Source organism: Salmo salar, chromosome ssa18, assembly GCF_905237065.1.
Source record: "Salmo salar chromosome ssa18, Ssal_v3.1, whole genome shotgun sequence".
NCBI lineage: Eukaryota > Metazoa > Chordata > Actinopteri > Salmoniformes > Salmonidae > Salmo > Salmo salar.
In genome coordinates this window covers 11,547,037-11,619,125 of record NC_059459.1, presented here as the reverse complement: position 1 = coordinate 11,619,125, position 72,089 = coordinate 11,547,037, and the positions used below count along the sequence as shown (strand labels likewise).

General features: G+C 43.1%; 1 protein-coding gene across 1 annotated transcript; it reads right to left on the bottom strand.

Annotated features, from left to right (window-relative positions):
• Positions 1-16,243: 16,243 nt before the first annotated feature.
• Positions 16,244-47,271, bottom strand: LOC106576759 (alpha-2,8-sialyltransferase 8E). The gene is made up of 7 exons (XM_014154130.2): positions 47,106-47,271; positions 46,657-46,737; positions 43,752-43,838; positions 39,384-39,641; positions 39,011-39,094; positions 16,675-16,957; positions 16,244-16,506 (listed from the first exon to the last, which is right to left on the bottom strand). Exons 1-7 carry the CDS (start codon positions 47,195-47,197, stop codon positions 16,330-16,332), a joined length of 1,062 nt encoding a protein of 353 aa, XP_014009605.1. The 5' UTR covers positions 47,198-47,271; the 3' UTR covers positions 16,244-16,329.
• Positions 47,272-72,089: the final 24,818 nt, after the last annotated feature.

Sequence of the window (72,089 nt, the reverse complement as noted above, 5' to 3'; positions counted from 1 at the left end):
GGTATTTAGCTTTGTTGATTTACATATTTTTCGCTTGAGGTGTGTTCGTTTCGTCAGACAAAGAGAGCTGTGTCTCTTTTTGATATTTGGTTATTTGAATACCGATATTTGCTTCATGCCAATAATGTGTGTTTGATATTATTATCATCAGCACATTTATGTACCCATAACAGAGATAGATATTAAATAAATGAAGTATATAAATATAAAAATAGATATTAAATAGATTTCTCTTAAAGAAAGAGAAAAAAAGAGGGATGGAGATTACATTGTTTTGGTTGATGTTTCACAAGGAGCTAGGCATCTTTTTTCTCAATTTCCGCCTGAATGACATGCCTAAAGTAAACTGCCTGTTGCTCTGGCCCTGAAGCCAGGATATGCATATAATTGGTACCATTGGAAAGAAAACACGAAGTTAGTAGAAATGTTAAAATAATGTAGGAGAATATAACACAATAGATATGGTAGGAGAAAATCCAAAGAAAAACCAACCAGAATCTTTTTTGAAAATTAGCTCCCTGTATGCAATTCCTATGGCTTCCACAGGGTGTCAGCAGTCTATGTTCAAGGTTTCAGGTGTGTAACTTCAAAAACGAATAAGATATATCAGTTTTAGTACAGTCACACAGTCTTGGAAATTCGCGTTTGCACGCGCCATGAAGACAGGACGCACCTGCTAAAATTGGTTTCCTATTGAACATACTTCTTTCCATAATAAATATTATAGTTTGATTACATTTTAGGGTATCTGAGGAGTAAATAGAAACTTATTTTGACTTGTTAAAGCAAAGTTTAGGGGTAGATTTTCGGATTCCTTTCTCTGCATGTTGAACAAGTGGATTACTCAAATCGATGGCGCCAACTAAACTGACTTTTTGGGATATAAAGAAGGATTTTATTAAACAAAACGACAGTACATGTTATAGCTGGGACCCTTTGGATGACAAATCATAGGAATATTTTCAAAAAGTGAATATTTAATCATTATTTATGAATGTGTGAAACCTGTCCCGGTGGAAAAATATTTTGATGTGGGGCGCCGTCCTCAAACAATTGCATGGCATGTTTTCGCTGTAATCGCTACTGTAAATCGGACAGTGCAGTTAGAGTAACAAGAATTTAAGCTTTCAACCGATATAAGACACTTATATGTACCTAAATGTTTAATATCCATAATTTTTATGATAATGTTTTTGAATTGCGCACCCTCCAGTTTCACCGGAAGTTGTCCCGCTAGCAGGACGCCTAGCCCAAACAGGCTAGCCTAAATCTCACAGAATTTTCAGGATGTTCCCATAACCTGCTAAAGTATTGTGGCTTTTCTATTTCACTTCCAAATGAGTTTTCCATCTTGACCCGCCATTTGAGAGCAGAGAGCCATTCCAGATATGGAATTTGAGAGAAATTGTGCTTGTCAGTCAGATTGACAGAGATGAGTGTGGAAGAAGAGGAGTGTTGAGGTGGGGAGACTTCTCCCTCTCTGGCGGGGAAACTATTAGCAGGCCTCACAGCCTCTTTGTGGGCAGTAAAATTAAACTGGGATCCAGTTCGCACCATCATAAACAGAAAAGAGACAAAAAAGAAGAGAGAGAGTAGGAGAGTATTCAGACGCCTTTACTTTTTCCATATTTTGTTACATTACAGCCTTATTCTAAAATGTATTAAATTAAAAACACATCCTCAGCAATCACACAGTACCCCATAATGACAAAGCAAAAACAGGATTATTGAAATGTTTGTAAATTTATAAACATTTTAAAACAGAAACACTTTATTTACATACGTTTTCAGACCTTTTGCAATGAGACTCAAAATTGAGCTCAGGTGCATCCTGATTCCATTGATCATCCTTGAGATGTTTCGACAACTTGATTGGACATGATTTGGAAAGGCACACACCTGTCTATATAAGGTCCTACAGTTGACAGTGCATGTCAGAGCAAAAACCAAGCCAGGTCAAAGGAATTGTCCATAGAGCTCCAAGACAGGATTGTGTCAAGGCACAGATCTGTGGAATGGTACCAAAAAATGCCTGCAGCTTTGAAGGTCCCCAAGAACACAGTGGCTTCCATCATTCTTAAATGGAAGATATTTGAAGCCACCAAGCCTAGAGCTGGCCACCCGGCCAAACTGAGCACTCGGGGGTGAAGGGCCTTGGTCAGGGAGGTGACCAAGAACCCAATGGTCACTCTGACAAAGCTCCAGAGTTCCTCTGTGGAGATGGGAGAACCTTCTAGAAGGACAACCATCTCTGCAGCACTCCACCAATCAGGCGTTTATGGTAGAGTGGCCAGACTGTAGCCACTCCTCAGTAAAAGGCACATGACAGTCCGCTTGGAGTTTGCCAAAAGGCACCTAAAGGACTCTCTCTGGTCTGATGAAACCAAGATTGAACTCTTTGGCCTGAATGTCAATTATTACATCTGGAGGAAACCTGGCACCATCCCTACGGTGAAGCATGTTGGTGGCAGCATCATGCTGTGGGGATTTGTCAGTGGCAGGGACTGGGAGACTAGTCAGGAATGAGGCAAAGATGAGCAAAGTACAGAGAGATCCTTGATGAAAGCCTGCTCCACAGCACTCAGGACCTCAGACTGGGGCGAAGATTCACATTCCAACAGGAAAACGACCTGAAGGACACAGCCAAGACAATGCAGGAGTTGCTTCGCGACAAGTCTCTGAATGTCCTTGAGTGGCCCAGCCAGAGCCCGGACTTGAGAGCTTGAGAGGATCTGCAGAGAAGAATGGGAGAAACTCCCCAAATACAGGTGTGCCAAGCTTGTAGCGTCATTTTCTTTGAACTTTATTTAACTTGGCAAGTCAGTTAAGAACAAATTCTTATTTACAATGATAGCCTAGGAAATGCCTTGTTCAGGGTCAAAACAACATATTTTTACCTTGTCAGCTCAGGGATTCAATCTAGCAACCTTTTGGTTACTGGCCCAAAGCTCTAACCACTAGGCTAGTGGTTCATATCCAAGAAGACTTGAATGCTGTAATCGCTGCCAAAGGTTCTTCAACAAAGTACTGAGTAAAGGGTCTGAAAACGTATGTAAATGTGATATTTCAGTTGTTTATTTGTAATACAGTTGAAGCCGGAAGTTTACCTACACTTAGGTTGGAGTCATTAAAACTTGTTTTTCAACCACTCAACGAATTTCTTGATAACAAACTATAGTTTTGGCAAGTCCGTTAGGACATCTGCTTTGTGCATGACACAAATCATTTTTTCAACAATTGTTTACAGACAGATTATTTCACTTATCCTCTATGGGCTAGGCGGGACGAATTCGTCCCACCTACGTAACAGCCACTTGTAGCCTGTGGCGCGATTTTCAAAACCTTAAAAATCCTATTACTTCAATTTCTCAAACATATTACTATTTTACAGCTATTTAAAGACAAGACTCTCGTTAATCTAACCACACTGTCCGATTTCAAAAAGGCTTTACAACGAAAGCAAAACATTAGATTATGTCAGCAGAGTACCAAGCCAGAAATAATCAGACACCCATTTTTCAAGCTAGCATATAATGTCACAAAAACCCAGAAGACAGCTAAATGCAGCACTAACCTTTGCTGATCTTCATCAGATGACAACCCTAGGACATTATGTTATACAATACATGTATGTTTTGTTCAATCAAGTTCATATTTATATCAAAAACCAGCTTTTTACATTAGCATGTGACGTTCAGAACTAGCATACCCCCCGCAAACTTCCGGGGAATTCGCTAACATTTTACTAAATTACTGACGATAAACGTTCACAAAAAGCATAACAATTATTTTAAGAATTATAGATACAGAACTCCTCTATGCACTCGATATGTCCGATTTTAAAATAGCTTTTTGGTGAAAGCACATTTTGCAATATTCTAAGTACATAGCCCAGCCATCACGGCTAGCCATTTAGACACCCGGCAAGTTTAGCACTCACCAATATCAGCTTTACTATTATAAAAGTTTGATTACCTTTTGTTGTCTTCGTCAGAATGCACTCCCAGGACTGCTACTTCAATAACAAATGTTGGTTTGGTCCAAAATAATCCATCGTTATATCCGAATAGCGGCGTTTTGTTCGTGCGTCCCAGACACTATCTGAAATGGTAAATCAGGGTCGCGCGCATGGCGCAATTCGTGACAAAAAAAATCTAAATATTCCATTACCGTACTTCGAAGCATGTCAACCGCTGTTTAAAATCCATTTTTATGCCATTTTTCTCGTAGAAAAGCGATAATATTCCGACCGGGAATGTCCATTTAGCTAAACTGAGGAAAGTAAACAAAGCTTTCGGTCGACGCGGGCACGCGCCTGAGTCTCACAGTACTGTAACCAGCCACTACCCAAACGCGCTACTTTGTTTCAGCCAGAGCCTGCAAAGCCACGATTCAGCTTTTTGCCGCCTTCTGAGACCCTATGGCAGCCGTAGGAAGTGTCACGGGACAGCTAAGATCCTCACTCTTCAATAAACAGAGACAAGAAGAACGACACCTTGTCAGACAGGCCACTTCCTGCCTGAAACCTTGTCAGGTTTTTGCCTGCCAAATGAGTTCTGTTATACTCACAGACACCATTCAAACAGTTTTAGAAACTTTAGGGTGTTTTCTATCCATGTGTAATAAGTATATGCATATTCTAGTTACTGGGTAGGAGTGGTAACCAGATTAAATCGGGTACGTTTTTTATCTAGCCGTGTCAATACTGCCCCCTATCCTAAACAGGTTAAAATTCACATTAAGTTGACAGTGCCTTTAAACAGCTTGGAAAATTCCAGAAAATGATGTCACGGCTTTAGAAGCTTCTGATAGGCTAATTGACATCATTTGAGTCAATTGGAGGTGTACTTGTGGATGTATTTCAAGGCCTACCTTCAAACTCAGTGCCTCTTTGCTTGACATCATGGGAAAATCAAAATAAATCAGCCAAGACCTCCACAAGTCTGGTTCATCCTTGGGAGCAATTTCCCAACGCCTGAAGGTACCACGTTCATCTGTACAAACAACAGTACGCAAGTATAAACACCATGGGACCACGCTGCCGTCATACCGCTCAGGAAGGGGATGAGTTCTGTCTCCTAGAGATGAACGTACTTTGGTGCAAAAAGTGCAAATCAGTCCTAGAACAACAGCAACGGACCTTGTGAAGATGCTGGAGGAAATAGGTACAAAAGTATCTATATCCACAGTAAAACGAGTCCTATATCGACATAACCTGAAAGGCCGCTTCTCCAAAACCGCGATAAAAAAGCCAGACTACGGTTTGCAACTGCACAAAGATCGTACTTTTTGGAGAAATGTCCTCTGGTCTGATGAAACAAAAATATAACTGTTTGGCCATAATGACCATCATTATGTTTGGAGGAAAAAGGGGGAGGCTTGCAAGCCGAAGAATACCATCCCAAACGTGAAGCACGGGCGTGGCAGCTTCATGTTGTGGGGGTGCTTTGCTGCAGGAGAGACTGGTGCACTTCACAAAATAGATGGCATCATGAGGATGGAAAATTACGTGGATATATTGAAGCAACATCTCAAGACATCAGTCAGGAAGTTAAAGCTTGCTCGCAAATGGGTCTTCCAAATGGACAATGTCCCCAAGCATGCTTCCAAATTTGTGGTAAAATGGCTTAAGGACAACAAAGTCAAGGTATTCGAGTGGCCATCACAAAGCCCTGACCTCAATCCTAAAGAAAATTTGTGGGCAGAACTGAAAAAGTGTTTGCGAGCAAGGAGGTCTACGAACCTGACTCAGTTACACCAGCTCTGTAAGGGGGAATGGGCCAAAATTCACCCAACTTACTGTGGGAAGCTTTTGGAAGGCTACCCAAAACCTTTGACCCAAGTGAATCTATTTAAAGGCAATGCTATCAAATACTAATTGAGTGTATGTAAACTTCTGACCCACTGGGAATGTGATGAAAGAAATAAAAGCTGAAATAAATCACTCTCTACTATTATTCTGACATTTGACATTCTTAAAATAAAGTGGTGATCCTAACTGACCTAAGGCAGGGAATGTTTACTAGGATTAAATGTCAGGAATTGTGAAAAACTGAGTTTAAATGTATTTGGCTAAGGTGTATGTAAATGTCCAACTTCAACTGTAAATTAGCTAACATTTCTAAAAAACTGTTTTTGCTTTGTCATTATGGGGTATTGTGTGTAGATTGATGAGGAAAAAAACACATTTTTATCAATTTTAGAATAAGGCTGTAACAAAATGAGGAAAAAGTCAAGGCGTTTGACTATTTTCTGAAGGCGCTGTAGATCCAAACTGTGTGAATTCTCTACAAGTTAAGGGTCTTTTTGAAGCCGCCCACTTCCACTATTAAATCTTGTTGTACATTATTAAATAATCTCCAGTATTGAGTGAAAACTTTGTGGATAATTACAGAAAACTACTGAGTGAATTTGTTGATTTGATCATACATTCAGAATTGCAGTGATTACGTTGCAGCAATACAAAAATAATGCAAGGTGTTCAAGCCACCCTACTCATAGACTGTTCTCTCTGCTACCTCACGGCAAGCAGTACCGGAGCGCCAAGTCTAGGTCCAAAAGGCTTTTTAACAGCTTCTACCCCCAAGCCATAAGACTGTTGAACAGCTAACCAAGGTCTTCACCTATTGGATTCGGCGTATGTGACAAATAAAAATGTATTTCATTTGGAAATAATGGCACATAGACCTATGTGAGAGCATGGGTGCTGATATACGGAGCGAATGAGTGTGTGTATAATGTGTGTGTGAATTGAGTGTTAGGCTACTTGATCACTCTGAATCCAGCAAATATCACTATGTGTGTTGTTGGCCACTCTATTCGTAGGGTGTGTGTGTGTGTGTGTGTGCGTTGCGGTGATTGACACGTTGTGGTCTGAAGGCATATGGGTGAGGGGGCTGACTGACGGGAGGATCAGGTAACCATTCATTACAGGAGGGGCACACTCAGCCTCCTGGGTTCCACACACACACACACACACACACACACACACACACACACACACACACACACACACACACACACACACACACACACACACACACACACACACACACACACACACACACACACACACACACACACACACACACACAATGACTGCTCCATACAAAAATCCATGCACACACACTTACCCAAAACACACATTCACGCAGGGCTGCCCACACACTTATCCTCCCCCTCTATCATGGCCTTTGTGTCTATAGAGACATTTCTATGGAGAGAAAGCAGAAACATGATCTCATAGAGAATCTTGGTTGCATGGCTTTTAGGAGGAATGGTCTGGGTATTCCTAAATGTGATGCTGGGTATTTCTCAGATGAGTGGAGCAGGGGTTAGTGATGCATCTCAATGGCCCCTGGGTTCCTGCTCCGGGAGCCTTGACAGGCTACCGTTACGTCACTGACCAACCAAATGAGTCAGCACCAGAAATCTCTTCAACCTTACTGACTACATTAACATGTGCACGGTATTCTGGGTAGTAGCTCATATCCCGCTTAAGGTCTTATTCTGGATAGGCTGTTTACATGCACCTTTGATATCCCGCTCAGAATATTCCTAATTGAAGTTTATATGGGTTAAATGTAATAGTAACTGAAATCTAGACACTGACTGTAGACCTATAACCTCTGACAAGTAGCCTAATATAATATTAATGCCTATAGAATTCTACATTTCTTGCAGTAAAACGAATACACCAAATGTTAATTTTGTCTCAGGAACAGAAGTGGAGAAATATTTATTTATTTGAGCATTTCTTGATAAAAATGCGAATGCATGTGTAACTTGTTATATTATACACTGTTAAGCAAGCAGGCAGTATTTTCAACCACCTAAGTTATGCACCCAAGACAAACTGAAGTCTTATCAGAAACATGTTTCATCCATTTCTCGCCAGTCAAACTGATGACACTTGGACATTTTGCATGGGAACAATCTCAATGCTTTGGAGTTATTACATTTCCTCCCCGAACACGGTCCCTAAACATCCTCCGAAACGTCCTTTACTGGTGACCGTGTTAACGGTTACTAATGCATTCATTCTATCGATTTAAGCCGTTATTCTGGTGAGCACTGCTTTATTTAGTCTTCTAGGGCAACAAGTAATACAAAAAAATTGTGACCAACTTTATATTTTGTTTTGTCTAAATAAAGGGGGGCTACAGGAACAAAACAAAAAAGGCATATAAAGATCAGCCCCCATCCACCCGCTCGCATTCCCCCCCCACCCCACCCTGAAGAAAGCATGCCTCCCACCCCTTCCATTTCCACCCAGCAACCGAGGTTGCTTATCAGTCCCCCTCCCACCCATCCATCCCCTGAGTCTCCCCTTAGATTCCCCCCAATCCCCACCCCCTAGGGCATCAAGTTACGACAGAAGAGAAGCTGCAAGTGTCTAGCTATAGTTGTCAAACAAATGAGCTACCAAATGTCGAAAATTATAATATGGCCTCCCAAGTGTTGGAAATTATAAACTTAACTGTATCTAAATTAGGGGTGAAAGTAGTCTAAGCCAGTAGGCTATACAGTCCAGTAGGGAGTATCAGCAAAAATACTATTATCGGATTACTATGGTGGATGGAACTGCGTAGGTAGCCTACATTTTGAAGTCATTTGTTTGAAAATCAGATGAAAACATCACACAGCCTGCACAGACTGCGAAAAACAACAGTAAACGAGATAAGATGTTTACATGCCACAGTATCCCGTCTAAGATCAGCATATCCCAGGCATCTTATCCATGTTTCTCATAACTGGAATACACGCTTTTTGAGGGGTTATTGTAAACTGGACATGATGTTTTATATGCGTCAACTCAAAAAAACAAATACTTGAGTATCCCGGATAAAAACGGGATATTGGTGTCCGTGTAAATGTGGTCATTGATGGAGACTTTCGGAAATTGTAGACATGCAAAAGTGAGTGGAAGGAAGTGATGGTAGCAAAATAATGGTAGCAAAAAACAAATGATGTGCTCTTGTCATGTCTAGAAGACAAGGTTGCATGGTCCTATTCCATTTCCATACACAAAACCACAAGTGTAAGTTAAGATAACTGTAGGGCCTAACAGTTAGCAAAAATGGGGCAAAGAAAGAGAGTAATGTCATGAAGAAAGAATAAGAGGGAAGTTGAAGTTGAAAGGAGAAGGGAAAGGTTGGTGAGTCAAGGAGCGAGAGTGGGAGTGTTAGATTATACAGTATGTGTTTGGATGAATATTCATCACAGTTCATCCGTAAGCTACTCTACTGGCTAACTTTTCCATGAGTAGCGACTCATTCTCATCTCCTTCCTTAACTCCCCGAATACTGAGCTTATCTGTCTTACCGTCTCAAGTCAGTGGTTCAATATTCGCTTAAAAATGTTGACCTTGGTGTTTACCCACCTTTTTTACTCAATTACTGCCATCACAGCAGTAAGTCTACCTCACCAGGGGCTCCAATATCTCAGACAATGAATGTACTCTAGAAGAGGAAGAGACGTAGAATGATAAAAACAGGAAGTATGTGCAGAGTTATGTTTGAAAAACAAATAGTTTAGATTGAGAAAAGTGTTTTTCCTACTCCTTGAAAAGCCACACTCTCACCCAACACACAAATGCACCCGCGGACCACGCACGCACAGACACACACACCCCATTAAGCCATGTCACGCGTACCTACACAATACTGTACAGTACAGTATGCTGGGAATACCAGCTAAACAAGTCAAATTCCGCTCTCAGTAATAGGGCAGACTGCTGTGAGCTGGTTTAAATATAGCCTCAGACTTAAAAGACGATTACGTCTGTCCAGTAACAGTAGTGGCTCAGGGGGTCTGGTCCCTTTCCCTCTACCTCCCCTCACCCTTCACCCCCCTACCCTCCACCCCCCTTCAGCCCAGCGTATACATAGCCGCTCCAGACAAAATGTTTTGGTAAAATTAGAAGTTGAACCACATCCTCTGTGATTGAATCTGGAGCTGGGCCCTGGGTGGCTACACAAACAAACCAAGCGGGCCCATAAGACAGGCCCCTCTATGGCGTCACTAAGGTGTACCCTCCCTCCGTGCTTCCCTCCATCCCCCTGACCAAACTTGTTTCAAAGACTACACGTTGCTACTTTAATCCTTATCCATCTCCATCTAGCATTGGACACCACAGAAAATGGTGGTATGGTTGTTTGATTACGTTGTACTTTTGATTCCCCTGCCAATGTCATGTCTTGACTAGTCTGTTTACTATTCTTGGCAATGCCATATAACGCCCTAGTAAACAGAGTGTCCCGGTACCCTAGTGTTGGCTAGGCCCTAATTCCTTGTTCACTATACTGAATAGGCTGTCCCAGTACCCTCCCTGTCTGTGTGTCTGTATTCGGTTTACTCTGTTGTCTGAGGTGACTCAGTGTCTGGGCCAGTTATATAACTGCCTGTGGAATAATAATCTCTCTCCTTTCCTTTCTCGGCTATCATCTCCCTTCCTTTCTCTCTCTTTCCTCTCGCCGCTGTTCTACCACTGTTCTGTGTTTGTCCACCTGACTCCTGCCCGCCCTTCACACACACACACACACACACACACACACACACACACACACACACACACACACACACACACACACACACACACACACACACACACACACACACACACACACACACACACACACACTTAAGGCCTCCTGGCAGAGACATCAGCTCAACTGACACAGAGACCTGAATGGTCTTAAAAGGTGCAGTGCACACGTTATTAGACTCTTAACCTGTATTGAAACTGTATTTGACTGAATGACAGGAATGGTGATGTAACCAAGGAAAAACATGTGCAAGTTAGAATGAAGTGCCAGTTCTTCCTGTGATTTTAAAATAACAAAGAGAGATACAGGCCAATGTTGACTGCATCACCTGTAGACCCGGAAACATAGGGTTGGAAAAGGATTGTCTGTGGGAACTTTGGGACGATGATAAATGCTGGGAAGATGTGGTAAATGTGTCCCTCTGGTCCATGGTGTATCTTGTTTTGACAGTGATTTCCTTGTGGGCTTGTGAGGATAACTACTGCTACCCTGGATATCATGTAAGGTGTGTGTGTGTGTGTGTGTGTGTGTGTGTGTGTGTGTGTGTGTGTGTGTGTGTGTGTGTGTGTGTGTGTGTGTGTGTGTGTGTGACTAACCTCTGTTCCCAGGGAGACGTAACAGAAACAGGTCTCATCCCAGAATCTCACCTGTTTTTTCTGTCTTTCCCGACATAGCCTCTCTAATCCTGGGAAGACTGTGTAAACACACAGACACTATGTACGGGTAAAGGAATACAAAACTGTTGTTAAGAAAATAAAATATTTGATTAATATAATGACGTTATTTTATATTTTATTTCACTTTTATTTAAGCAGGGAGTCATGCTGAGACCAAGGTCTCTTTCGCAGATGAGCCCTGCATGAACACATCAATAAAGAGCAATTACACTATACATATCTACTGAACAAAAATATAGACTCAACATGCAGCAATTTCAACTATTTTACTGAGTTACAGTTCATGTAAGGAAATCAATCAATTTAAATAAATTCATTAGGCCCTAACCTATGGATTTCACATGACTGGGCAGGGGTGAAGCCACCCACTGGGGAGCCAGGCCCAGCCAATCAGAATGAGTTTTCCCCCCAAATGGCTTAATTACAGAAAGAAATACTCCTCAGATTCATCAGATGTCTAGGTGGCTGGTCTCGAACACTACCGCAGGTGAAGAAGCTAGATGTGGAGATCCTGGGCTGGCTTGGTTACATGTGGTCTGCGGTTTTGAGGCCGGTTGGACGTACTGCCATATTCTCTAAAACGATGTTGGAGGTGGCTTATGGTAGAGAAAATGGTGGACATTTCTGCAGTCTGCGTGCCAATTGCATGCTCCCTCAAAACTAGAGACATCTGTGACATTGTGTTGTGTGACAAAACTGCACATTTTAGAGAAGCCTTTTATTGTCCAAGGCACAAGGTGCACCTGTGTAATGATCATACTTCTTGACATGCCAGACCTGTCAGGTGAGCTGCTCTGACAGTTGATGCTTGAAGTTAGCGAGGGAGATATGAGTCTCCAGCTTCAGTGATTTTTGCAATTCCTTCCAGTCATTGGAAGGAAAAGCGGCCAAAGGAGGAATTGGCTTTGGGGGTGACCAGTGAAATATACCTGCTGGAGCGCGTGCTACGGCTGGGTGCTGCTATGGTGATCAATGTGCTGAGATAAGGCAAAGACTTAGATGACCTGGAGCCATTGGGTTTGACGACGAATATGAAGCGAGGGCCAGCCACTGAGAGCATACAGGTCGCAGTGGTGGGTAGTATATGGGGCTTTGGTGACAAAGTGGATGGCACTGTGATAGACTGCATCCAATTTGCTGAGTAGAGTGTTGGAGGCTATTTTGTAAATGACATCGCCGAAGTCAAGAATCGGTAGGATAGTCAGTTTTACGAGGGTATGTTTGGCAGCATGAGTGAAGGATGTTTGTTTTGCGAAATAGGAAGCTGATTCTAGATTTCATTTTGGATTGGAGATGCTTAATGAGAGTCTGGAAGGAGAGTTTACAGTCTAACCAGACACCTAGGTATTTGTAGTTGTCCACATATTCTAAGTCTGAACCGTCCAGAGTAGTGATGCTGGACGGGCGGGCAGTTGCAGGCAGCAATCGGTTGAAGAGCATGCATTTAGTTTTACTTGTATTTAAGAGCAGTTGGAGGCCACGGAAGGAGAGTTGTATGGCATTGAAACTCGTCTGGAGGGTTGTTAACACAGTGTCCAAAGAAGGGCCAGAAGTATACAGAATGGTGTTGTCTGCTTAGAGGTGGATCAGAGAATCACCAACAGCAAGAGCGACATCATTGATGTATACAGAGAAAAGAGTCGGCCCGAGAATTGAACCCTGTGGCACCCCCATAGAGACTGCCAGAGGTCCGGACATCAGGCCCTCCGATTTGACATACTGAACTCTATCTGAGAAGTAGTTGGTGAACCAGGCGAGGCAGTCATTTGAGAAACCAAGGCTGTTGAGTCTGCCGATAAGAATGTGGTGATTGACAGAGTCGAAAGCCGTGGCCAGGTCCATGAATACGGATGCACGGTATTGTCTTTTATCAATGGCGGTTATGATATCATTTAGGACCTTGAGCGTGGCTGAGGTGCACCCATGACCAGCTCTGAAACCAGATTGCATAGCGGAGAAGGTACGGTGGTATTCAAAGTGGTCGGTGATCTGTTTGTTGACTTGGCTTTCGAAGACCTTAGAAAGGCATGGTAGGATAGATATAGGTCTGTAACAGTTTGGCTCTAGAGTGTCTCCCCCTTTGAGGAAGGGGATGACCGCGGCAGCTTTCCAATCTTTGAGAATCTCAGATGATACAAAAGAGAGGTTGAACAGTCTAGATAATTTTAGAAAGAGAGGGTCCAGATTGTCTAGTCCAGCTGATTTGTAGGGGTCCAGATTTTGCAACTCTTTCAGAACATCAGCTATCTGGACTTGGGTGAAGGAGAAATGGGGAAGGCTTGGGCAAGTTGCTGTGGGGGTGCAGGGCTGTTGCCCGGGGTAGAAGTAGCCAGGTGGAAAGCATGGCCAGCCGTAGAAAAAATCTTATTGAAATTCTCAATTATCGTGGATTTATCGGTGGTGACAGTTTCCTAGCCTAAGTGCGGTGGGCAGATGGGACCAACACTTTACACGTTGTGTTTATATTTTTGTTCAGTATATATACATCAATTACACTGGATTGCCCTATAGGCACCAACTCAACCAATTTTAAGAAGTTTTGGAGATCGTTCCACATGAGGCGCAAAAAAACTAAAAGCAACTTAAAACCTAACTCGGTGGAGATTGAAGGAATCTCCAGGGTTAGCCATCCCTGAGTCTCAGTCTGGTAACTTATACGTCTGAAGGTTAACAATGAGGTAAGGTATGGCGGAAGCTTATGCAAGAGGGCTTTATAGACAAAAATTGTGCAATGCGTACATCTACAAGACTTCATAGAGGGCCAGCCTAATTTCTGATACAAAATGCAATAATGTGTACTTAATGTATCGCCCGTAATAAAGCGCAATGCGCTATTATAAACTGCATCCAATGGCTTCAATACAATGGCAGCTGCATTTATATAGACGGTATTGCCATAGTCAATAACAAGAATGAATTTTGACTGAAGGATTTGTTTTCTGCTATTTAATGAATGACAACAACCTGTTCCTATAGAAGAAGCCTATTGGAATTCTTCATTTCTTAACTAACTCGTCAACATGCTTTTTGAAAGATAGCTTCCCGTCATTCCAGATGCCCAGATATTTATACGTGGGGACACGATCAATGAGGGCACTATCCAAGCACGTATGCATAAAATCGTCACATACATTTTCACATGATTTGGAAAATAACAAATACTTGGTTTTATCTGCATTAAGTAGCCATTTTAGTTCAACAAAAGGCGTTCTGCAGGACAGTATAGACAGATTGAAGCTCCGGCAGAGCCTGGTCAGCTGTTGGGGCAATAGCATACACCACAGTGTTATCTGCATACAGGTAAAAGTTTAAAAAAAATAATAATAATTCACAGCTTAACCAATATTGTTAAAAGACCCGGACCAAGAATAGATCCCTGTAGGACACCCTTTGCTATGTCTAGAAAACCATCAGTAAATACACTCTGCCGTCTGTCCTTTAAATAATTTTCATACCAGCTACACTCAGCCTGGTCCAGGACAATTGATGAAAGCATCTGAATAAGTAATGACTGATCCACAGTGTCAAAGGCTTTAGAATCTCAATAAAAAGGGCCACACTGTTTCTTCTTATCCAAACAATCCAAACATAATTTAAAACCAAAGAAGTAGCAGAGATTGTGCTATGACCTGGTCTGAAACCTGACTGGTGTACATTTATAATAAATGTTGTAATTACAAAGGATCTAAGTTGAGAATTTACCAAGGATTCCAATTTTTTAGGTCACACCTTTGTGAAGTGGGACTATATGGGCCACCTTCCAGACCCTGGGGATGGGACCAGAAATGATTGTAAGGTAAAAAAAATATATGTGTTAAAGATTCTACAATCAGATGAACATAAAGCTGCAGCAAGAAAGGATCAAGCAAATCAGCCATAGTAGATTTTCTTTACATCAATTTTGCACAAGGCATCTAGCACATCACAAGTAGAAAGTTGTTGAAATGAAAACAAAGACTCACTAGAATTTGACAAAACTTCCATCGAGCCCAAATAGTGACTGGGATAGGGAAGAGCAGTCGATTGAATGACCAGGGTCAGCTAAACCACAGTTTCTTTAAAATAAAAAGCCTGCCAAGATAAAATGCTGATTAAAAGCATCACTTATTTATTTTTCGCAGTAATGATGCCCGTCTGACACAATGTGCTTAGGTAGGGAAGGATAGGAATTTCCACACTTCAGTGCATGAAATGTTTTCCAAAATTTAGACGGATCACCAGCAGTCTGAGATAGAACTTAAAATGTAGCTTGATTTAGCTTTCTTGATTGAGGAAGTACATCAATTTCCATATGACCTGAAAAGCTGCCAATCAGCTAGAGAGTCATTTTTTCTAGCCTTGGCTAAGGCCTGATTTCTCATCATAACAAGATCTGAAAGTTCTATAGAGAACCAAGGATTTGTTCTTATTTTTACTCTAAGGCATTTAAAAAGAGCATATTTGTCTGCCAGAGAGATAAAAATAGATGACGCATTCAGCTGATAAAGGATAAGTCATATGAATACATATCATAAAGAAAAGCTTGTGAAAAAAGATTAAAAAGTATCTTCGTAATTATACAAGGATCAGTGTTAATCTGTTTGGTATCTCTAATACATACAATAGGACAGTGATCACTAAGATCATTAGCAAAGACACCACTGGACCTTGTGGGGGCTATTTGTCAAAATTAGGTCATTCAAGTGAGACATTTGCTGGATTTTTTAAAATTAATCTGTGTGGGTTTTACACTCAGTTGAGTCAGGTTAAAGTCAAAACAAATTTTCTTAAAATGTTCTGAGGCCGGGGTAAGCCAAATTAAGTTAAAATCCCCTAAAACTACTAATTCAGATGACAGAAAAGGTTTTAAAAACGTTTCAATAGTACCAAAAGCATCCGCCTGTGCAGTGGGTGGGTGGTGAATCCCTGCAACACATAAATGTGTGTTTTGTCATATGGCCGAAACAATATATACACGCCATTTACCATCAGTAGACTGACAAAGCCAGCCAGGAAACAAGAGAGAGGGAGAGACATTCTGATATTAAGAAAATGTTTATTTTTTAAAACAACATAAAGATGGAGTATGTGTGTGTATTTGTACATGAGTGTTTACGTGTGTGTGTTCAGCAACGTCCCAGGTGTAGTTGCAGCGCTCCCTGTGTGTGTAGCTTCAGTAGCAGCTGGAACTCTTCAGGCATGGAGTGGAAGCCTATTTTAGGGCCCACATTGTCATAGTAATGATGGGGCAAAGGATTGTGGTTTAGATCCAGAGAGAAGGGCCAGAAACCGTAAATATGAACCTGACAGAGATAGAGGTAGAACCTTAGAGACACACACAACACAAATATGCACAAATACACACACACACACACACACACACACACACACACACACACACACACACACACACACACACACACACACACACACACACACACACACACACACACACACACATACACACTTACCTCTTCGCAGAGTTCCATGGCCACACTAGCCAGCATCAGCCCGGTGCTGAGGCGTGGCTCTTTTAAGCCCTGCCCTTTCCACTTCCTGCCCAGATTAAGCATGAAATTGGGGTTGAAGAATACCACCTTCTGATAGGGCCTCAGCGGTTGAAGGGCATGGTAAACATCCAATGACAGTCCAGTAGAGAATTGGTAGCTGAATGCCGGCAGGAGCAGAGAGGCGTTCCCATAAACTGCGACACGATTGGCCAACGGTTGAGGGGCCTTCGTCAGATTGCGGTAACTATGGAAACACGCAATGGTTAGCTAGCTAACTTTACTTCTACTGATGAACAGAAGCTTTGTCTTTTATTAGTTTAAATCTATATTCAACCACGACAGCAGCCACACTTGATATTGTACAAATTATTTCTTACTTTTAGTTAGGCGGGACTTGTGAAGCAAAAGTCACAACTTTAAATCTGTGTAACAGTATGAAAATGAAGGTCTTAAGTTAAACCATTCGACTGCAATAGTTTTACAAGTGTAAGGGCTGTGGAATAAGGATCAGTTGCTCATTGGATTGATTTCAGTTGCTGATTTCAGTTGTTGGATTGATCAGTTGCTCGTATGCATTGATTTCACTTGCAAAACTAAATGTTTTGATAGTTTAAGCAATAATCTAATGCTAACCTTAAAATGTAATTATAGTTATCACATATGGTGATAAAAGGAGGGAGTGTAGTAGAACTTTTTTGTCTCCTCTGTGTCTCACAAATGCGTGACTTCATGTAGCGTATTGTTTCTTGTTATTGTGTTAGGACGTTCTGTGACTTTGCTCTCAGGGAAAGGACTGATCGAAGAACAGAAAGAAGAAAGAACACATTCTTACTTTGGCCCAACGCCTAGAAACGTTGTGTGCAAGGTCATGAGCAGTCTATTGTACCCTGAGAGCAGAGACATCTAGTTTGTGCATGAGTATAAAGAGTGCTGAAGGGAGAATTTACTGAGTCAGAAATCAGAATATAAATACAGTTCCAGTCAAAAGTTTTGAAATACTTGATGACAGCTTTGCACACTCTTGGCATTCTCTCAACCAGCTTCATGATGTAGTCACGTGGAATGCATTTCAAATAACAGGTGTGCCTTGTTGGAAATTCAAATCAAATCAAATTGTATTTGTCACATGCGCCGAATGCAACAGGTGTACACCTTACAGGGGAATGCTTACTTACAAGCCCTTAACCTCTCTTGGGTAGGGGGCAGTATTTTCACGTCCGGATGAAAAGCGTGCCCAAAGTAAACTGCCTGTTACTCAGGCCAGAATTCTGGTATTTTTATCCTCATTTTGTTTGTTTCCTTTTAACCTGTCAGGGCTAGGGGGCAGTATTGACACGGCCGGATAAAAAACGTACCCGATTTAATCTGGTTACTACTCCTGCCCAGTAACTAGAATATGCATATAATTATTGGCTTTGGATAGAAAACACCCTAAAGTTTCTAAAACTGTTTGAATGGTGTCTGTGAGTATAACAGAACTCAAATGGCAGGCCAAAACCTGAGAAGATTCCATGCAGGAAGTGGCCTGTCTGAGAAGTTGTGTTTCATATTGGCTCTTTTTATTGAAGACTGAGGATCTTTGCTCTAACGTGACACTTCCTACGGCTCCCATAGGCTCTCAGAGCCCGGGAAAAAGCTGAACGATATCGAGGCAGCCTCTGGCTGAAACACATTATCGCTTTTGGCAAGTGGCCGATCAGAGTACTATGGGCTTAGGCGCAAGCCCGAGTCGACAGAATGCTTTATTTTCTTTCGTCTGTTTACCTAAACGCAGATTCCCGGTCTGAATATTATCGCTTTTTTATGAGAAAAATTGCATAAAAATTGATTTTAAACAGCGGTTGACATGCTTCAAAGTACGGTAATTGAATATTTAGAATTTTTTTGTCACGAATTGCGCCACGCTCGTCACCCTTATTTACCCTTTCGGATAGTGTCTTGAACGCACGAACAAAACGCCGCTGTTTGGATATAACTATGGATTATTTTGAACCAAACCAACATTTGTTATTGAAGTAGAAGTCCTGGGAGTGCATTCTGACGAAGACAGCAAAGGTAATAACATTTTTCTTATAGTAAATCTGACTTTGGTGAGTGCTACATTTGCTGGGTGTCTAAATAGCTAGCCCTGTGATGCCGGGCTATCTACTGAGAATATTGCAAAATGTGCTTTCACCGAAAAGCTATTTTAAAATCGGACATATCGAGTGCATAGAGGAGTTCTGTATCTATAATTCTTAAAATAATTGTTATGCTTTTTGTGAACGTTTATCGTGAGTAATTTAGTAAATTCACCGGCAGTGTTCTGTGGGAATGCTAGTCACATGCTAGTCACATGCTAATGTAAAAAGCTGGTTTTTGATATAAATATGAACTTGATTGAACAAAACATGCATGTATTGTATAACATAATGTCCTAGGGTTGTCATCTGATGAAGATCATCAAAGGTTAGTGCTGCATTTAGCTGTGGTTTGGGTTTATGTGACATTATATGCTAGCTTGAAAAATGGGTGTCTGATTATTTCTGGCTGGGTACTCTGCTGACATAATCTAATGTTTTGCTTTCGTTGTAAAGCCTTTTTGAAATCAGACAGTGTGGTTAGATTAACGAGAGTCTTGTCTTTAAAATGGTGTAAAATAGTCATATGTTTGAAAAATTTAAGTTTTTGCATTTTTGAGGTTTTTGAATAACGCTCCACGGGCTGTTACGTAGGTGGGACGATTTGGTGCCACCTACCCTAGAGAGGTTAAGAAACGTTTTCAATAGAATCGGTGGAATGAATACACCCCTGGTCACACGTAAACACAACGTTGAATTCCTTCTCGCCTCTATGCTCTCCACTCCTCTCACCTTTTCCCTTCCTTTGTGGACTTCAATACACAACACGTCAGCAGTATGTGACCAGATGAAAAAACTTTCCAAGCCAAACCATGTCATAACCGCTACACACAGCCCACATTGTTGTCACCATATTAGCTAAAGTAACATCATAGTCAACATAGCTAATAGAACTAATGCTTTAGTAAACCTGCTACAATCATGCAGTAACGTTACTGTCACGTCCTGACCAGCAGAGGGCGTAATTGTATTCGTTTTGGTCAGGACGTGGCAGAAGTTTTGTGTTATGTGTTAGTTAATAACCTCTTACATCTAGGCGTTCCGCTAGCGGAACACCTGTTCCAATATCCAATGATAGGCGTGGCGCGAATTACAAATTCCTCAAAAATACAAAAACTTCAATTTTTCAAACATATGACTATTTCACAGCATTTTAAAGACAAGACTCTCCTTTATCTAACCACACTGTCCGATTTCAAAAAGGCTTTACAGCGAAAGCAAAACATTAGATTATGTCAGCAGAGTACCAAGCCAGAAATAATCAGACACCCATTTTTCAAGCTAGCATATAATGTCACAAAAACCCAGAAGACAGCTAAATGCAGCACTAACCTTTGATGATCTTCATCAGATGACACACCTAGGACATTATGTTATACAATACATGCATGTTTTGTTCAATCAAGTTCATATTTATATCAAAAAACTGCTTTTTACATTAGCATGTGACGTTCAGAACTAGCATACCCCCCGCAAACTTCCGGGGAATTTGCTAACAATTTACTAAATTACTCACGATAAACGTTCACAAAAAGCATAACAATTATTTTAAGAATTATAGATACAGAACTCCACTATGCACTCGATATGTCCGATTTTAAAAAAGCTTTTTGGTGAAAGCACATTTTGCAATATTGTAAGTACATAGCCCAGGCATCACGGGCTAGCTATTTAGACACCCGGCAAGTTTAGCACTCACCAATATCAGATTTACTATTATAAAAGTTTTATTACCTTTTGTTGTCTTCGTCAGAATGCACTCCCAGGACTGCTACTTCAATAACAAATGTTGGTTTGGTCCAAAATAATCCATCGTTATATCCGAATAGCGGCGTTTTGTTCGTGCGTCCCAGACACTATCTGAATGGTAAAGAAGGGTCCCGCGCATGGCGCAATTCGTGACAAAAAAAATCTAAATATTCCATTACCGTACTTCGAAGCATGTCAACCGCTGTTTAAAATCAATTTTTATGCCATTTTTCTCGTAAAAAAGCGATAATATTCCGACCGGGAATGTCCATTTAGCTAAACAGAGGAAAGAAAACAAAGCTTTCGGTCGACGCGGGCACGAGCCTGAGTCTCACAGTACTGTAACCAGCCACTACCCAAACGCGCTACTTTGTTTCAGCCAGAGCCTGCAAAGCCACGATTCAGCGTTTTGTCGCCTTCTGAGAGCCTATGGCAGCCGTATGAAGTGTCACGGGACAGCTAAGATCCTCACTCTTCAATAAACAGAGACAAGAAGAACGACACTTTGTCAGACAGGCCACTTCCTGCATGAAATCTTCTCAGGTTTTTGCCTGCCATATGAGTTCTGTTATACTCACAGACACCATTCAAACAGTTTTAGAAACTTTAGGGTGTTTTCTATCCAAAGCCAATAATTATATGCATATTCTAGTTACTGGGCAGGAGTAGTAACCTGATTAACCTGTTAGGGCTAGGGGGCAGTATTGACACGGCTGGATAAAAAAACATACCCGATTTAATCTGGTTACCACTCCTACCCAGTAACTAGAATATGGATATACTTATTACATATGGATAGAAAACACCCTACATTTTCTAAAACTGTTTGAATGGTGTCTGTGAGTATAACAGAACTCATTTGGCAGGCAAAACCCTGAGACATTTTCTGACAGGAAGTGGATACCTGATGTGTTGTATTACCTTTAAACCTATCCCATTGAAAAACACAGGGGCTGAGGAATATTTTGGCACTTCCTATTGCTTCCACTAGATGTCACCAGCCTTTACAAAGTGTTTTGAGTCTTCTGGAGGGAGTTCTGACCGAACAAGAGCCATGGAACGATGATGGCCCATTAGACACCTGGCGCGCGAGTTCATGTTGGGTACCCTCGTTCCAATACGTTATAAAGAGTATGCATTCGTCCACCTTGAATATTATTCATGTTCTGGTTAAAAAGGCCCTAATGATTTATGCTATACAACGTTTGACATGTTTGAACGAACGGAAATATATTTTTTCCCCTCGTTCATGACGAGAAGTCCGGCTGGCTTAGATCATGTGCTAACAAGACGGAGATTTTTGGACATAAATGATGAGCTTTTTTGAACAAAACTACATTCGTTATGGACCTGTGATACCTGGAAGTGACATCTGATGAAGAGAATCAAAGGTAATGGATTATTTACATAGTATTTTCGATTTTAGATCTCCCCAACATGACGTCTAGTCTGTATCGCAACGCCGTATTTTTCTGGGCGCAGTGCTCAGATTATTGCAAAGTGTGATTTCCCAGTAAGGTTATTTTTAAATCTGGCAAGTTGATTGCGTTCAAGAGATGTAAATCTATAATTCTTTAAATGACAATATAATATTTTACCAATGTTTTCTAATTTTAATTATTTAATTTGTGACGCTGACTTGACTGCCGGTTATTGGAGGGAAACGATTTCCTCAACATCAATGCCATAGTAAAACGCTGTTTTTGGATATAAATATGAACTTGATAGAACTAAAAATGCATGCATTGTCTAACATAATGTCCTAGGAGTGTCATCTGATGGAGATTGTAAAGGTTAGTGCATCATTTTAGCTGGTTTTATGGTTTTGGTGACCCTGTCTTTGAATTGACAAAACATTACACACAACTCTTGTAAATGTACTGTCCTAACATACTCTAAATTTATGCTTTCGCCGTAAAACCTTTTTGAAATCGTAAAACGTGGTTAAATTAAGGAGATGTTTATCTTTCAAAGGGTGTAAAATAGTTGTATGTTTGAAAAATTTGAATTTTGACATTTATTTGGATTCAAATTTGCCGCTCTTGAAATGCACCTGCTGTTGATGGAGTGCACCACGGGTGGGACGCTAGCGTCCCACCTAGCCCATAGAGGTTAACCTCTTGGGGCTAGGTGGGACGCTAGCGTGCCACCCGTGGTGCACTCCATCAACAGCAGGTGCATTTCAAGAGCGGCAAATTTGAATCCAAATAAATGTCAAAATTCAAATTTTTCAAAAATACAACTATGTTACACCATTTGAAAGATAAACATCTCCTTAATCTAACCACGTTTTACGATTTCAAAAAGGTTTTACGGCGAAGCATAAATTTAGAGTATGTTAGGACAGTACATTTACAAGAGTTGTGTGTAATGTTTTGTCAAGTCAAAGACAGGGTCACCAAAACCATAAAACCAGCTAAAATGATACACTAACCTTTTACAATCTCCATCAGATGACACTCCTAGGACATTATGTTAGACAATGCATGCATTTTTAGTTCTATCAAGTTGATATTTATATCCAAAAACAGCGTTTTACTATGGCATTGATGTTGAGGAAATCGTTTCCTCCAATAACCGGCAGTCAAGTCAGCGTCACAAATTAAATAATTAAAATTAGAAAACATTGGTAAAATATTATATTGTCATTTAAAGAATTATAGATTTACATCTTTGAACGCAATCAACTTGCCAGATTTAAAAATAACCTTACTGGGAAATCACACTTTGCAATAATCTGAGCACTGTGCCCAGAAAAATACGCGTTGCGATACAGACTAGACGTCATGTTGGGGAGATCTAAAATCGAAAATACTATGTAAATAATCCATTACCTTTGATTCTCTTCATCAGATGTCACTTCCAGGTATCACAGGTCCATAACGAATGTAGTTTTGTTCAAAAAAGCTCATCATTTATGTCCAAAAAATCTCCGTCTCGTTAGCACATGATGTAAGCCAGCCGGATTCTCGTCATGAACGAGGGGAAAAATATATTTCCGTTCGTTCAAACATGTCAAACGTTGTATAGCATAAATCATTAGGGCCTTTTTTAACCAGAACATGAATAATATTCAAGGTGGACGAATGCATACTCTTTATAACGTATTGGAACGAGGGTACCCAACATGAACTCGCGCCAGGTGTCTAATGGGACATCATCGTTCCATGGCTCTTGTTCGGTCAGATCTCCCTCCAGAAGACTCAAAACACTTTGTAAAGGCTGGTGACATCTAGTGGAAGCAATAGGAAGTGCCAAAATATTCCTAAACCCCTGTGTTTTTCAATGGGATAGGTTTAAAGTCAATACAACACATCAGGTATCCACTTCCTGTCAGAAAATGTCTCAGGGTTTTGCCTGCCAAATGAGTTCTGTTATACTCACAGACACCATTCAAACAGTTTTGGAAACTTTAGAGTGTTTTCTATCCATATATAATAAGTATATGCATATTCTAGTTACTGGGTAGGATTAGTAACCAGATTAAATCGGGTACATTTTTTTTATCCAGACGTGCAAATGCTGCCCCCTAGACCCAACCGGTTAAATCGGGTACGTTTTTTATTCAGCCGTGAAAATACTGCCCCCTAGCCATAACAGGTTAATTGGGATTGGACTCCCAATTGAAGGCAGGTGTGTTGAGTTGCCTTTGGTTGGGAGTCCTATATAGTAGTGTGTGTTTTTCTTTGGGGTTGTGGGTAATTGTTTCTGTTCAGTGTGTTATGCTGTCAGTACTGTTGAGCTGTCAGTTTCCTTGTTTTTGTTCTTGCATTGCGTTTTGTGTGCCTGTAAGACTGTTCCTGTCGTCGTGAGTATTGTTTATTGTTTTTGCCTGTGGATGCTTTACTTAAGTTTATTAAAAACTATGAGTATCCACATTCCCGCTGCGCCTTGGTCCATTTCTGAAGACAACTGTGACAGAATTACCCACCAAACTTGGACCAAGCAGCAGAGGAACGAGGAGGAAGGATGGACGTGGGCAGAGATAAGATGAGCGTTTCCAGGGCTATGGAAGAGTTTAGTAAACCCGAGAGGCAGCCCCCCAATTATTTTTTAAGGGGGCACAAGGGCAGTTTTGCGGGGCAAGAATGGAGCCCCAGGCCAGCTCCCCGCACTAGCCCTGAGGTGCGTGTCTCCAGGCTGGCATGTCCAGTACCAGCCCCACGCATCAGGCGTCTAGTGTGTCAGCCCAGCCTCGCCAGTCAGGAGCTGCCAGAGCTTCCCGCCAGTCAGGAGTCGCCAGAGCTGCCCGCCAGTCAAGAGTCGCCAGAGCTGCCCGCCAGTCAAGAGTCGCCAGAGCTGCCCGCCAATCAGGAGTCGCCAGAGCTGCCCGCCAGTCAGGAGTCGCCAGAGCTGCCCGCCAGTCAGGAGTCGCCAGAGCTGCCCGCCAGTCAGGAGTCGCCAGAGCCGCCCGCCAGTCAGGAGCCGCCAGAGCCGCCCGCTAGTCAGGAGCCGCCAGAGTGGCCCGTCTGCCCGGAGATGCCAGAGTGGCCCGTCTGCCCGGATCAGCCAGAGTGGCCCGTCTGCCCGGATCAGCCAGAGTGGCCCGTCTGCCCGGATCAGCCAGAGTGGCCCGTCTGCCCGGATCTGCCAGAGTGGCCCGACTGCCCGGGTCTGCCAGAGTGGCCCGACTGCCCTGGTCTGCCAGAGTGGCCCGACTGCCCTGGTCTGGCAGAGTGGCCCGACTGCCCGGGTCTGCCAGAGTGGCCCGACTGCCCGGGTCTGCCAGAGAGGCCCGACTGCCCGGGTCTGCCAGAGTGGCCCGACTGCCCGGGTCTGCCAGAGTGCCCCGACTGCCCGGGTCTGCCAGAGTGGCCCGACTGCCCGGGTCTGCCAGAGTGGCCCGACTGTCCTCCGGTCCAGCCCGAGTGGCCCGTCTGCCCGGAGCTGCCAGAGTGGCCCGCCTGCCCGGATCTGCCAGGGTGCCCCGCCTGTCCTCCGGTCCAGCCCGAGTGGCCCGCCTGTCCTCCGGTCCAGCCCGAGTGGCCCGCCTGCCCGGATCTGCCAGAGTGGCCCGCATGCCCGGATCTGCCAGGGTGCCCCTCCTGTCCTCCGGCCCAGCCCGAGTGGCCCGCCTGTCCTCCGGTCCAGCCCGAGTGGCCCGCCTGCCCGGATCTGCCAGAGTGGCCCGCATGCCCGGATCTGCCAGGGTGCCCCTCCTGTCCTCCGGCCCAGCCCGAGTGGCCCGCCTGTCCTCCGGTCCAGCCCGAGTGGCCCGCCTGCCCAGATCTGCCAGAGTGGCCCGCATGCCCGGATCTGCCAGGGTGCCCCTCCTGTCCTCCGGCCCAGCCTGAGTGGCCTTCCTGTCCTCCGGCCCAGTCCGAGTGGCCCGCCTGTCCTCCGGCCCAGCCCGAGGGGTCCGCCTGTCCTCCGGCCCAGCCCGAGTGGCCCGCCTGTCCTCCAGCCCAGCCCGAGTAGCCCGCCTGTCCTCCGGCCCAGCCCGAGTGGCCCGCCTGTCCTCCGGCCCAGCCCGAGTTGCCCGCATGTCCTCCGGCCCAGCCAGAGTGGTCCATCTGCCAGGGTCAGCCCGAGTGGCCCGTCTGCCCGGCGCAGCTATCGGCGCCACCGAAGTGGGCGACGCCGAAGGTGGAGCGAGGTCCACGTCCTGCACCTGAGCCACCTCCAGGAGAGGTGGGTTGGGGAGGGAGGGTGTAGCACAATGCCGTCGTTGACGGCAGCCACCCTCCCTTCCCTCCCTTATTGTTTAGGGGGATATTTTTTGTTGTTTGGGGGTTTGTTTTTCTTTTATGTGCATTCCGGGGTGTGCACCTTGAGGGGGGGGTACTGTCACGTCCTGACCAGCAGAGGGCGTAATTGTATTAGTTTTGGTCAGGACGTGGCAGAAGTTTTGTGTTATGTGTTAGTTAATTGGGATTGGACTCCCAATTGAAGGCAGGTGTGTTGAGTTGCCTTTGATTGGGAGTCCTATATAGTAGCGTATGTTTTTCTTTGGGGTTGTGGGTAATTGTTTCTGTTCAGTGTGTTATGCTGTCAGTACTGTTGAGTTGTCAGTTTCCTTGTTTTTGCTCTTGCATTGCGTTTTGTGTGCCTGTAAGACTGTTCCTGTCGTCGTGAGTATTGTTTATTGTTTTTGCCTGTGGATGCTTTACTTAAGTTTATTAAAAACTATGAGTATCCACATTCCCGCTGCGCCTTGGTCCATTTCTGAAGACAGATGTTACAGTTACAGCGTTTAGTCAGTAAGCAGTTACACCAGCAGGCCCCGGTGGCAATAAATTAATAAAACCAAAAGCTGCATTTGCTAGCTAAGATCACTCTCTCTCTTGCTTCTTCATTTTTGAAGAAATTAATTTGTTGAAAACTGTTCAAATATTGTCATTCTCTCTCTTTGAGTGAGTAACTGACCACATTTTATGCACTGCAGTGCTAGCTGCCTGTAGCAGTGCAGGACACAAAGGGCTGTGAGACATGGGTTTAACTCGGAACACATGAAAAGGTGGGGTTTATACGAGGGTACGGGGCAACAGAAGACGAACAACAGAGGGGCTAATAATTTTAGAGATGGGAAACGGCCAATAAACCAGTGGGAGAGTTTGCGGGATTCTACCCGGAGGGGCAGATCCCGGGTGGATAGCCATACCTTCTGCCTGAGACGATACCGGGGAGCCGGGATCCGATGGCGATCCGCTTGTCGTTAATACCTGGAGGTGGTCTTGAGGAGGGCCAACTGGGCTCTCCTCCAGGTACAATGACAGCGGCGGACAAACATATGGGCAGAAGGTACGCCAACCTCTTCCTCCTGCTTGGGGAAGAGCAGGAACTGATACCCCAGGGAACATTCAAAGGGCGAAAGGCCTGTGGCAGAGCAGGGAAGGGTGTTGCGTGCACCCACACAAGCTGCTGGCTCCAGGTGGTGGGGTTGGTGGAGAACTAGCAGCGCAGAGTTGTCTCAAGGTCCTGGTTGGCTCGCTCCGACTGGCCATTGGACTGTGGGTGGAACCCAGAGGACAGGCTGGCTGTTGACCCAATGAGGGTGCAGAATGCCTTCCAGAACCGGGATGAGAACTGAGGACCCAGGTCGGACCATGTCCATGGGCAGTCCATGGATCCGGAAGATGCGCTGCTCCATGAGCTGGGCCGTCTCCTTGGCCGAGGGTAGTTTGGGGAAAGGAATGAAGTCGGCCGCCTTGGAAAACCGGTCGACCACAGTCAGGATGGCAGCATTGCCCTCAAATGGGGGGAGACCCGTGACAAAATCCAGGGATATGTGGGACCACGGACAGTGAGGGACAGGCAGAGGTTGCAGAAGGCCAGCCAGAGCTTGCTGAGGAGTCTTGTTCTGAGCACACACTGTGCAAGCGGCGACGACACAAAGCAGTTCCTCTTGCCTCCTGATGGTGGCTGCTTGGGAGGAGATGGCGTCGCACAGCTGGCCTGAGTCTGCTGGGTCAGTCATGGCCAGTTTGTACTATCAGGTTTGAAGGTAAGACCCAGATGCAGAATGTGTCAGAGTAACAATGTTTATTACGGCAACAGGGCAGGCAAATGACAGGTCAAGGCGTTTGATAACCAGAGTAGTGGGGGAAAGGTACAGGACGTCAGGCAGGCTCAGGGTCGGGTCAGGCAGAGGTCGGTAATCCAGAGTAGGGGCAAAGGTACAGGATGGCAGGCAGGTTCAGTGTCAAGGGCAGGCAGAGTGGTCAGGCAGGCGGGCTCAGAGACTAGACAAGCAAGGGTCAAAACCAGGAGGGCGAAAAAAAGAGAGACTGGGGAGAAGCAGGAGCTGAGATGAAAAACATTGGCTGACTTGACAAATAACAAAAACTGGCAACAGACAAACAGAGAACACAGGTATAAATACACAGGGGATAATGGGGAGATGGGCGACACCTGGAGGGGGGTGGAGACAATCACAAAAACAGGTGAAACAGATCAGGGTGTGACAAAGAGGAGGACGGAAGCTAGCTGTCCTCCGGCTACACAATGATGCTACCCTACAGAGTGCTGTTGAGGCTACTGTAGACCTTCAATGCAAAACAGTGTGTTTTGATAAGTTTTTTGTGAAATGTGAATAGTTTTAGTATAGTATATCTAAAAAGGAGTAAAAATTTTTTTAAAATCTATGAAGTTCACTGAGGAGGATGGTCCTTCCCTTCCTCCTCTGAGGAGTGTCCACTGCTTAAGACTTATTACTGTGCCTTGCTTCAGCAGACCACTAGTAATTCCACTTTGCTTCTGACCTCTACCGGGACGGTTGAGCTAGCTTGCGCTAATGTGATTAGCATGAAAGTTGAAAGTAACAGCAAACTTTCCAGTACATAGACATAAAAAGCTTCAATTCTTATTAATCTAACCGCACTGTCCAATTAACTGTAGCTATTACAGTGAAACTTGAAAATGTATCAATAAACCAATTAGGCACATTTGGGCTGACTTGACATAACATTTTGAACAGTAATGCAATGGTTCATTGGATCAGTCAAAAACTTTGCACATACACTGCTGCCATCTAGTGGCCAAAATCAAAATTGTGCCTAGACTCCTAAGTCATATAACCTGTTGGGTCTAGGGGGCAGCATTTGCACGTCTGGATAAAAAAAATGTACCCGATTTAATCTGGTTACTAATCCTACCCAGTAACTAGAATATGCATATACTTATTATATATGGATAGAAAACACTCTAAAGTTTCCAAAACTGTTTGAATGGTGTCTGTGAGTATAACAGAACTCATTTGGCAGGCAAAACCCTGAGACATTTTCTGACAGGAAGTGGATACCTGATGTGTTGTATTGACTTTAAACCTATCCCATTGAAAAACACAGGGGTTTAGGAATATTTTGGCACTTCCTATTGCTTCCACTAGATGTCACCAGCCTTTACAAAGTGTTTTGAGTCTTCTGGAGGGAGATCTGACCGAACAAGAGCCATGGAACGATGATGTCCCATTAGACACCTGGCGCGCGAGTTCATGTTGGGTACCCTCGTTCCAATACGTTATAAAAGAGTATGCATTCGTCCACCTTGAATATTATTCATGTTCTGGTTAAAAAAGGCCCTAATGATTTATGCTATACAACGTTTGACATGTTTGAACGAACGGAAATATATTTTTTCCCCTCGTTCATGACGAGAAGTCCGGCTGGCTTACATCATGTGCTAACGAGACGGAGATTTTTGGACATAAATGATGAGCTTTTTTGAACAAAACTACATTCGTTATGGACCTGTGATACCTGGAAGTGACATCTGATGAAGAGAATCAAAGGTAATGGATTATTTACATAGTATTTTCGATTTTAGATCTCCCCAACATGACGTCTAGTCTGTATCGCAACGCGTATTTTTCTGGGCGCAGTGCTCAGATTATTGCAAAGTGTGATTTCCCAGTAAGGTTATTTTTAAATCTGGCAAGTTGATTGCGTTCAAGAGATGTAAATCTATAATTCTTTAAATGACAATATAATATTTTACCAATGTTTTCTAATTTTAATTATTTAATTTGTTACGCTGACTTGACTGCCGGTTATTGGAGGGAAACGATTTCCTCAACATCAATGCCATAGTAAAACGCTGTTTTTGGATATAAATATGAACTTGATAGAACTAAAAATGCATGCATTGTCTAACATAATGTCCTAGGAGTGTCATCTGATGGAGATTGTAAAAGGTTAGTGCATCATTTTAGCTGGTTTTATGGTTTTGGTGACCCTGTCTTTGACTTGACAAAACATTACACACAACTCTTGTAAATGTACTGTCCTAACATACTCTAAATTTATGCTTTCGCCGTAAAACCTTTTTGAAATCGTAAAACGTGGTTAGATTAAGGAGATGTTTATCTTTCAAATGGTGTAAAATAGTTGTATTTTTGAAAAATTTGAATTTTGACATTTATTTGGATTCAAATTTGCCGCTCTTGAAATGCACCTGCTGTTGATGGAGTGCACCACGGGTGGCACGCTAGCGTCCCACCTAGCCCCAAGAGGATAATGGCCTTTCTCTTGCATTTCAAAGATGATGGAACAAAAAACCAAAAGAAAGTGTAATATCTTTAACTGTAATATCTTTAACCAGATCTAATGTGTTATATTCTCCTACATTAATTTCACATTCCCACAAACTTCAGTGTTTCCTTTCAAATGGTATCAAGAACATGCATATCCTTGCTTCAGATCCTGAGCTACAGGCAGTTAGATTTGAAAAAAAAAGTACGATCCTTAAGAGGTTTTAAGGCTGGTTTACAGTTGGTCTATCAACATCTCAAATCAAATCAAATCAAATGTTATTGGTCACATACACATGGTTAGCAGATTTTATTGCATGCTTGTCTGTAGACAGTTGCCGCAGTGACATCATGAACATTCTATTGTTGTCCGGCATCAAACTTGTCCTTGTCGTTATGAAAAGTATAAACACAAAAACGACAATCTGCATGACCTCAGCAGCCTGGTGGTGCAAATAGCATTCCTGCTGTATTTTAACACCAATAAAACCATCCAATTAAAAATGAATACATTTAGTACGTATATGTCAATCTAACCAGGAGAAAGAAACATTCTAAATAATGTTCTGGTACGTTACTAGCTTGGTAGCTAGCTAGATGGCTAGCCAGTTCAAATAATGACCAGAGCATAGCTGACAACCCTGCAAACAAAAATAAGTCGTTAGAACGTCTCCGGAATGTCACAAAATGGTTGACTAAAGTCGTCAGGAGGTTGTGTCATCGTCCTGTGGAGGTTTTGTCTAAATCTCGGTTTGTTCCCGGGAAGTCCCCAAGGACGATTTTAGAACGTTCTTGGGACATTGTGTCATAGTCCTGTGGAGGTTTTGTCTAATTTCTAGTTTGTTCCCGGGATGTCCCCAAGGACAATTTTAGGATGTTCTCAGGACTTTGTTTCATGGTCGCATGGAAGTTCTTTGCCTACTTCTCGGTTTGTTCCCGGGGAAGTCTGCAAGGATGTTTATAGGACGCTCTTAGAACTTTCTCTCATGGTCCCCTGGAGGTTTTTTGTAGTATCCTTTTTTTCCGCAGATGTCCCCACGGATGTGTATAGGACATTCTTAGAAAGTTGTTTTATGGTCCTAGTGCACGCGCAGCCATGCTTCGTTACACATCACCACTTGTTACTGTTGTCAAGCCCATCAAGGCCCGGATTGGTGAACCATTCTTTCATTCACAGCTCTTTGTATGTTGGCAATGTTAAGGACATCCCCCCCATGCACACAGCACTTTCAACGTACATAGTGTATATTTATTTAAACAATAATTATTATTCAACATGTCCTCATCTGGGATTTGAACTCACAACTTCTTTGTTCATGGCATTCCAATCTTCCTACTACACCACCATGTCTGTCAATTATTGATTTCACATGTATTTCTACACTTTGCATTTCAAAGTAACTCTCAACTCTGTTAAAAATGCTATTTTATTTATCATAGTGATTCAAGAGCAGTGGGGAAATGTAAGGGCCTTTTAGAGGCCTAAGGATAAATAAAATGTCTCTATTTTGTGTAATAAAATGTAGTCTTAGTTTTCTATTTCATCTTTTCAATAATTCGGATTTCAGATTTCATCTCTTCAGTTTGTGTTGGAAAGAGAAAGATTAATACTCAAGAAAAACATATCCAATCATGATTTTTCTTTGGTGGTCTCTGGGTAGAGAAATCTGGCTAGCTCAGCCAGCCATTGGCTATGCCTTCAGAAGCTGGACAGAAGGCCTCTGCCATTCAAATCAAATCAAATGTATTTATAAAGCCCTTTTTACATCAGCAGATGTCACAAAGTGCTCTTACAGAAGACATCATAAAACCGCAAAGAGCACAGTGGCTAGGAAAAACTCCCTAGAAAGGCAGGAAGCTAGGAATAAACCTAGAGAGGAACCAGGCTCTGAGGGGTGGCCAGTCCTCTTCTGGCTGTGCCAGGGGGAGATTATAAGAGTACATAGCCATTAAGGCCAGATTGTTCTTCAATATTTTCAAACGTTCATAGATGACCAGCAGGGTCAAATAATAATCACAATGGTTGTAGAGGGTGCAACGGGTCAGCACATTCAACTGTATTAGAGCAGAATTCTGGAGTGACAGTGTAATGAACCAATCACATTTTGATTTGCAATTTAAAATAAACGTTTAAACGTTAAAAATAAAAGTGATGTGTCCAGGCCTTCTCAGACACACCTCACTAATGAGAACTCAAGAGCAAAGGATCAGTGGCAGTTTTCACACGCTAGTAACAAGCTTATGTTGTCACAGTGCGACAGCGGCGACAGCCGCTGCAGCAGCAGCAGGTGTCATCAACTTCAAGGTGGATGCTGTTGCTAATTTGTTAGCATGACCGTTTTCAAGATGAACTTATAGACTTAGTTTTCAAATGATCATCATCTGGTGAGTGGCACTATTTTTTTATTGCAGCACGCTTGCTGTAGCTATCTCTGAAACATTGATGCATTTTCTTTATATCACTGGTTAGTGTGATGAACGTGATTAACAATTTGCAATGGGAAGTAATAGCTGGTTTGTCATTTTGGAAATTAAATGGTTGTGTTTTTGTACTGTTATGATTGGGGCCTACTGGAGTGAATGGATGGGCTTGCTTATTCTTTAACGCTGCGTGGGTCTGCTGTCTATCTGCCGGGTCTATGTGCTCGACCAAAACTGCACTCTCTTTCAGTGGAGTGCACAGGTATTATGGTCGCTGTCCTTTCAGCACCAATAGCCTGTCACTTTTTTGTGACACTGTTGTTATCGCTATTAGTGATAGTGGTGTTAGGCTACCATAGGTTGTGTAAACAGTGTTTTTTTAATTTTTTATTTGCTGTTCGCATTATTTTATGCTGTGTGTCACGTTTGTGTCCGTGCCGGTTTTGTCTCTGTGTGAGCGACAGCCCGAAGCGTGGCCAGCCTGTTTGATTCATTCATAATGTCATCAAAAAGCATTACTCCTCCTTCACTACGACTAGAATGGTCCGACTCCAGAAGATACAACGTAGGCTATTGGAAGATTTTTGGTACCTCTACAGTATAGTCACGGTTCACCACTACTCAGGAGAAACATTAAAACATAATAATATGCCCCATCAACGTTAGACAACTGTAGAGAAAACCATCAAATTGCTGAAATAAGTAAATTAAATCATTGATGAGAGTCAGATTAACGGATAACTAAAATAGCTGTGCAGATGGCACCCTTTTTCTAAATGCGGAGATGCAATATAGGTAATGAATGTGTAGGGGACTTTTGAGAATGATACAGACTTTGTGGCGCAGCAGAAAGATAAGTGAACCTCAAATCCAGAAGTTGTGAGTTCAGTGATGGGGTCATATTGAAAAGTCATTACTAAGTACTCACCTACAATTTTTTTTCTAGCTTTCAAAAAGGCACATTCTCCAACTCTTCCCCAGGTCCTTAGTATACAAGAGAAAGTACGTGGGAATGTTCCATTTTAATGTGCCGGTCGAGCGATGTTTCTGTACTGCTGTTGCTCACTTCATGGCAAAGTTAGCAAATTACAAACAATATATACAAATTACATACTTACTCATGATATACTTCTGCCAGGTACTTGAAGTTAACATTTAATTGGGAAGGTTTTGGGGAAAGTATTTCTGTCAACCCACAAGATGGTTATCACATCAACTGGCTACACATGGAGTGATAGACAAGCGTGCGCACCACACAGACAGACAGGGGCAATATTGCTGGAAATGAATTGGCAGATATTGTGTTAGGTTAGGCTTTTTAAGCCAATAGTGTATAACCAGGGGTGGGATAATGTCAAGAGGGTGGGGAAGAGAAAGAAAGAAAAAAGCGTGAGCGTGCTGTATTTCTGATACAGTATATTCACAGTAAAACAAGTACTATATCAACATAACCTGAAAGGCCGCTCAGCAAGGAAGAAGCCACTGCTCAAAAACCGCCATAAAAAAGCCAGACTACGGTTCACAACTGCACATGGGGACAAAGATCATACTTTTTGGAGAAATGTCCTCTGGTCTGATGAAACAAAAATAGAACTGTTTGGCCATATTGACCATCGTTATGTTTGGAGGAAAAAGGGGGAGGCTTGCAAGCCGAAGAACACCATCCCAGCCATGAAGCACGGGGGTGGCAGCATCATGTTGTGGGGGTGCTTTGCTGCAGGAGGGACTTGTGCACTTCACAAAATAGATGGTATCATGAGGACGGAAAATTATGTGAATATATTGAAGCAACATCTCAAGACATCAGTCAGGAAGTTAAAGCTTGGTCACAAATGGGTCTTCCAAATGGACAATGACTCCAAGCATATTTCCAAAGTTACGGCAAAATGGCTTAGGACAACAAAGTCAAGGTATTCGAGTGGCCATCACAAAGCCCTGACCTCAATCCTATAGAAAATTTGTGGGCAGAACTGAAAAATTGTGTGCGAGCAAGGAGGCCTACGACCCTGACTCCGTTACACCAGCTCTGTCAGGAGGAATGGGCCAAAATTCACCCAACTTATTGTGGGAAGCTTGTGGTAAGGTAGCCAAAACGTTTGACCCAAGTTAAACAATTTAAAGGCAATGCTACCAAATACTAATTGAGTGTATGTAAACTTCTGACCCACTGGGAATGTGATGAAAGAAATAGAAGCTGAAATGAATCACTCTCTCTGTCACGTCCTGGCCAGTATATAAGGTTAATTGTTTTGTAGTTTGGTCAGGGCGTGGCAGGGGGTATTTGTTTTATGTGGTTCGGGGTGGTGTGTTTGTGTAAAGGGTGTGTTGATTTAGTATTTCCGGGTTTTGGTTTATGTTTAGTTACTTCTATGATTAGTCTAGTGTGTGTGTTTCTATGTTTGGTTGATTGGGGTTGGGACTCTCAGTTGAAGGCAGGTGTTGTCTATCTGCCTTTGATTGAGAGTCCCATATATTAGGGTGTGTTTGTATGTGTTATTTGTGGGTGATTGTTCTGTGTGTAAGCCGTATGCTTTACCAGACTGTTTGTAGTTGTTCGTTCGTTCGTTCGTTTCGTTTTGTTATTTTGTATGTTCATTTTTGTAGTTAATAAAAATCAAGATGAGCATACACGTACCTGCTGCGTATTGGTCCTCCTTCACCGACAACAGCCGTGACAGAATCACCCACCACCAAAGGACCAAGCAGCAGAGGAAGGAGCAGACGGAGTTCGAGTTGGACTGGCGGGAGAAGTGGACTTGGGAGGAAGTTCTGGACGGGGCCGGACCCTGGCATCAGGCTGGGGATTATCGCCGCCCGCAGTGGGAAATTGAGGCAGCCAAGGCAGAGAGGCGGTGGTACGAGGCCAGAGTGGACGCGCTGAAGGAGATGCACGAGAGGCACCCCCAAGAAAATTTTTTGGGGGGGCACACGGGTAGTTTGGCTAGGCGTAAGAAGAGCCGGAAGCCAGCTACCCGTGGTTATATGGAGGAGCGTATGGGGTGGAGAGCGCTATGTTTCGCTGAGGAGCGCACTATCTCACCCATACGCACGCACAGTCCGTTGCGCATTATTCCAGCCCCTCGCAGGTGCCGTGTTAGAGCGGGCATCCAGCCTGGTAGGAGGATGCCTGCGCAGCGCATCTGGTCGCCGGTACGCCTCCGAGGACCAGGCTACCCAACTCCCGCTCTACGCACGGCTACCATCAGGCCCCTGCACAGCCCAGTCTGCCCTGTACGAGCACCCCGCTCGTACAGGGTTACTAGTTCCATCCAGCCAAGGCGGGTTGTGCAGGAGGTAAGATCTAGACCGACTGTGCGCCTCCATAGCCCTGGGTTTCCAGCTCCTGTCTCTCGTGCGGACCCGGAAGTGCGTCAACCCAGTCCGACTCGTCCTGTTCCCGCTCCCCGCACTAGCCTGGAGGTGCGTGTTCATAAGCTGGTATATCCGGTACCAGCACCACGCACCAGGATTATAGTGCGTCAGCCCGCCAGTCAACAGTCATCATCAGAGCTGCCCGCCAGTCAACAGTCATCATCAGAGCTGCCCGCCAGTCAACAGTCATCATCAGAGCTGCCCGCCAGTCAACAGTCGCCAGAGCTGCCCGCCAGTCAACAGTCGCCAGAGCTGCCCGCCAGTCAACAGTCGCCAGAGAGGTCAGACTGCGCTGAACTGCCGGAGTGGCCAGACTGCGCTGAACTGCCGGAGTGGCCAGACTGCGCTGAACTGCCGGAGTGGCCAGACTGCCCTGAACTGCCGGAGTGGCCAGACTGCCCTGAACTGCCGGAGTGGCCAGACTGCCCTGAACTGCCGGAGTGGCCAGACTGCCCTGAACTGCCGGAGTGGCCAGACTGCCCTGAACTGCCGGAGTGGCCAGACTGCCCAGACTGCCCAGACTGTCCCGACTGGCCAGACTGCCCCGACTGGCCAGACTGCCCAGACTGTCCCGAGTGGCCAGACTGCCCAGACTGTCCCGAATTGCCAGACTGCCCAGACTGTCCCGAACTGCCAGACTGCCCAGACTGTCCCGAACTGCCAGACTGTCCCGAACTGCCAGACTGCCCAGACTGTCCCCCGGCGATGCCAGACTGGCCCGACTGCCCCCCGGCGATGCCAGACTGGCCCGACTGCCCCCCGGCGATGCCAGACTGGCCCGACTGCCCCTCGGCGATGCCAGAGTGGCCCGACAGCCTGGAACGGCCGGAACCAGAGCCACCTCCAGAAATAGGTGGGTTGGGGAGGGGGGGTGTCGCACAGTGCCGTCGTTGACGGCAGCCACCCTCCCTTCCCTCCCTTTAGAAAAGGGGACTTTTTGTTGGTGTTGCTTGGGGTTATTTTTTGTTAAGGTGCTTCTGGGGTAGCACCTTTAAGGGGGGGGTACTGTCACGTCCTGGCCAGTATATAAGGTTAATTGTTTTGTAGTTTGGTCAGGGCGTGGCAGGAGGTATTTGTTTTATGTGGTTCGGGGTGGTGTGTTTGTGTAAAGGGTGTTTGATTTAGTATTTCCGGGTTTTGGTTTATGTTTAGTTAATTCTATGGTTAGTCTAGTGTGTGTGTTTCTATGTTTGGTTGATTGGGGTTGGGACTCTCAGTTGAAGGCAGGTGTTGTCTATCTGCCTTTGATTGAGAGTCCCATATATTAGGGTGTGTTTGTATGTGTTATTTGTGGGTGATTGTTCTGTCTGTAAGCCGTATGCTTTACCAGACTGTTTGTAGTTGTTCGTTCGTTTCGTTTTGTTATTTTGTATGTTCATTTTTGTAGTTAATAAAAATCAAGATGAGCATACACGTACCTGCTGCGTATTGGTCCTCCTTCACCGACAACAGCCGTGACACTCTCTGCTATTATTCTGACATTTCACATTCTTAAAATAAAGTGGTGATCCTAACTGACCTAAGACAGGGACTTTTTACTAGGATTAAATGTCAGGAATTGTGAAAAACTGAGTTTAAATGTATTTGGCTAAGGTCTATGTAAACTTCCGACTTCAACTGTGTATTTTACTGTTAATAAGTATACAGAGAGATAATTCCTCTTTGAATGTGTGGTGTTGCGTTGATTAAATGGTAGCTGGGAGCTTGCGGTGTCTGATACTTGTGATATATGTTCATGACAGTTTGCGGTGGAACACGTGAAAAACACATGTATTTTCAGAATTGTTTGGCGACCTACTCATAGGTGGGCTGCGAGCTACAGGTAGCTCACAATCTACCTGTTGGAGACCCCTGCACTATATACTACTACTACTTCTATTACTACTGCTGCTACTACTACTACTACTTCTACTACTACTTCTTATATTACTGCTGCTGATACTACTACTACTACTACTATATACTACTACAGTTTTTTTTACTTTAAACTTAATTTTGGCCGGCTAAAACAACTCGCACAATTTTTCTTCAAAAGTACCTTCTAGTTAGCTATATTATGATCCCAATCGGTCTCTCTCCCTTACCTCCCTCTCTCTCCCCTCTCTCCCTCTCTCTCTGTCCCCTCCAGGAGAGAACGACTGCTAACTCTCATTGAAGCCACAAAGTTCAATGCTGACCGCAACAGTGCAGGCATTGTTTTCAGGAAACAGGTTCCCCTTTTATAGTGAATGGGGAAATGGTAATATTTGTGTACATATTTTTTTTAAGACAATTGTGGTACCAAGAATTTCTTCTATTACACAGATTATTTAAAAAAAAATCACACACAGAAGAAGTTATAAGGATAATTCAGTGGCTACTGGCAACCTACAGTACCCAGACGGCCTTGAACTTGAGATACTCAATGAGAGGGTGCAGCACTGAGCTAGCCTGCAACGTCACTTCCTGGAGTAGCTCAAACTGTGCATGTTATGTCTACATAAGTTTCCCCCCTGAGACGTCATCTTAGACGCTAAAAGCAACATTCTTGGCTTCAAGTGTGCTATTGCGTTTTCAATTAGGAATGAATGGGGCCATGTGATCGTTGGCTTTGTCCATTCATATAGTCAGTCATTGGTCCCCTTCCTCTCTCTCTCTCTCTCTCTCTCTCTCTCTCTCTCTCTCTCACCCTCTGATCTGACTGGGGTTGATGGTCATCAGGTGGGTTTTGTTCCCCACATCCTTACTGTTGGTGACCGGACCCAGGTTAAACCTAGAGAGAGTGAGAGAGAGAGAGAGAGAGAGAGAGAGAGATGGAGGGAGGGAGGGAGGGAGGCGAGAGTGGAGATAGAAGGAGGGGAGAGGAGGGAAGGAGAGAGAGAGAGAGGAGGCAGGGAGAGATAGGGGGAGAGGGGGAGAGGAGGGAGGGAAAAAGAGAGCGGGGGAGAGAGAAGTGAAGTGAGGGGGAATGAGAGAGGAAGAGAGAGAAAGAGAGAGATGTTGAGGATGATGGTGGTGATGATGGTAATGATGATGGTGATGGTGATAATGATGAAGGTTACCTGATGATGTAATCAGCACTGTCTATCTCTGCTCCACAGCTGCTGTTCTGCAGGATTCCTCCACTTCCCACCACGGCACAATGACTCAACAAACCTTTACTCCACGGTAAGTCCTTTGGCAGCATGCTGTGTAGTTTCTTGTCGACCGTTTTAAATAGCTTTTGGTTGGTCTCATAGTGGATCTTCTGGCCCAACTTAGTGTTCTGTTTGGTCAGGATCATCTCACCTGTAGCATTACAACAGGAACGTAAGATCACCCTGGGATAGGAGAGGAGAGAGGAGGGAGGGAGAGCAGGAGAGGGAGAGAGAGCGAGAGAGATGAGATGCTCAAACTCACTAGTGCACATTTTCAATTGACCATATTAAAATTGTTTAATTTGATCCGAGTGTAGGTTATTTCCCTGACATCTGGAATCAAGGACTCAAAAGCCCAATCTTTAAGAACGGAGACAAATTTGACCCTAACATCAAAACAGACATTTGTGTGAACAGTAACCTGTGGAAGGTTTTCTGTTGTATTATAAATCTAAGAGTTCTAAACTTCCTTAATAGGCACAATGTCTTGAGTAAAAACCAAATTGGATTTATACCAAAACATCATATGACCGATCATATCTGCACCCTACACACCCTGATAGATAAACATGTCAACCAAAATAATCAGCTCTTCGCTGATGAGCAGGCATCTTTAAAAGTGCTTTCCTCACCATCTTTAATAAGCATGCCCCATTCAAAAACTTGACTGCCAACACAAAAACATCATGTGGCGTTCTGCATTAGCATCAAAAAGCCCCCCCCCCCGCGATATGCAACTTTTCAGGGAAGTCAGGAACCAATATACACAGTCAGTTAGGAAAGCTAAGGCTAGCTTTTTTCAAACAGAAATTTGCATCTTGTAGCACTAATTACAAACATTTTGGGTCACTGTAAAGTCCATGGAGAATACGAGCACCTCCTCCCAGCTGCCCACTGCACTGAGGCTAGGAAACACTGTCACCATCGACAAATCTACGATGAAGGATAATTTCAATAAGCTTTTTTCTACGGCTGGCCATGCTTTCCTATCACTAGCCTATTCAACCTCTCTTTCGTATCGTCTGAGATCCCAAAGGGGAGACACTCTAGACGCAAACTGTTATAGACCTCTATCCATCCTGCCCTGCCTTTCTAAAATCTTCAAAAGCCAAGTTAACTTCTTGGTGACAGGGGGCAGTATTCGGAAATTCAGATGAATAACGTGCCCAAATTAAACTGCCTGCTACTCGGGCCCAGAAGGTAGGATATGCATATTATTAGTAGATTTGGATAGAAAACACTCTGAAGTTTCTACAACTGTTTGAATGATGTCTGTGAGTATAACAGAACTCATATGGCAGGCGAAAACCTGAGAAAAAATCCAACCAGGAAGTGGTTTGTAGTTTTTCAATTGATTGCCTTTCCAAACTACAGTGTCTGTGGGGTCATTTTGCACTTCCTAAGGCTTCCACTAGATGGCAACAGTCTTTAGAACTTTGTTTCATGCCTCTACTGTTACTGGGAAGAGAATAAGAGCAGTCTCAAGCCTGAGACCAACGAGTTGTTTACTGAGCGGGCAGGCGCACTGTTCCTTCTTTTTCCTCTGTAATGAATACGCTATTGTCCGGTTGGAATATTATCGAAGATTTATGTTGAAAAGACCCTAAGGATTGATTGTAAACATCATTTGACATGTTTCTACGAACAGTAATGGAACTATTTGACTTTTCGTCTCTGGTTTTGAGCTCGTGCATTTTGCCTTTGGATAGTGATCTGAACGCGCAAACAAAAGGCGGTATTTGGACATAAATACGGAGTTTATCGAACAAAACGAACATTTCTTGTGGAAGTGGGAATCCTGGGAGGGCATTCCGATGAAGATCAGCAAAGGTAAGTGAAGATTTATAATACTATTTCTGAGTTTAGTTGACTCCAGAACTTGGCGGGTAACTGTATAGCTTGCTTTGATAGCTGAGCTCTGTACTCAGAATATTGCAAAATTTACTTTCGCCGTAAAGCTATTTTGAAATCTGACACAGCGGTTGCATTAAGGAGAAGCGTATCTATAATTCTTTGAATAACAGTTTAATATTTTATCAACGTTTATGATGAGTATTTTTGTAAATTGATGTGCTCATTGACCGGAAGTTTTGGAGGCAAAATATTTTCTGAACATCACGCGCCAATGTAAAATTGGGTTTTTGGATATAAATATGAACTTTATCGAACAAAACATATATGTATTGTGTAACATTGAGTCCTAGGAGTGTCATCTGATGAAGATCGTCAAAGGTTAGTGCTTAATTTTAGCTGTATTTCTGTTTTTTGTGATACCTCTCCTGCTTGGAAAATGGCTGTGTGGTTTTTCTTGTTTATGCTCTGTCCTAACATAATCTAACTTTATGCTTTCGCCGTAAAGCCTTTTTGAAATCGGACAATGTGGTTGGATTAAGGACAAGTGTATCTTTAAAATGGTGTAAAATAGTTGTATGTTTGAGAAATTTGAATTATGAGATTTTGTTGTTTTGAATTTGCCGCCCTGATATTTCACTGGCTGTTGATAGTGTGTACCGTGGGTGGGACGCTAGCTAGTCCCACGTAGCCCATAGAAGTTATTCAAGGTTTCAAAGACCTTTCTGATGAGGATAGGCTTCCCATCCTGTTGGATGAGGACGCAGAGAGCTGTGGTTTGGCAGCGCAATACATTGCTGCCTGACATAAAATGAGGGACAGTGTCCAACAAGACCAACCAACCTACACATGTCCTCTATGCTTATTGTTATTGTTATTTTGACCTTTGGTTATTGTTGTTACTGTTGTCCCATTGACAATATTGATTATTATTATTAATTATGTTCATACACTGCTCAAAAAAATAAAGGGAACACTTAAACAACACAATGTAACTCCAAGTCAATCACACTTCTGTGAAATCAAACTGTCCACTTAGGAAGCAACACTGATTGACAATAAATTTCACATGCTGTTGTGCAAATGGAATAGACAACAGGTGGAAATTATAGGCAATTAGCAAGGCACCCCCAATAAAGGAGTGGTTCTGCAGGTGGGGACCACAGACCACTTCTCAGTCCCATGCTTCCTGGCTGATGTTTTGGTCACTTTTGAATGCTGGCAGTGCTTTCACTCTAGTGGTAGCATGAGACGGAGTCTACAACCCACACAAATGGCTCAGGTAGTGCAGCTCATCCAGGATGGCACATCAATGCAAGCTGTGGCAAGAAGGTTTGCTGTGTCTGTCAGCGTAGTGTCCAGAGCATGGAGGCGCTACCAGGAGACAGGCCAGTACATCAGGAGACGTGGAGGAGGCCGTAGGAGGGCAACAACCCAGCAGCAGGACCGCTACCTCTGCCTTTGTGCAAGGAGGAGCAGGAGAAGCACTGCCAGAGCCCTGCAAAATGACCTCCAGTAGGCCACAAATGTGCATGTGTCTGCTCAAACGGTCAGAAACAGACTCCATGAGGGTGGTATGAGGGCCCGACGTCCACAGGTGGGGGTTGTGCTTACAGCCCAACACCGTGCAGGACGTTTGGCATTTGCCAGAGAACACTAAGATTGGCAAATTCGCCACTGGTGCCCTGTGCTCTTCACAGATGAAAGCAGGTTCACACTGAGCACGTGACAGACGTGACAGAGTCTGGAGACGCCGTGGAGAACGTTCTGCTGCCTGCAACATCCTCCAGCATGACCGGTTTGGCGGTGGGTCAGTCATGGTGTGGGGTGGCATTTCTTTGGGGGGCCGCACAGCCCTCCATGTGCTCGCCAGAGGTGCCCAGGCGTTGTAGGGAGGTCATACAGGCACGTGGAGGCCACACACACTACTGAGCCTCATTTTGACTTGTTTTAAGGACATTACATCAAAGTTGGATCAGCCTGTAGTGTGGTTTTCCACTTTAATTTTGAGTGTGACTCCAAATCCAGACCTCCATGGGTTGATATATTAGATATTTATTGATTATTTTTGTGTGATTTTGTTGTCAGCACATTCAACTATGTAATTAAAAAAGTATTTAATAAGATTATTTCTTTCATTCAGATCTAGGATGTGTTGTTTAAGTGTTCCCTTTATTTTTTTGAGCAGTGTATTTCTAAATGTCCAAAGTAAGCTTTTGCAATATGTTCACTGAATTGAATTGAGAGAGATATGGAATGAAACAAATAGGTCCTAGAGAATGGATGACAATATGTAAACAGGTACTGAGCAATGTCCATCAGACATTACTGACAGAGCTCAGAGAGAGACGTGATCAGACATTATCTTTAGAGCACAAATAGAGAGAGCCGTGATCATGCATTGCTTGTAGATCTCAGATTGCTACAGTGATCAAACATTACCTGTAGAGTTCTCTCTGGGTGATGTTGGGTCTGTGAGTGCAGGTCATCAACTGTCTAACGTCCATTATTAGAGTCCTCATGTTGATACTTTAGAGAGGGAGAGTGAGGAGGGGGGAGAGAGAGTGAGGAGTGGGGAGAGAGAGTGAGGAGAGGTTAGAGAAAGAAAGAAAGAAAGAAAGAAAGAAAGAAAGAAAGAAAGAAAGAAAGAAAGAAAGAAAGAAAGAAAGAAAGAAAGAAAGAAAGAAAGAAAGAAAGAAAGAAAGAAAGAAAGAAAGAAAGAAAGAAGGGAAACAAAGAAAGTGTGAGCGTGCTGTATTTCTGATATATTTTACGGTTAAAATACACTACCGGTCCAAAGTTTAAAAACACCTACTCATTCAATGGTTTTTCTTTATTTTTACTATTTTCTACATTGTGGAATGATTGTGAAGACATAGACACTATGAAATAACGCATATTGTCACGCCTGCTCCCGCTCTACCTCTCTGGCGCTCGAGGGTGCCAGGCTGCCCTTCATTACGCACACCTGTCACCATCATTACATGCAGCAGCACTCATTGGACTCACCTGGACTCCTTTCCTTTGTTGATTGCCCTGTCTATAACTGTCTGCTCCCCCGTTTGTTCCCTGTATCAGCATTAATGTCGTTATGTGTTCATGTCCAGATGCTGTCCTGTCCTGTTCCATGTCCGTTGGTAATTAAATGTTCACTCGCTGTACCTGCTTCTCGTCTGCCAGCGTCGACCCTTACAGAATGCTGACAACCACTAAAAGAAGCATCAGGGAGTTTTGGTTGGTGACGTCGGCTCCGGGTGCCGTCATCGAGGGAACCGGGGCTGCCTCAGCTAGCTTGTCGGGCTTCAATGCCTTAGCTGGCTTGAGAGGTTGTCTTGCCTCGGTGGGCTCGACAGGCACCCACCCCACGTCATGCTTCAGGCAGCCCATCAGGCTCCCATGCCTCAGCCGGTTTGTCTGGCTCCCATGCCTCAGCGGGATCATCGGGCTTTCACGCCTCAGCCGGCTTGTCCAGCGCCCATGCCTCGACCAGCCCGTCAGGCTCGCCCAGGTGGGACGCCGGATGGCGCCCCTAGACGAGGGGGTACTGTCACGCCTGCTCCCGTTCTCCCTCTCTGGCGCTCAAGGGCGCCAGGCTGCCCTTCAACACGCACACCTGTCACCATCATTAAGCGCAGCAGCGCTCAATGGACTCACCTGGACTCATTCCCTTTGTTAATTGTCCCGTCTATAACTGTCTGCTCCACTGTTTGTTCCCTGTAACAGCATTAATGTCATTATGTGTTCATGTCCAGACGCTGTCCTGTCCTGTTCCATGTCCGTTGGTAATTAAATGTTCACTCCCTGTACTTGCTTCTCGTCTGCCAGCATCGACCCTCACACATATGGAATCATGTAGTAACCAAAAAAGTGTTAAACAAAACAAAATATATTTTATATTTGAGATTCTTCAAATAGCCACCCATTGCCTTGATGACAGCTTTGCACACTTGGCATTCTCTCAACCAGCTTCATGAGGTTGTCACCTGGGATGCATTTCAATTAACAGGTGTGCTTTCTTAAAAGTTAATTTGTGGAATTTCTTTCGTTCTTAATGCATTTGAGCCAATCAGTTGTGTTGTGACAAGGTAGGGGGGTAAACAGAAGATAGCCTTATTTGGTAAAAAACTAAGTCCATATTATGGCAAGAACAGCTCAAATAAGCAAAGAGAAACAACAGTCCATCATTACTTTAAAACATGAAGGTCAGTCAATGCGGAAATTTTCAAGAATTTTCAAAGTTTCTTCAAGTGCAGTCGCAAAAACCATCAAGCGCTATGATGTAACTGGCTCTCATGAGGACCACCACAGGAAAGGAAGACCCAGAGTTACCTCTGCTGCAGAGGATAAGTTCATTTGAGTTACCAGCCTCAGAAATTGCAGCCCAGATAAATGCTTCACAGAGTTCAAGTAACAGTCACATCTCAACATCAACTGTTCAGAAGAGACTTTGTGAATGAGGCCTTCATGGTCGAATTGCTGCAAAGAAACTACTACTAAAGGACACTAATAATAAGAAGATACTTGCTTGGGCCAAGAAACACGAGCAATGGACATTAGACCGGTGGATATTTGTCCTTTGGTTTGGAGTCCAAATTGGAGATTTTTTTTAATCCAACCTCCATATCTTAATGAGACACGGTGTGGGTGAACGGTTGATCTCTGCGTGTGTATTTTCCACCGTAGAGCATGGAGGAGGAGGTGCTATGGTGTGGGGGTGCTTTGCTGGTGACACTGTCTGTGATTTAATTAGAATTCAAGGCACACTTAACCAGCTTGGCTAACACAGCATTCTGCAGCGATACGCCATCACATTTGTTTTGGGCTTAGTGGGACTATCATTTGTTTTTCAACAGGACAATGACCCAACACACCTCCAGGCTGTGTAAGGCTATTTTGCCAAGAAGGAGAGTGATGGAGTGCTGCATCAGATGACCTGGCCTCCACAATCCCCTGACCTCAATCAAATTGAGATGGTTTGGGATGAGTCGGACCGCAGAGTGAAGGAAAAGCAGCCAACAAGACAGGTGGAAAAGCATTCCAGGTGAAGCTGGTTGAGAGAATTCCAACAGTGTACAAAGCTGTCATCAAGGCAAAGGGTGGCTATTTGAAGAATCTCAAATATAAAATATATTTTGATTTGTTTAACACTTTTTTGGTTACTACATTATTCCGTATGTGTTATTTCATAGTTTTGATGTCTTCACTATTGTACTACAATGTAGAAAATAGTAAAAATAAAGAAAAACCCTTGAATGAGTAGGTGTTCTAAAACTTTGGACCGGTAGTGTATATCAGACAGAGATATTGTTCCTCTTTGAGTGTGTGGTGTGCGTTTGTGTTAACTTACGCCTTGGCTGAAGTGAGAGTGAGGAACTTGAGTCTCAGTCTGTTACAGCGAAAAGCTGCATAACTGTCAAAACCACCACTCCTGACACACACACACACACACACACACAGACACACACACACACACACACACACACACACACACACAGTTCTTATGGTATTTCACAAAAGACTTCCACAGACAGCCACTGTTATGTAAATGCCAGTTGAAAAGTACCAGTGGCCTAGCCTTTGCCCCAAGTCAAAGCAGGTCCACTGAGGCCATGGCTTCAGTGACATTAGAACCGGGCCGTAGAGGTGAAAGTACAAAAGCCTGAGCCTTCTTGGTAAAACACTGTGGTAAGTCCTTAGTGGGAATTCACCATCAAGAGTGTTCGAAAATATACCACTTACATCTGAAATTTGTCCCATAGTTATTTTTTATTAATCACATAAAATAAAGAAACTTACCTTTTGTGGTAGTATCTGCTTATGAGTGTGACAGACAGCAGAGAAGCAGAACACACCAGAATGAATAGAACCAGATATATACTATAACGCATGGTGCCAACTGCCACAATAACCAATCAACCATTAATCACCATCAAGTTCCTTCTCACTCCCAAGTTGGTGTTCTACAGAATGAGGAAGGGAGGGAGGGAGGGCGGGAAGGGCGGGGGTTGGAGCGGGAACGAGACAAAGTGGTGCAAGAGAATGAATGACAAGTTGCCAACAGGTACAGAGCAAAGTCTATCAGTGAACAAACATTACCTGTAGAGTTCTCTCTGGGTGATGTTGGGTCTGTGAGGGCAGTTCATCAATCGTGTTGATACTGTAGAGAGGGAAATAGACAGGGAGAAGGGGGTAGGGGGGAAAGAGGGAGGGTGAGAAAGAGGGAGAAAATGAGAGAGAGAGAGTAAGAGAGAGAGAGAGAGAGAGAGAGAGAGGTGGGCAAGAGACTGGATCAAATTTTCAGACATTATCTGTAGAGTTCTCTCTACGTGATGTTGGGTCTGTGAGGACAGTTCATCAACTGTCTAACGTCCATTATTACAGTTTTTTTCAAACGCTTTGGTGCAATTTTCACAATTAAAAGTGGTCAATTTTCACAAGTCTTAGAACAAAACTCAAAACAGATCATCAAAATGGCAGTTGTTTCAAAACTCTAAGCACATTTTCAATTGACTAAGTACAACACATAAAACTCACTTTTTCATCCAACTTAAAAATCAATGTTTCATCTAGAAATGCATGTTTCACATTGCAATACATGTTCATATAAAGTAATTGCCTTTCACAATGCAATGCTCACATTACTTGAGTATGATTTTCTCCTCATTTGTTAAAACACATACTATTACTTAATCCGACTGCTCTTAATTGATAATCCATTTGGTAAACCTTGTCACGTCCTGACCAGTAAAAGGGGTTGTTTGTTATTGTAGTTTGGTCAGGACGTGGCAGGGGTGTGTTTGTTTAGTGTGTTTCGGGGTTTTTGGTTTATGTTCTATGTTTTCTATTTCTATGTGGGTTTTCTAGTTTGTCTATTTCTATGTTAGTTTTGGGAACGACCTCCAATTAGAAGCAGCTGGTTATCGTTGCTTCTAATTGGAGGCCATATTTAAGTGGGTTTATTTTCTCTTGTGTTTGTGGTTGGTTGTTCCATGTATAGTCTTAGTACCTTACAGGACTGTTTTTCGTCGTGCTTTTGTTCAGTGTTCATTAAATCAAGAAGATGATGCACATCCCTGCTGCAGTTTGGTCCGATCATTACGACGATTATGACAAACCTATAGATTTTTGACTGGTTAGACTACTACAGATTCTGAGGACTACATAATGAAAAAGCATGTTTGAGAAGTAGAAACACATAAAGTATATTATATGCTGTAATGTACTATTATGGCTATCATTTTACTTCACTGTAAAACATTTTTGAAATAATAGTAATATTAATAGTAATATTAACCTGTTTAGGATAGGGGGCAGTATTTTCACGGCCGGATAAAAAACGTACCCGATTTAATCTGGTTATTACTCCTGCCCAGAAACTAGAATATGCATATCATTATTTGATTTGGATGGAAAACACCCTAAAGTTTCTAAAACTGTTTGAATGGTGTCTGTGAGTATAACAGAACTCTTATGGCAGGCCAAAACCTGAGAAGATTGTATATGGGAAGTGCCCTGTCTGACCATTTCTTGGCCTTCTATAGCCTCTTTATCGAAAATAGAGGATCTCTGCTGTAACGTGACATTTTCTAAGGCTCCCATAGGCTCTCAGAAGGTGCCAGAATGGGGAATGATAACTCTGCAGTCCCTGGGCGAAAAACAGTAGGGCTTTTGGAAAGTGGTTGTTCTGAGAACAATGACACTGGTGCGCGCGTGCATGTGAAGACTCCATTTTCTATTTTCAGTGTTTGAACGAAAACAAGGTCTCCCGGTTGGAATATTATCGCTATTTTACGAGAAAAATTGCATGAAAATTGATTTTAAACAGCGTTTGACATGCTTCGAAGTACGGTAATGGAATATTTGGAATTTTTTTGTCACGATATGCACTGGCGCGTCACCCTTCGGATAGTGTCTTGAACGCAAGAACAACACGCAGGTATTTGGATATAACTATGGATTATTTGGAACCAAAACAACATTGGGTGTTGAAGTAGAAGTCCTGGGAGTGCATTCTGACGAAGAACAGCAAAGGTAATCCAATTTTTGTTATAGTAAATCTGAGTTTGGTGAGTGCCAAACTTGGTGGGTGTCAAAATAGCTAGCCATGATGGCCGGGCTATCTGCTCAGAATATTGCAAAATGTGCTTTCACCGAAAAGCTATTTTAAAATCGGACACCGCGATTGCATAAAGGAGTTCTGTATCTATAATTCTTAAAATAATTGTTATGTTTTTTGTCAACATTTATCGTGAGTAATTTAGTAAATTCACCGGAAGTTTTCAGTGGGTATGCTAGTTCTGAACGTCACATGCTAATGTGAAAAGCTGGTTTTTGATTTAAATATAAACTTGATTGAACAAAACATGCATGTATTGTATAACATAATGTCCTAGGAGTGTCATCTGATGAAGATCATTTAGCTGTGGTTTTGGTTTTTGTGACATTAAATGCTAGCTTGAAAAATGGGTGTGTGATTATTTCTGGCTGGGTACTCTCCTGACATAATCTAATGTTTTGCTTTCGTTGTAAAGCCTTTTTGAAATCGGACAATGTGGTTAGATAAAGGAGAGTCTTGTCTTTAAAATGGTGTAAAATAGTCATATGTTTGAAAAATTGAAGTTTTGGGATTTTTGAGGTGTTTGTAATTCGCGCCACGCTCTATCATTGGATAATGGCGATGCGTTCCGCTAGCGGAAACATCTGTCCGTAACAGGTTTTAACAAGATCTGAAATGTACTGTCTGTAATGCATCCCCTATACAGTAAACATGAATCCAAAATGAAGTTACTGGGGTCTTTTTGATAGGGTGTTTCACACTGCTTTTACTAAATATGCTAGAAGGCCAACGCTTTTATACATTTTCATATGTGACTCCAGTGGAACTCGAACCCACAAATCTGGTGTTGCTATGCCATGCTTTTACTATCTGAGCAACACAGCAGCAGTACAATTGAATACATGAATACAATACTGTCCATAGCGGATCAACTGGATCCGTTACAGTTTGCCTATAAGGCACAGAGGAGGACTGAGGATGCTACCCTGACCTTGCTGAGCATGGTGGCTAGTCACCTTTAACGTGCAAAATCATATGCAAACGTATTATTTATTGATTGTAGTTCAGCTTTCAATACAATGCAAATACACACACTGCTGAAACGGCTACTGGACCTGAATGTCAACGGAGGCCTCGCAGGTTGGATCAAGGACTTTTTAACTGACCGCCCACAGAATGGGGCCCTCTTTGATGAACTGACCCTGAACACAGTGTTCACTGCTGTTGTTCTCTATCTACACTAACGAGATGAAGATCCAAGGAAACAATGTGAGCCTTTTTAACCTGTTGGGTCTAGGGGGCAGCATTTGCACGTCTGGATAAAAAAAATGTACCCGATTTAATCTGGTTACTAATCCTACCCAGTAACTAGAATATGCATATACTTATTATATATGGATAGAAAACACTCTAAAGTTTCCAAAACTGTTTGAATGGTGTCTGTGAGTATAACAGAACTCATTTGGCAGGCAAAACCCTGAGACATTTTCTGACAGGAAGTGGATACCTGATGTGTTGTATTGAGTTTAAACCTATCCCATTGAAAAACACAGGGGTTTAGGAATATTTTGGCACTTCCTATTGCTTCCACTAGATGTCACCAGCCTTTACAAAGTGTTTTGAGTCTTCTGGAGGGAGATCTGACCGAACAAGAGCCATGGAACGGTGATGTCCCATTAGACACCTGGCGCGCTACTTCATGTTGGGTACCCTCGTTCCAATACGTTATAAAAGGCTATGCATTCGTCCACCTTGAATATTATTCATGTTCTGGTTAAAAAAGGCCCTAATGATTTATGCTATACAACGTTTGACATGTTTGAACGAACGGAAATATATTTTTTCCCCTCGTTCATGACGAGAAGTCCGGCTGGCTTACATCATGTGCTAACGAGACGGAGATTTTTGGACATAAATGATGAGCTTTTTTGAACAAAACTACATTCGTTATGGACCTGTGATACCTGGAAGTGACATCTGATGAAGAGAATCAAAGGTAATGGATTATTTACATAGTATTTTCGATTTTAGATCTCCCCAACATGACGTCTAGTCTGTATCGCAACGCCGTATTTTTCTGGGCACAGTGCTCAGATTATTGCAAAGTGTGATTTCCCAGTAAGGTTATTTTTAAATCTGGCAAGTTGATTGCGTTCAAAAGATGTAAATCTATAATTCTTTAAATGACAATATAATATTTTACCAATGTTTTCTAATTTTAATTATTTAATTTGTGACGCTGACTTGACTGCCGGTTATTGGAGGGAAACGATTTCCTCAACATCAATGCCATAGTAAAACGCTGTTTTTGTATATAAATATGAACTTGATAGAACTAAAAATGCATGCATTGTCTAACATAATGTCCTAGGAGTGTCATCTGATGGAGATTGTAAAAGGTTAGTGTATCATTTTAGCTGGTTTTATGGTTTTGGTGACCCTGTCTTTGACTTGACAAAACATTACACACAACTCTTGTAAATGTACTGTCCTAACATACTCTAAATTTATGCTTTCGCCGTAAAACCTTTTTGAAATCGTAAAACGTGGTTAGATTAAGGAGATGTTTATCTTTCAAATGGTGTAACATAGTTGTATTTTTGAAAAATTTGAATTTTGACATTTATTTGGATTCAAATTTGCCGCTCTTGAAATGCACCTGCTGTTGATGGAGTGCACCACGGGTGGCACGCTAGCGTCCCACCTAGCCCCAAGATTAAGTACGCGGATGACATGGCTCTGGTAAGACTCTTTTTTTAAAGATGCTACGTCAGATGGGGACAGCTATTTTAAACAGGCCAACAACCTTCAAGAATGGTGCTGGTCAAGTGGCCTCCACCTCAATGTGGGAAAGACAAAGGAGCTGATCATCAATGGCAACAACTTACCAATGTCCCAACCACTCTCTCTGAACGACCAACCAGTGGAGGTGGTTGAGTATTTTACATTTTTTTCCAACTGCTTACACACAAAATCTTTTCATGTCACACGATTTTTGGAACCTCTCACTCAAGGTGCAGAACTACACACCAAATATCCAAAACCATAAGCTATTTCTCAGCCTTTGACTCAGTTATCAATTGCATAAAACGCTTTTTTCAAAACACTACACACAATTCTCTACCTAAAACACAAAAATCTAACAGGAAGTGACTTGCTTTCCTTTTCCAAACACAACCAATCAAAATGCAACACTTATTCACCAGGTCACACACACAATAGGACAGAGGGCAATTACCAATGTCCCTGGACAGCATGGGGGTAATTTTACTATGTGTGCTGCCATCACTCAAAACGGGGTCCTCCATCACAATGCCACACTGGGTCCGTACAACACCGGCCATATGCTCGCCTACGGAGCTGTGAGGGGAACGGCACCTCCGTACCTTCAGGCTCTGATCAGGCCCTACACCCAAACAAGGGCACTCCGTTCATCCACCTCTGGCCTGCTCGCCTCCCTACCTCTGAGGAAGCACAGTTCCCGCTCAGCCCAGTCAAAACTGTTCGCTGCTCTGGCACCCCAATGGTGGAACAAGCTCCCTCACGACGCCAGGACAGCGGAGTCAATCACCACCTTCCGGAGACACCTGAAACCCCACCTCTTCAAGGAATACCTGGGATAGGATAAAGTAATCCTTCTAACCCCCCCCTTAAAAGATTTAGATGCACTATTGTAAAGTGGTTGTTCCACTGGATATTATAAGGTGAATGCACCAATTTGTAAGTCGCTCTGGATAAGAGCGTCTGCTAAATGACTAAAATGTAAAATGTAAAATGCTCACTTTTCTGGATGCAATTTACACAATGCTTGTCCCTGATCCAGATCAGGAGCCTGCTAGATTTGTGGTTTTATGGGACAATGATAGTTTTCACCAGGCTGTTCTGGTCCAAAACTGGTTTGCCACCCATCCACAATTTGTAGTTTTGTACCTACCCCCATATTCACCTTTTCTAAATCCCATAGAGGAATTCTTCTCAGCCTGGCGCTGGAAAGTGTATGATCGCCAACCCTATGCCCGCATGCCGCTTCTCCAGGCAATGGAGGACGCATGTGGGGATCCAAGGTTGGATACGCCATGCTAGGAGATACTTCCCTCGATGTTCGTCAAGAGAAAACGTATCTTGTGATGTGGACGAAGTATTGTGGCCAGACCCAGCCCGGAGAAGAGATGAAGCGTAGCTTAGCACTGGTGACTGCCCCCCCCCCCCACCAATTCCTGGACTGCCCCCCCGGGACCCCACACACACAATTGTGTTCTTTACTGTATTATAAAGAATATACTTTTGGTTTACATATGTTTATGGTTTTGTTGTATGCTACTGTATGCAACAGTAATGTTTGGCCTAATAAATATTTTCTGTTTCTACATTGCATTGGTGTTTACAGTGTACTTGTTACCCCTCTCAGCAGATTACTTTCACTGTAGAACATTGTATTGAAATGTAGATATAAGCCTATGAAAGACCAAAGAGCTTTAGATTTAGAACAACAGTGTTTACATGGTATATCCAAAAATGTACTATTATGAAAGCAGTGTTTGCCATACGATGCAAATGCTTCATTCTGACATGTGTTTATGGCATTTTGAATGTAGTGTTACATTTTGAAGGAGATGTGAGGCATTTTGCATTTTGTGTGTGCAGTTTTGGGAATTGTGTGTAGAGTTAAAAAAAAAGGAGAGACAGTTTTGAAAACATGTGTAAGCAGTTGGAAAAAACTGTAAATACCTAGGGTGTCACGTCCTGACCAGCAGGTGGAGTAGGTGTATAAGTTTTGGTCAGGGCGTGGCAGAAGAAGTTGTGTTTTCTATGTTCTGTCTAGGTTGGGTGTTTCTATGTAGAGTTAATTGGGGTGGACTTCCAATTGAAGGCAGCTGTGTGGTGTTGCCTTTGATTGGAAGTCCTATATTAGTTGGGTGTGTTTGTCTGTGTGTTTGTGGGGAATTGTTTGTGAGCACTGCTTGTTGAGCCTGCCACACTGTTGTTAGTCGTGAGTACTGTTTATTGTTTTGTTTTTTTCTCTGGATGCTTTACTCTTTTTTGTGAATTAAAAGAATGAGTATCCATATACCCGCTGCATTTTGGTCTTCCCTTCAACACCACGAGGAATGTTGTGACAGAATCTCCCACCAAACCAGGACCAAGCAGCGGAAGAATTCTGGCGAGGACTGGGGAGAACGACTGGTAAGGGAGCCCGAGAGGCACCCCCAAGAATTTTTTAGGGGGGGGCACAAGGGCTGTTTGACGGGGCAAGACTGGAGACCCAGGCCAGCGCCCCGTACCCTTTTTAGAGGCAAACAGACTGGACAGTTCCCGTGCTTTGGGGTAGGTGCTATGATAAGGCCTGGTATTTTCAGGCCAGTATGCTCAGTACCAGCACCCCGCATGTGCCAGGGGAAAGTAGGCATCAAGCCAGCAGGGGTGATGCCAACCCTGCGCTTTAGACCGCCAGTGCGCCTCTACGGTCCGGTGTTTCCCGTTACACGCACTAGCCTTGAGGTGCGTGTCTCCGGGCTGGCACGTCCAGTACCAGCTCCACGCACAAGGCTTCTAGTGCGTCAGTCCAGCCCCGCCAGTCAGGAGTCGCCAGAGCCCCCCGCCAGTCAGGAGTCGCCAGAGCCCCCCGCCAGTCAGGAGTCGCCAGAGCCCCCCGCCAGTCAGGAGTCGCCAGAGCCCCCCGCCAGTCAGGAGTCGCCAGAGCCCCCCGCCAGTCAGGAGTCGCCAGAGCCCCCCGCCAGTCAGGAGACGCCAGAGCCGCCGGCCAGACTGCCCGGAGACGCCAGAGCCGCCGGCCAGACTGCCCGGAGACGCCAGAGCCGCCAGACTGCCCGGAGACGCCAGAGCGGCCAGACTGCCCGGAGACGCCAGAGCGGCCAGACTCCCCGGAGACGCCAGAGCGGCCAGACTGCCCGGAGACGCCAGAGCGGCCAGACTGCCCGGAGACGCCAGAGTGGCCCGCCGGCCAGGATCAGCCAGAGTGGCCCGCCGGCCAGGATCAGCCAGAGTGGCCCGCCAGCTGGCCACAGTCAGAGACACCTGCCAGCCGGTCACGGCAAGAGTCGCCCGCCAGGCGGGCGAAGTCAGGTGCGCCTAATAGTCTTCCGGAGCAGCCAGGGGCGCTACCGAAGTGGGCAACGACGAGGATGGAGCGGGATCCACGTCCCGCACCTGAGTCGCCTCCAACATAGGTGGGTTGGGGAGGGGGGGTGTAGCACAGCCACCCTCCCTTCCCTCCCTGTAGTTAGGGGGATTTTTTCGGGTTGTTTTGGGTGTTCTGTGTTTTTTCTTTTGAAGGTGCATTCGGGGTCTGCACCTTTAGGGGGGGTTAATGTCACGTCCTGACCAGCAGGTGGAGTAGGTGTATAAGTTTTGGTCAGGGCGTGGCAGAAGAAGTTTTGTTTTCTATGTTTTGTCTAGGTTGGGTGTTTCTATGTAGAGTTAATTGGGGTGGACTTCCAATTGAAGGCAGCTGTGTGGTGTTGCCTTTGATTGGAAGTCCTATATTAGTTGGGTGTGTTTGTCTGTGTGTTTGTGGGGAATTGTTTGTGAGCACTGCTTGTTGAGCCTGCCACACTGTTGTTAGTCGTGAGTACTGTTTATTGTTTTGTTTTTTCTGTGGATGCTTTACTCTTTTTTTGTGAATTAACCTGTTGGGGGTAGGGGGCAGTATTGACACGGCTGGATAAAAAACGTACCCGATTTAATCTGGTTACTACTCCTGCCCAGTAACTAGAATATGCATATAATTATTGGCTTTGGATAGAAAACACTCCAAAGTTTCTAAAACTGTTTGAATGGTGTCTGTGAGTATAACAGAACTCAAATGGCAGGTCAAAACCTGAGAGATTCCTTTACAGGAAGTGGCCTGTCTGACCATTTATTGGCTTTCTTTGACATCTCTTTCCAAAACTTAGGATCTCTGCGGTAACGTGACACTTCCCACGGCTCCAATAGGCTCTCAGAGCCCGGGGAAAACCTTAACGTCGTCATTCCAGCCCCAGGCTGAAACACATTATCGCCTTTCTCAAGTGGCCGATCAAGGGACAGTGGGCTTAGGCGCGTGCACTGGCCGCCCCCGTCTTTGTGTTTTTTCCTCTGTTTACCGAAAAGGAGATTCCCGGTCGGAATATTATCGCTTTTTTACGAGATAAATTGCATAAAAATTGATTTTAAACAGCGGTTGACATGCTTCGAAGTACGGTAATGGAATATTTAGACATTTTTTGTCACGAGTTGCTCGTAACCCTGATTTACCATTTCGGATAGTGTCTGGAACGCACGAACAAAACGCCGCTATTTGGATATAACGATGGATTATTTGGGACCAAACCAACATTTGTTATTGAAGTAGAAGTCCTGGGAGTGCATTCTGACGAAGACAACAAAGGTAATAACATTTTTGTTATAGTAAATCTGATTTTGGTGAAGGCTAAACTTGCCGGGTGTCTAAATGGCTAGCCCGTGATGGCTGGGCTATGTACTTAGAATATTGCAAAATGTGCTTTCACCAAAAAGCTATTTTAAAATCGGACATATCGAGTGCATAGAGGAGTTCTGTATCTATAATTCTTAAAATAATTGTTATGCTTTTTGTGAACGTTTATCGTGAGTAATTTAGTAAATTGTTAGTAAATTCCCCGGAAGTTTGCGGGGGGTATGCTAGTTCTGAACGTCACATGCTAATGTAAAAAGCTGTTTTTTGATATAAATATGAACTTGATTGAACAAAACATGCATGTATTGTATAACATAATGTCCTAGGGTTGTCATCTGATGAAGATCATCAAAGGTTAGTGCTGCATTTACAGTGCCTTGCGAAATTATTCGGCCCCCTTGAACTTTTCGACCTTTTGCCACATTTCAGGCTTCAAACATAAAGATATAAAACTGTAATTTTTTGTGAAGAAAAAACAACAAGTGGGACACAATCATGAAGTGGAACGAAATTTATTGGATATTTCAAACTTTTTTAACAAATAAAAAACGGAAAAATTGGCCGTGCAAAATTATTCAGCCGCCTTAAGTTAATACTTTGTAGCGCCACCTTTTGCTGCGATTACAGCTGTAAGTCGCTTGGGGTATGTCTCTATCAGTTTTGCACATCGAGAGAGTGACATTTTTGCCCATTCCTCCTTGCAAAACAGCTCGAGCTCAGTGAGGTTGGATGGAGAGCGTTTGTGAACAGCAGTTTTCAGTTCTTTCCACAGATTCTCGATTGGATTCAGGTCTGGACTTTGACTTCGCCATTCTAACACCTGGATATGTTTATTTGTGAACCATTCCATTGTAGATTTTGCTTTATGTTTTGGATCATTGTTTTGTTGGAAGACAAATCTCCGTCCCAGTCTCAGGTCTTTTGCAGACTCCATCAGGTCATTCTTCCAGAATGGTCCTGTATTTGGCTCCATCCATCTTCCCATCAATTTTAACCATCTTCCCTGCCCCTGTTGAAGAAAAGCAGGCCCAAACCATGATGCTGCCACCACCATGTTTGACAGTGGGGATGGTGTGTCCAGGGTGATGAGCTGTGTTGCTTTTACGCCAAACATAACGTTTTGCATTGTTGCCAAAAAGTTCGATTTTGGTTTCATCTGACCAGAGCACCTTCTTCCACATGTTTGGTGTGTCTCCCAGGTGGCTAGTGGCAAACTTTAAACGACACTTTTTATGGATATCTTTAAGAAATGGCTTTCTTCTTGCCACTCTTCCATAAAGGCCAGATTTGTGCAGTATACGACTGATTGTTGTCCTATGGACAGAGTCTCCCACCTCAGCTGTAGATCTCTGCAGTTCATCTAGAGTGATCATGGGCCTCTTGGCTGCATCTCTGATCAGTCTTCTCCTTGTATGAGCTGAAAGTTTAGAGGGACGGCCGAGTCTTCGTAGATTTGCAGTGGTCTGATACTCCTTCCATTTCAATATTAACGCTTGCACAGTGCTCCTTGGGATGTTTAAAGCTTGGGAAATCTTTTTGTATCCAAATCCGGCTTTAAACTTCTCCACAACAGTATCTCGGACCTGCCTGGTGTGTTCCTTGTTCTTCATGATGCTCTCTGTGCTTTAAACGGACCTCTGAGACTATCACAGAGCAGGTGCATTTATACAGAGACTTGATTACACACAGGTGGATTCTATTTATCATCATTAGTCATTTAGGTCAACATTGGATCATTCAGAGATCCTCACTGAACTTCTGGAGAGAGTTTGCTGCACTGAAAGTAAAGGGGCTGAATAATTTTGCACGGCCAATTTTTCAGTTTTTTATTTGTTAAAAAAGTTTGAAATATCCAATAAATTTCGTTCCACTTCATAATTGTGTCCCACTTGTTGTTGATTCTTCACACTGGATTACACTGGCTGTTGCGTAGGTGGGACGAATTTGTCCCGCCTAGCCCAGAGAGGTTAAAAGAATGAGTATCCATATACCCGCTGCATTTTGGTCTTCCCTTCAACACCACGACGAATGTTGTGACATAGGGACACAAATTGATAACAAGCTGAGTTTTACAGAGAATGCAGACTGTGTTTTTAAATAAAGCAAGCAAGCACCTGTTTTTCATCAGGAAATTGAAGGGGTTTGGGCCAGGATGTTCTGGAGAGGGTGTACAGCAGCTTGGTGGAGAGCATCCGCACGTTCAATATGACAGTCTGGTATGGTAATCTGAGCAAGAGCAATCGGAGCAAAAGCAAACTGACCAGAATAGTAAACACAGCCAGGAAAGTAATTGGTCGACAAAAGGCACAGTTGAGCAGTCTGTTCCACAAGGAAACCAAAACGAAGGTACTGGCTTTCGTTGGCGACCCCTCCCACCCTCTACACCCTCAGTTCAAGGGGCTTCCCTCTGGCCGGTGCTTTAGAATGTCCATGGCCAAGAAGAACGTATTCAAACATTACTTTTTTCCTTGTGCTGTTGGACTACTAAATGCAACGGAAATTGCATCAGTATATGTACTTATCTATCCAGTGCAGTTTGTGAGTGAATGTATTAATGTCCTCTATGTTGTTAGTGGATGCAACATGATGAACTGACTGGTTTAAATGTGTATGATGTGAGAATGTATGTGTATGTGATCCTTTTAATGGAAGGTGATGCCAAAGAAAAATCTCTATCCTGGATGGACAATAAAGTTTTATTCTATTCTATGCAGGTGGAAGGTGTGATTGCCATCCCCATGAGCGTGCCACCCTCCTCCAGGCCATGGATGAGGCATGCAATGACATCATTTCAGACCTGCTGTATGCAAGGCTTGGATTCGCCACGCTAAAAGTTTTTTTACACAGATGCATGAACAACGAGGACATTTACTGCAATGTTGATGAGAACCTATGGCCAAAAATGTTCAAGACAGGCTTGATGCAAACTAGTGCGCACTAAACGTTATGTTTGTTTCATTCATTTCATATGATTACAGTACACCTATGTTGTAATTATATCTGAAGAGTATATTTTTGCTTCAGTGGTTTTGTAAGATGTCTTAAATTATCACACCTTTATTTGCACATGGGATGGAATGATGGAAATTAGATTTTACATTTTTGATGGGTGATATTTAATGGGTAGTGCAAGTGTATAGCCTAATGTGAAAACAGGGTAATGTACTGTCATTTACAGTACTGTTGCATACTACATTCAAAGGATCATTTAGAAACTGGTGTCTTGCATTTATTTTGCTATTGGATTAACTGGTTGTTAAAACAACTAAATGATGTTGTGTTTTGGTGAGTTGTCATGGTATTTCACAATAAACGTATATTTTGCATCAATGGTTGTGTGGTGAAAGATGTCTCCAAACAAAATGAATGAAAAATAAAAAGTTGTGTAACAAGTGTTGCCAGTTTGGAGTGTTGTACTAAGAGTTTAGAAAACTTACCACATACTTGTGAAAATAGCACCAAAGCAATAAAGAAAACTGTAAAGTCCTGGTGTTGATGCTAAGAAGCGAAGAGAGAGAGGAGAGGGAGAGAACTACTTGCACATTGTTACAACACTGTACATAGCCAATAATAAAACATTTGAAATGTCTATATTCTTTTAAAACATATGTGAGTGTAACGTCTACTAATGTTTCCCTTGTTTATTTCCCATTTGTTTATTATCTATTCCATTTGTTTGGCATTGTAAACATGTGTTTTCCATACCAATAAATCCCTTTGAATTGAAGTAAATTCAGAGAAAGGGAAGAGAGAAAATGTTCTGTGCTTTCTTTCTGATGTGATTTACTGTTAACCCTTTACACTCGTACCCGTATACGGTTTAAAATGGCAGATTTGGAGCGCAGTGGCTGTACAGTAACATGCTATACATCACGTCAGTGCTCTGACTGAGCTTCACAGCGCTGGATGGGTTTTGACTGACAGCTGTTCTGAACTTGAGCACCTCGCGGGACAACAAATTGCCCCCATCCCTCCCGCTAATTGGGCAACGTTTGCACGTTTTGTTGTCTGAGAGAGGAAAATGCTGTAAATAAAGAGGACTCTATGTATTTAGAAAGATGAGACATTGAGGATTTGTGAGTCCAAATGTCCACATCACATTTCCATTTCATAAAACTGATGTCCTATCCAGTGTCAACGTTTATGATCACTACGTGTGATGTAGAGTAACAAGATGACATGGCGTCATACCCTGGGTCGTTCTGAACAGAATGAGCCTATGTTCGTCTGTTGCGAAGAAAATTCGCTGCAGCACACGCACCTGAATGCACTCATGACTCCTTTCTATGAATTGCCCTGTGAAAGCCTAACACCGTAGTATTGCATTTTAGAACTTTGCTAGTCGTGTTGGCAATAGAACAAGCTTTCAAATGATGTGCACCTGACCCAGATTGCGATTTATAATGGACCGTTTTTGGATTGTGTAAAACAACAACAGTAATTGTGTGATGAAGGGATGCAGGGTTGTGTTCTAAACAAAACAATTATAAGTGTGCTTGCTCTAGCTCCTTAATGGCACAGCTAGGAGAGCTCTAAAATCACCTTATAGACTCTCCTTTGAGTCATAAAAGTGCATTGGAATAACTTGCACACTTTGGAGAGGTGTGTGGACACTCATTCAAACTCTTTTCTTTTTTTTTGTCTTATGTTGCATCTACCCCACATTTTCTAGGAATGGTCTTATCATGTTGCTGAATGTATCCAGTGTATTTTCAGATTGTGTTATCAACAGCCAAAAGAACAGTAAATGTAAAATGCTAATAAAATCTGCATTGTACATTTTTGATTCCGTCATGTGTTAGAGGAACTGCTGTGTCCTTTTCCCATAATCTCCAAACTCCCTTACGATTGCTACCACGGTTAAGCACATGCTTTTTCATGTTTCTTCTGTAAGAAACATTTCAACTTAGCCCTATCCATATAGGCCAAATCCCAAAAGTGTAAAGGGTTAATAACATGTATAAAACAGAGAGAAAATACAAGTGTGTTTGTGTGTGTTAACTCAGGTGACAGAGAGGAACTTGTCTGTTACAGAGAAGAACTATGTAACCATAAAATACACTACTACTACTTCTACATTATAACACACCACTACTACACCATTTATTTATTATTATATATATTTTTTTACCTTTATTTAACAAGGCATGTCAGTTAAGAACAAATTCTTATTTACAATGACGGCCTAGGAACAGTGGGTTAACTGCCTTGTTCAGGCGCAGAATGACAGATTTTTACCTTGTCAGCACGGGGAATTGATTTAGCAACCTGTCGGTTACTAGTCCAACGTTCTAACCACTAGGCTACCCCGCCGCTACTACTACCACACTACGACACTACTTCTACACTACTACTACTACTAATACAAAACCACACACACACACATACAGATATAGATAGCGCAAACAAATACTCTCACCCCCTCTCTATCTCTCAGAGAAGTTGAGATGTTGCTCCTGACATGTCAACCTGACACACTTCTACTACTACGACTACTACTACAACTACACTACTATCACACTACTACTACTACTACTACACTACTACTACTACTACTACTACCACTACTACTACTACTACACTACTACTAAACTACTATCACACCACTATCACACTACTACCACTACTACTACTACTAATACTACATAACTATTACACCACTATCACACCACTATCACACTACTATCACACTACTATCACACCACTATCACACTACTATCACACCACTACTATCACCACTACTACTACTACTACACTACTATCACACCACTACTACTACTACTACTACTACTACTACTACTACTACTACTACTATCACACCACTACTATCACACTACTATCACACCACTACTATCACACTACTACTACTAATACACTACTATCACACCACTACTACTACTACTACTACTACTACTACTACTACTACTACTACCACCACATTATAACACTAATATCACATCACTACTACACCAAGACTACACCACCACTGCACTACTATCAAACTACTACTACTACTAGTACACAAATACTAGTACACTACTATCACAATACCATTACTAAACTATTGTCACACTACTGTTAGTACACAACTATCACAGTACTACTACACAACTACTAGTACACTACTGTCATGCTACTACTACTATCACACTACTACTACACTACTACTACTTCTACATTATAACACTAATATCACACCACTACTATGCTACTAGTACACTACTATCACAGCGCTATCACACTACTGTTCCACTACTACTACACTACTATCACAAAACTACTAGTACTACTACTACTACCAAACTACTACCACACTACTATCACACTACTAACACACCACTATCGCACTACTACTACACTAATATCATACTACACTACTACTACACTACTATCACACCCCTACTACACTACTAGCACACTACTACTACTACACTACTATCACACTACTATCACACCACTATCACACCATTACTACACTACTATCACACTACTACTACTACTGCTAGTACTACACTACTACTACACCACTATCACACTACTACTATCACACTACTACTACTACTACTACTACTACACTACTATCACAAAACTACTAGTACTACTACTACTACCAAACTACTACTACACTACTATCACACTACTAACACACCACTATCGCACTACTACTACACTAATATCACACTACACTACTATCACACCCCTACTATACTACTAGCACACTACTACTACACTACTATCACACTACTACTACACTACTATCACACCACTACTACACTACTACTACTACTACTGCTAGTACTACACTACTACTACACCACTATCACACCACTATCACACTACTACTATCACACTACTACTACTACTACTACTACTACTACTACACTACTATCACACCGCTACCACTACTACTACTACTACCACCACCACATTATAACACCAATATCACATCACTACTACACCACCACTACACTACCACTGCACTACTATCAAATGACTACTACTACCACTAGTAGTACTACTACTACACGAATACTAGTACACTACTATCACAATACTATTACTAAACTACTGTCACACTACTACTACTATCACACTAATACTACACTACTACCACTACTACCACTACTACCTCTACTACTATATTATAACACTAATATTACACCACTACTACACCACTACTCTACTAGTACACTACTATCACAGCACTATCACACTACTATCCCACTACTTCTACACTGCTTTCACAAAACTACTAGTACACGCTACAACACTACTATCACAAAACTACTAGTACTACTACTACTACCAAACTTCTACCACACTACTATCACACTACTAACACACCACTATCGCACTACTACTACACTAATATCACACTACACTACTATCACACCCCTACTACACTACTAGCACACTACTACTACACTACTATCACACTACTACTACACTACTATCACACCACTACTACACTACTACTACTACTACTGCTAGTACTACACTACTACTACACCACTATCACACTACTACTATCACACTACTACTACTACTACTACACTACTATCACACCGCTACCACTACTACTACTACTACCACCACCACATTATAACACCAATATCACATCACTACTACACCACCACTACACTACCACTGCACTACTATCAAATGACTACTACTACCACTAGTAGTACTACTACTACACGAATACTAGTACACTACTATCACAATACTATTACTAAACTACTATCACACTAATACTACACTACTACCACTACTACCACTACTACCTCTACTACTATATTATAACACTAATATTACACCACTACTACACCACTACTCTACTAGTACACTACTATCACAGCACTATCACACTACTATCCCACTACTTCTACACTGCTTTCACAAAACTACTAGTACACTACTACAACACTACTATCACAAAACTACTAGTACTACTACTACTACCAAACTACTACCACACTACTATCACACTACTACACTACTATCACACTACTTCTACACTACTATCACACTACACAACTACGACACTACTATCACACCACTACCCGTGTGGCTCAGTTGGTAGAGCATGGTGTTTGCAACGCCAGTGTTGTGGGTTCGATTCACACGGGGGACCAGTACGGAGAAAAAAATTATGAAATGTATGCATTCACTACTGTAAGTCGCTCTGGATAAGAGCGTCTGCTAAATGACTAAAATGTAAATGTAAAATGTACTACACTACTATCACACTACTACTGCCCTACTATCATACTGCACTACAATCACACTACTATCACACCACTATCACACAACTACTATGCTAGAATCACACTACTACTACTACTATCACACCACTATCACACTACCACTACGCTACTATTACACCACTATCATCACACTACTACTACTACTACACTATTACTACACTACCACACCACTACTATCACACCACTACTACACTACAACTAATACACTACAACTACTACTACTGCAGGACTATCACACTACTTCTACACTACATTACTACTACACCACCACTACTACTACTACACTACTATCCCACCACTACTACACTACTATCACACTTCTGCTACTACTACCACTACTACATTATAACACTAATATCTCACCACTACACTACTACCACACTACTACTACACTACTATCACACTACTACTACACTGCTTTCATACTACTACTATGCTACTATCACACTACTACTACTATTACTACACACTACTGCTAGTACAGTACTATCACAGTACTACTACACAAATACTAGTACACTACTATAACACTACTGCTACCACACTATTGTCACACAACTGCTAATATCACACTACTACTACTACTGCTACTACATTACAACAGTAATATAACACCACTAATACATCACCACTACACTACTTCTACACTGCTATCACACTACTACTACTAATAATAATAATAATACTAACACTACACTACTGCTACTACTACTACTACTACTATCACACTACTACACTACTATCACACTACTGCTAGTACAGTGCTATCACAGTACTACTACACAAATACTAGTACACTACTATAACACTACTGCTACTACGCTATTGTCACACCACTGCTAGTACACTACTATCACAGTACTATTACACAACTACTAGTACACTACTATCACACTACTACTATACTACTATCACACTCATACTACACTACTACTACTACTACTACTACTACTCCTTCTACACTATAACACTAACCACTACTACACCACCACTACACTACTAGTACAATACTATCACAGCACTATCATGCTACTATCCCAGGCCTACTACACTACTATCACAAAACTACTAGTACACTACTACTACACTACTACACTAGTGGTAGGTTTATTTGAACAGTGAGAGACAGAATAACAACAAAAAAATCCAGAAAAACGCATGTCAAAAATGTTATAAAATTATTTGCATTTTAATGAGGGAAATAAGTATTTGACCCCCTCTGCAAAACATGACTTAGTACTTGGTGGCAAAACCCTTGTGGGCAATCACAGAGGTCAGACGTTTCTTGTAGTTGGCCACCGGGTTTGCACACATCTCAGAAGGGATTTTGTCCCACTCCTCTTTGCAGATCCTCTCCAAGTCATTAAGGTTTCGAGGCTGACGTTTGGCAACTCGAACCTTCAGCTCCCTCCACAGATTTTCTATGGGATTAAGGTCTGGAGACTGGCTAGGCCACTCCAGGACCTTAATGTGCTTCTTCTTGAGCCACTCCTTTGTTGCCTTGGCCGTGTGTTTTGGGTCATTGTCATGCTGGAATACCCATCCACGACCCATTTTCAATGCCCTGGCTGAGGGAAGGAGGTTCTCACCCAAGATTTGACGGTACATGGCCCCATCCATCATCCCTTTGATGCGGTGAAGTTGTCCTGTCCCCTTAGCAGAAAAACACCCCCAAAACATAATGTTTCCACGTCCATGTTTGACGGTGGAGATGGTGTTCTTGGGGTCATAGTCAGCATTCCTCCTCCTCCAAACACGGCGAGTTGAGTTGATGCCAAAGAGCTCCATTTTGGTCTCATCTGACCACAACATTTTCACCCAGTTGTCCTCTGAATCATTCAGATGTTCATTGGCAAACTTCAGACGGGCATGTATATGTATTTTTGAGCAGGGGGACCTTGCGGGCGCTGCAGGATTTCAGTCCTTCACGGCGTAGTGTGTTACCAATTGTTTTCTTGGTGACTATGGTCCCAGCTGCCTTGAGATCATTGACAAGATCCTCCCATGTAGTTCTGGGCTGATTCCTCACCGTTCTCATGATCATTGCAACTCCACAAGGTGAGATCTTGCATGGAGCCCCAGGCCGAGGGATATTGACAGTTATTTTGTGTTTCTTTCATTTGCGAATAATCGCACCAAATGTTGTCACCTTCTCACCAAGCTGCTTGGCGGTGGTCTTGTAGCCCATTCCAGCCTTGTGTAGGTCTACAATCTTGTCCCTGACATCCTTGGAGAGCTCTTTGGTCTTGGCAATGGTGGAGAGTTTGGAATCTGATTGATGGATTGCTTCTGTGGACAGGTGTCTCTTACAGGTAACAAGCTGCGGTTAGGAGCACTCCCTTTAAGAGTGGGCTCCTAATCTCAGCTCGTAACCTATATAAAAGACACCTGGGAGCCAGAAATCTTTCTGATTGAGAAGGGGTCAAACACTTATTTCCCTCATTAAAATGCAAATCAATTTATAACATTTTTGACATGCGTTTTTCTGGATATTTTGTTGTTATTCTGTCTCTCACTGTTCAAATATAGACTGATCATTTCTTTGTCAGTGGGCAAATGTACAAAATCAGCAGGGGATCAAATACTTTTTCCCCCCACTGTACAGATATAGATGGCACACACAAATACTCTCACACCTTCTATTTTTCTCTCAGAGAAGTTGAGATGTTGCTCCTGACATGTCTGACACAAACTCAGACCGAACTATACAAATACCTCTCTCTCTCTCTCTCTCTCTCTCTCTCTCTCTCTCTCTCTCTCTCTCTCTCTCTCTCTCTCTCTCTCTCTCTCTCTCTCTCAGAGATTTCTGCTACTGAACTGAAGTGTTGGGGTGAGTTGGGGACAGACAACAGCAAGATCGACAGGTTTTTATCATCAAGATACTTTAAAGTAAAGTCATAAAGAGATATAAAAATAATAAAGAGATAAATAAAGAGACATAAAAAGCAGACCTCTCCCTCTCTCTTTCTCCCTCTCAGAGATGCTGCTTCTGAACTCAAGTGAACTGAAGTGTCGGGGTGAGTTGGGGACAGACAATAGCAAGATCAAAAGGTTTTCATGACATTAAAAGCAGACTGACACACACACTCAGACCGAACTATACAAACCCCACAGTCGCTCTCTCTCTCTTTCTCTTTCTCTCTGGCTATTAACATCTCTTGCTACTTCTCTCTCTCTCTCTGTCTCTGTCTCTCTCTCTGTCTCTCTTTCTCCCTCTCAGAGATGCTGCAACTGAACTGAAGTGAATTGAAGTGAACTGAAGTGTTGGGGTGAGTTGGGGACAGACAATAGCAAGATCAACAGGTTTTATCATCAAGATACTGAATGGTAAAGTGGTAAAGAGATTACATAAAATGCAGACCGACACACATTCAGACAGAACTATTCAAACACCACAGTCACATACTCTCCTTCTCTCTTTTGCCCTTTCTCTCTCTCTCTCCCTCTCTCACGCTTCACTCACTCACTCACTCACTCACTCACTCACTCTCACTCACTCACTCACTCACTCACTCACGCTTCTCACTCACTCTCACTCACTCACTCACTCTCACTCACGCTTCTCACTCACTCTCACTCACTCACTCACTCACTCACTCACTCACTCACTCACTCACTCACTCACTCACTCACTCACCACTCACTCAATCTATATCCCTCTCACTCTGTTTCTCCCTCCCTCTCTCTCTCTATTTCTCCCTCTATCTATAAACACACCCTTTTTAAACAATTCGTAGATAGATCTTTCTTCGGAGCTATCTGAGCTCATTCAGATGAGACATCAGGACTGTGCCAAAGCAAGGAAAACTGACTCTGTAGTGGACTGGCAATCTTTCAGACAACTTAGAAACAGATGTACTATCTCCATTAAGAAAGTGACTCTGCTGGTGATCCTTCTACATTTTGGAAAACAGTAAATGCACTGAAGCGTGGAAATTATTCTTCCCTGCCTAAGCAAGTTCTGTCTGACTCTGGCATCATAACTGAGAAGAATGGGATAAGTCATCATGTTATCTCTGGCAGGCGTTTTTTGTCACGTCCTGACCAGTATAAGGGGTTATTGGTTATTGTAGTTTGGTCAGGGCGTGGCAGGGGGTGTTTGGTTTGTGTGTTTCAGGGTTATGTTTTAGTTTTTCTATTTCTATGATTCTATCTAGCTTTTCTATGTCTATGTTGGTTTTGGTAGGACCTCCAATTAGAGACAGCTGGCTGTCGTTGCCTCTAATTGGAGGCCATATTTAGTTGGGTTAGTTTTCTCTTGTGTTTTGTGGGTGGTTGTCTCCTGTATAGTCTGTGCACCTTACAAGATTGTTTTCGTCATTTATTTTGTTTAAGTGTTTTTTCCTTTAATAAAAGAAGAAGATGATAAATATACCCGCTGCATTTTGGTCCACTCCTTACGACGACCGTTACAGTTTTATTTGACAGAAACTGTGGTTTAATTGATCCTGCAATTTGGATTTATATTTTGATGGGTGTCTTTTCTGTAATTCAGGGCTTATCTGTAAAATAGACCTTGGTCTCAGCATGACTCCCTGATAAAATAAAGATAAAATAATCATCTCTCTCTCCTCCCACCCCTCCCTCTCTCTCTCACAGAGATTTCTGCTACTGAACTGAAGTGTTGGGGTGAGTTGGGGACAGACAACAGCAAGATCGACAGGTTTTTATCATCAAGATACTGTAAAGTAAAGTCATAAAGAGACATAGAAAGCTCTCTCTCCACATACACCCATGCTCACAGATACACTCATGAACGCACAAATGGACATCAGACAATGTACACTACCTGAGATTTTATTGCTGCAACTACACATGAAGCTGCAAGACCCAGATGTCACTCATTGGCCTTTTTATTTATAGATAGACCCACATACATCCCACCATTCATCATGAAGCGTACAGTGCCTTCTCTGTGTGTGGGGTGGGGTGGGGGGGTGGGATAAAAGGATGAGTACGGAGATGACTGAGCTGTATAATCCCCAGGCTAACAGACACACTGGGTAGAGAAGGCCTCTGCATTAACAGGCCTGCTCTCAAGGGTAGGCCTATCCATCAGCCCTGATTGCCTGGCTGTGTGGTTTACAATGGAACCACACACACACACACTTGTTCAATTGGGGCCAGATACTGTATACATTAAAAAGGCTTTGAGACTATTCAGGCCTCAACACATACCACACACACTTTCATACTCCTCTAAATAATATAGGGTCACAGACACACATAAACAAACCACACGCACGCACGCACGCACACAAACACGCACACACATTTTTGATTACGTAGGGGCCACACCACACCTAAATCATGAATCTCCTCCTTTGAATTGGATTCCTTCGTCCTTCAGTGTTATTTCAAATGCCGTGGTTACATGGATCATCTCCGTTCAACACACCCACAGATCTCTCTCGGCCCTGCCTGACACAGTGGAAACATACTGGCACGCACACAGAGCCCACCCAAAGACACGCACCACAAGATTAACAAAACATGCAAATATCTGCTCGATCTATCACCTCAATCCCTCGCGTGTTTTCCACATGCATATGTAGTCGCATCATTAACATGAACACTAAAGGGCCTCATGAGCTTCATTTCAAGGTTTCCCATTTGAACGGTAATCCTTCAGAAAACAGAGGCATTGTTTTCTAACAGGGGACCGAAGGGGACCGTAGAAGCAGTTGAAAATGTTAATAAACTTGAGAGGTTTAGCGCCATGTTGGCCATAAAGTCCTTTGAGCGTGAAATGGAAGGATGGGTCCCCCCCCCCCCTAAACGATATCCTGACCTGAGGGGGTGGGGGAACCTGGAGAGAGTGTCCAGTCCTGCTTGCTGGCCCAACCAGGCGCAAAACAACAGCTGAAATGCTAACACATGTGGTCCAGCTATTACATTCTTTGTGGGGGGGTGGATAGGGCCTGCTGAAGACCTTAGAGAGTTGTTTGCGCTGTGTGTGTGTGTGTGTGTGTGTGTGTGTGTGTGTGTGTGTGTGTGTGTGTGTGTGTGTGTGTGTGTGTGCGTGCGTGCGCGCGTGCGTGCGTGCGTGTGTGCACGTACGCGTGCGTTTGGTCATATCTGTGTGTGTCTTCTCTGGGACTTTGTAAAAGCAACCCCAGAGTGTAACCTCTTAGCTTCTACTTCCGCTGATTTATCAAACTCTTGCAGTTTTATGTGCAGAGCTACAGAACTGCTACGACTTGGGAAACGAGCTGACAGCATTGCTGTCGTGAGACCAAACCACTGAGACTTAAGTGAATATATAACAGTTTGTTTTTGTAACAGAGGCCCTTATTCGGCATGACTTATGTTTTTCCATTACATATTTTCCATTCAGGCCTAATGAATGGTATTAAATGATCCATTCTTTAATTTAATGACATGTACAGTGTTGAAATAAATTCAGGTCATGTGTCTTTTTCACGAGTACAAAGCCCTTTTCCCACTATGGATTTAAACCGTCAGAACTCACATTATAAGTCTGGTACACTTCTAATACCCTACACACACTGTGCACGCAAGTACAGCCACTTTATTAACACACACACACACACAAACACACAGAGAGAGAGAGATCCTACACCTTACTCACACGTTACTCAGGCACCACAAAAACCCACTGTTCAAACACCCTGCCTGCACACACTGGGCCTGTTTGCACTCAGGCTTTGGCGAACGGGAATGTTGTGGTCTTTCAGAACCCAACTGAAATGCCAAACCGTGTGTGCCAAGATGTTGAAGTGCCTGGTTTTCCTCACACCCCTAACAGAGATGTAATCAGCAACCCTAGATCTCACACTAGGGAGCACACACGCACACTGGCGTGCACACTAATGCACGCACGCATGCACAAACATGCACACACATTGACATTAAACATCAGCAGCAGGGAACGGGCTGTGTAAACAAAGGCTGGGTAAGGAGGAGGCCAAGCCTTCAAACAGTCCACACTCACCCCAGCAGCCTGGGATCAGCTCTGTTGATCGGAGGCCAGGGGTTTGGAGAGAGAGGAGTGGAGGAGA

Bases quoted from the DNA above. Each gene is read 5' to 3' on its own strand.
- LOC106576759 (XM_014154130.2), bottom strand. From the start codon at position 47,197: ATGCGTTATAGTATATATCTGGTTCTATTCATTCTGGTGTGTTCTGCT. The intron at 46,738-47,105 runs GTAAGTTTCTTT...TGTGTGTGTCAG, and splicing joins AGCAGATACTACCACAAAAG to GAGTGGTGGTTTTGACAGTT. The intron at 39,095-39,383 runs GTAACCTTCATC...CACTCTCTCTAG, and splicing joins AGTGCTGATTACATCATCAG to GTTTAACCTGGGTCCGGTCA.